We start from the raw sequence: 70,540 nt of genomic DNA, 5'->3' as shown, positions 1-70,540 counted from the left end.
AAAGAGGCGCAATGAGGGGAGAGAAGATGGGGCCCACCGGGTCCCCCAAGAGGCACCGCTGTGGGGCAGGGCGGGAGGCGGTGCAGGACCCGCCTCCACAGGCCAGGGGAGGGCCTTGCAAGGGGGAAGAGAAGGGGCGGGACGAGGACGACCTCCGGGGGGTTCTGGTGCAGGGGTGGGGAGGAGGGGCGCCGCTGGGAGAGGGGACGAGAGGAAGGGCGGGGGCCCAGGCTCTGGACTGAGGACACGTTAGCAAGCGCACCCTGAGGACCGCTGTGCGCAGCAATGGCGTGACTGTCCCTGAGCCAGGGAAGCTCCAACAGAAACTCAGCGTGTCCCGCAAGAAAGGCTTTACTTAAAGACGGTCTGCACTCGGCCCAAGGGGACGAGGCACAAATGAAGGGGCTGCTCCACGTGGCGAAAGGCTGCGTCCAGTGCGGCAACGTGAAGGTTCAGCGACGAAGGCAGGCGGAGCCTTTACGCGGGGCGGGCTGGGGGGCAGCGAGAAGCGGGGCCAGCGCGGGGGGCGGTGAAGAGGTGCGCAAGGTGCCCGCGGGGCCCAGCCCGGGAGCCCTCGATGGCTTCGCTGAGCCGTCACTGCCATCCTCACCAGGGCAGCGGGCAGCGGGGAAAGGCCAACGCTTCCCTAAACCCTGACGGGAGCTGCTAAGACGCGCCCCGGAAGCAGCTACGAAGCGGATCAGATTCGGATCCCAGGTTTTGGGACGCTGCACCCCCTCAGTTCAGATCGGGCTTCCTGGGAAAGCGTCAGCAGGAGCGGGAAGCCCAGCAGGCCCAAGGCCCCAGAGACCTGGTTCCAGCAAAGAAAGGAAGGCTTTCGGAGGTTTCAAGGATGGATGCACACGCGTGAGGCTTCCAGAACCCAATTTCTAGATCATGTACAAACAGCCAGCTCTGGAAAGACAACCCAGAGGCCACGGGTGCACCTCCTAAGCAAATGCCACAAGTCCTCGTCCTTGGGGAAGCGTCCCTACCGTCTCGCTCCACCAAGGTGAAGGGCTCGCTGTCCCAGCCGTCCTCCAGGGCTGCCGGCTGCACGTCCAGATGTCCATAAATGCACACCGTTTTCTTCTGCGGGTCGGAGCCCAGTGTGCCGAGTAAAATGGGCGGAAGTGGTATCTCCGAGCCATCAGGGAGCTGGGGGAGGAGAGGAGGCCATGGAGGACAGGCTTTGTTTAAAGAGGGTGGTGTTTACAGAAGGTGTTATCAACATGCCCTGGACAATCTTATGTGTTCTCATCAACCACTTCTATTGCAGAGTTCAAGATCATACTGTTCAGCCGAGTCATTAATTAACAAGAATATACTTTCCCGTAATCCGGAGCACAGAGACTGGACTACGGCCATCCCACCCTGAACGTGCCCCATCTCATCAGAGCACAGAGAGTGAATTATGTTTACTAGCTGCAGGTGGCTTGGTAAATTTTTAAAGGTTGATTTTTGAAAAAAACTTTTATGTAACAAAACATATTACAAAGGCTGAGTTTGGGATGCAGCTTAGTTCATTATTTTCTAAAATAATGTATAAAAACTACGGTAATCTTAAAGCAGAAGATACATTTTGAAGTTTTTTATGTAAATTACAGTCATGCACAGAAAGGGCCGTAGACCAGGGTATGATGAACTGTAATTTGCAGGAGGCCACACTGCATGAAGCCGCAGTAGCTGGGACTCCTCCTGAGCCTTCTCCCAGAGGCCGTATCAGCCTCCCAGTCCCCTACGAGCGGGGGACAGATATTAATCACAGGATTCTCTCCTCATCTAGGGTAGAAATGCAGGTGTACAAAGGCAAGCCAGTGCCAAGCCCCACATCAAACTCAGGTCCCTTCCAACATTCACATCAGCTCAGCGTCTGCACCTTCCATGGTAAACCATGGCCCACGAAGGCCCTGCAAAATATCCGGCACCCCATCCTCCTCGCCCCGTTCCTGCAGTCTAAGAGGACAACCCGAGGTCCTTACAAAGTGCCACCAACGGCAGGGAGGGTGAAAGGAGCACGTGCTGAGTTTCAACTGCAGGAGCGAGGAAGAGTCACAGAGGAGCCATCACACACCTGGGTGTCAGGCTAGTTACTAGAAAACGCTCTGAAAACATACGTAACTAAACAGAACACACAAACCAAACTGGTAATGAAGCTATGGTAACGATTTACAATTAAGAGGTAAAATGAGCAGCAGCTAAAACTGACAAGCAAATCGGGACAAGGGATGGGCCGGTAAAAGTGTCCTTCTCCAAACTCCCGGGGGCACTGAGCACCTCTACGTCTCCGCGCCCATCAGGGAACGTTCCAGGCCGCCGAGTTCTCTCAGGATACGGGATCTGTCCTTCCAGTACACCCTACTCATAAATGCCAACTTAACTGCTGCTGACCCTGCAGCTGCCCACGCGCAATCCTGGACTCCACCTCGCCACCCACCCACGCGAGCTGCCCTGGGGCTGTGTCCTCGCGAGGACGGCCTATAGCCACCAGGGCAAAGAACCGTTCTCGAAACCAAACGCCCTGACCTGGTCACACAAGACACGGGGCACTGCGGTCCCAGCTGGCCCTTTGCTTGCCTCATAGGAAAGTGATTTTTAAAAACAGATTTTCTCTAAATAAATCTCTGCTCCAGGTAGCTCCTCCGAAACACTTTAGCATTTTCTAAGAAGCCACTTGGGCCCATAGATATTCATGCCACAAACTGCAAATCTCTCTCTGGGTTTCCCCACTTACTCAGATGTCACAGGACAAGGCCTGGGCGAGAGACACAGTGATGTGTTCACAGGGAGAACACGCTGTCCTCTACCAGCATCTGTCTGGGCACAAGTCTGTGTCAAGGGGTCCTCACGTCTCCCTCCTTTCCACCCATTCTAGCGGCCACCACACGAGTCCAGCTCCCGACCCCTGACCCACTGCACCGGCGCCGGGGGCTCTCCCGTCACTGCTCTGCTCAGGAGCCATGACTGCCCCATTTGCTGAGCTCCTCTGTCTGGCGCTCGGGCCCTCAGGGACAGGGCCCGCCACCGCCCGGGGCAGCGCTGGGCTGCAGGCAGGCCGGACGTGACGGCTCCTGCACCAACCCTGGCAGGGAGGCCCCAAGAGCCCCAGATCAGCCCTCCCACCGTCACGTCGGCCCCTGAACCTTGCCCAGCAGGGACCGGGCTCCCAACATCTGTCCTCTGTGAGGCTGAAAGTACCCCAGCTTCTGCGCCTACAAGTGCTGACAGCCACCCCACGCCCGCCCCAAGGCACCACCACCTCCAGGAAAGGGCGACACCACTGCCAGATGAACTGATGGGCAGGGGGGACCACATGTGCTATGGCTGCGCCCCACGAGGACCTCGGCAGAGCTTCTCTAACAGTGATGAAAGCTGCCAACTCCTTCCCTGATAAAAGTAGGCATCATGGAACTCAAATAGTGTGGCAGTCATTTAGTCTTTCGTGGAAGGCCCTTTCTGAAGAACCGCACTGTAACATCCGTGTTAAACAGAATAGATCCATCTATTTTAACAAAACAACTCTTAAAAATTATTTGTCACCTAGATTTTTTTTTTAATATATTAGGCAAAAAGGAAGAGGAAGAAAGTCAAGTATACTCCTAACAGACACTAACTCAAAGAAACTTGGTTTAGCCTCTCATGAGTGGGCAAAGTGCCAGGAAGCTCTAATGTGCCTTAAGTAATCTTCAGTTAACTATTAAGTCTGTGGTCAGAAGAAATCTCACACAAACAACACTGGACTGGGAATCGGAAGGCCCAGATTTTAACCTCCTTTGCCATGGGCCTATTATTGGTTCCCAGGGAGACAGAGCCCACCTGGGCCTCTGGGTCCTTCCATTTATGAAAAGAGCTGAATGTCCATATCTGAAATCCCAGGATATGGTTTCAACGGACACATAAATCATCAGGCAAGAGAACCAAGATAAACCAAACCCAGTTATCCCTGCAACATAAAAGAGCGTTACAAACTTCGAAAGTGCATGCCACGAAACATGTAATTAACACGGGACTGAAATCATCTGAAAGGAAAATAGTGGAATAATGCACCAAAAAGTGAGATTGTTCATTCAAGTTAGAATCTGTCAGAATCCTGCATTAAAATGCAACTGAGCCCCAAGTCCCACACATAAAGTAGCCCTTTTCCAGGAACCAAGTCATGAAAAGTGCTGTTTCTACCAACTGGGGACACAGTGGGTGTGAGTGGGAGTCTCCATTAGTTTTGCATCTGATTGGCAAAGAGCAACTTCCTGGTCTGAAGGCTGACTGACTGCTGGGAAGGAATGCCAGCTCGCCTCAGAATGGCCATTATGTTAACTTCTGCTTAGATAACACTCAACAGTTCTCCTTCCTGGAGAACAGTGATGAGTATCACAAATCTCTGTCTAATCCAGCTCAAGAAATCACACAGTTTAGCATCCAAATCAGGCCTTCTTTGTTTGTTTGAAAGACCAGCAGGTTATCTGAAGCAAAGACATGTAAGAACTAGCCGAGGCCTATCAAGTCCTCAGTAAACCTGCTCGCTGTGGCTCTGCAGCGCGGAGAGTGCCGGCCGCATACCTTCTGGTTCCCGATGTCCACCAGCTCCACGGAGCCCCCCAGCTGCTTGATGTCGGCAGCGGCGACCTCCATCATCCTCCTGATCTCGCCTCTTTTCTCGGGCCACGCAGACACGCTCTGGATGGCCACCCATTCCGCAAGTTTCTGTTTGTGGATAATAAGCAGAAGGGATTCTGAAAAGGTGCTCCTTGAGGAAGGAAGGTACTCACAAGGGTGCCACTGTCCGGCCCACAGAGGTCACTTGCTACCCGCGGCCACTCCATTTGGAACATGCTGCCCAGACGCAGAAGAAGAGCTCCGTGGCATCTGCTTGTTGCTTAAGATATAAAGGGACTGCCTGTACTGACCCTACACCAAGAACTATACAGCATGACAGGAAAATCGTTAACCGTAAAGCATGACGTGAGTGTAACATGTACAAAGCTCCATAAACACGTTTACATCTGCATCTGACAAAATTACAACTGAAAGATACAGAAAATACCCAATATTTTCAGAGTCCAAGTTGGCTTATTTACCATCCTGACGATGGCCAAGTTCTCGAAAATAGAAGTTTTAGAATGAGCACTCTAAAGATTTCACCTGAAACGTGTCTACCAAGGGCGATCTTAACGTATGATTCTTTAAGTTAACATCAAGAAACAGATTAATACATAACATTACCATATCATTTAAAACATGCTAAATGTAAAATAGTTCTTTATATCTACCACAAGAATAAACAAAAATCTTCAATTAGCTTTGCCATTTCTAGAAACAGGTATTAAGAGTTTCTGTCAAAAGCCAACTTATATACTGTAATGAGAAAGCAGAGGAAAAGACCTCTAGACAATACACATTTTCAGTTACTTTTTTTTTGTGGTGACAACACTTAAGATCTACTCAAGTACACGATACAGTTTTGCTGACTATAATCACCCCGCAGTGCACTGGATCCCCAGAACTTACCCACCTTGTAACTGAGGTTTGTACCCTCTGGCCAACACCTCCCCAGTTCCCCAACCCCCGACCACCACCGTTCGACTCTCAACTTCTCTGAGCGCAACTTTTTCAGATTCCACATGTGAGATCACACTAGCGCTGGTCTTTCTCCATCTAGACAGTATCTGTAACACTTGATTAGAACATCATAATTCATATTAGCTTCTTGAAAGTTTCTCTGGGTACCATGCAATTAAACTGAACCTGAATGTTTACTAGAATAAACATTCCCTTACCTTAATGTAGCGATCCTGATTCTCATCAACGTACTTAAACAGGGCAGTGAGGGCCGACATCTTTCAACCAGACCGCAGACCTTGGAGATTCCTGGAAGGAAGAAGAATCTGTCAGTGCTGCCTCGAGACAGGGTCCAACTGATCAACAGGCCTGGAGGCACCTGTGCAGGATCATAAACTGTACTCCACCCCCCGACCAGCACTGGATGCAGTCGTCACGAGGACTCCAGCAAGTGACCTCGCAGATACAGTGGTTCTGGAAAGCAGTCAGAGGCTCAGGCTGATCTCCATTCTTTTTTCAGAAGGAAAAGGTACACAGAATTGTATGTCAAAATGGAAGGTAATCGAAGGAAGGGCCTGAGTTGAAGACAATCTGATATAAATTAAAAGCAGGTACTCCCCAGGAGCACTGACATACCGGCATTTTAAAACGTTTTTTAAAATTTAATTTTGCTCTCTTAAAGCACACACCTTCCCCCTTACTATTACCGCAGAGGAAATAATCACTCCAAGGCTTCCATCAAAAATGTCACATCTTGTCTCTATGCCACAAACCAACAACACAGCAAACAAAGCCCGAGGAAAGGATCGTAATTCAGTTTAAGGAAACTGACAACCTGGGCCCAGAAACAGCCAAGACAACGTATGAAACTCCACTAGGGCCCGATTAAGATTAAAGAAACTTCCAGCCTCCCAGGTGCATTTTCTAACATCCAGTTTCTGCTCTGTGAGACCCAACACGCCCTGCTCCACCTTACAAATACAGGGGAAAAGAAATCATGTGACTCATCATCTTTTTTCTTTGTTTGGCCGTGTCTCAAGGCATGCAGGATCCTACTGATAGTTCCTCAACTAGGGATTGAACCTGTGCCCACTGCAGTGGAAGCTCGGAGTGCCAACCACTGGACCACCAGGGAAGTCCCGGCTCATCTTCTTTAAAAACTGGAATCAATATGAAGCACAGAAAATCCTGGAATTGGCACTTTCAAAATGGGTTCTCCCCCCTTCCTCCAACTGACAACTCAGATTCCATCACGTGGCAAGACTCAAACCTCAGCAGTGACAGGAAGTATTTCAGAACTGCAGCTGCAGCGTCACAAGACCCTACCACATCTCTGTAGTTACAGAGCAGGACGCCAGAAAAGCGCCTGCGTATGGACACACTGTAGTTAGAGAGCATCTTTTTCTTGGTATAGGATTCTGAAGTGACTTCTAAAGACAGGAGAGATTTTATCCACTGAGACATGAAGCCTGGCAACAGATCGAGGAAGTGCAGTGTGAGTTCAGTAAGGTCAATCCTCTTCCCACACCCAGAAAAGAGCATACAAACCTTCCAGCCAACTCAGAGGGTTTCAGCTGAGGCTCTGACCTCAAAGACAGGGATCCCTGAATGCAGAGGCACAGCACACAAGTCAAAGTTTTCAATCACAAAAGAAACCCTATTTAGCAGGACAATATGCTACATCAGGTACTTTTGAGCTTCTGGTCATTAAATGCCACAAATCCCACACTCACTGTAATATATTCTCATTAATATTATGTTCTTTGAGGCCCAATTAACCAATGGCCTTCCAGCAAAGGTCAAAGATTCAACTATCTAAGCTGCACCTTTTATCAAAGGAGAGTAAACAGAGACCAAGACCGACTGTTGAGCTCTGCAGGCCACCTCACCAAGGCTGGAGAAAAAGCAACTGCTCCTCTGAACTGCTAACCCAGTCAGAGAGGTCAGGCCAGGTCCATTTCTCCCTCCCACTCACAGTTCTGGTTTTTCCCGTTTCACCACCACTTCTTTTATATGCCCTGGCGAACTCCATTTATTAGGGTGAAAGCACCGAGCTGGAGTGAGCAAAAGCAAATATTACCCTCTCGAAAGAAATGCCAGCCTTACTCTCCTCTTGGAATCTAAGGTTCTGGGGAGTAACATAACTTCAACAGTGAAACTAGTGTGAGAGGAAGAAGTGATACGGTGGCACCTGGAACCATCCAGCAATGCCTACGAATGATTCTCCCAGTTCTGAGTGCCCCCATCCTGTCCCGCACTGATTCAAGGCACATGGTACCCTAAACAAACGCCTGAATCAGGGCTTCAAGTCTGTGTAAAACCACTGAAACAGCTGTGGAGACCTCTGGTTTGCCCAACTAGACCTTCAATCCAAACGTACAGTTCTACAGAATTACTTCTCGCCACCCCTCCCTGCAAACACCAGGGACGACAAAGGCATGAGTAAAACCTGCACCAAATCACTGAGCCAGCACTAGGATCCCGTGTCGGCGGCGCGGGCGGCTCGGAGGCCCTGCCCGCGAGGCCCAGGGTCTCAAGGACTCGGTGCAGGCCGAACCGGGACCAGGCATCACTCCGCTTGACAGGTGAGAAAACGGAGGCTGCCTGAGGGCGGCCAGCTGCAAACTCCCAGCCTTAAATGTGGGCGGGGGCTAGAGACCCCTGACCCCGGGCCTCTGACCCCCGGGCGCAGGCCGTCCCGCGACACCAAACTCAGGCTTCCGCCAAGGGCTCTGCTACGAGACACAGGCTTTAGTTTTCTGCGGGCCTCGCCGAGGGAGGGTCGAGAGACCGGCGCGCGCGCGTCCTCCCCGCCGCCCCAGAGCCCGGACCCCCGAGCGGGCCTTTTGACCCGACACCCTCTTCTCCCGTTAGGCCGGCCACGCGCGGAGCGGGCCTGCGTCCTCGGCCCCCCAGCCGCGCCCGGCCTCCCCTGCTCCCCCGGAGGCGGCCCGGGGCCCCACGCTCCCGGCCTCCGCCCCGCTGCCACCGCCCTCAGGGCCTCCCCGCCTAGCTGTCCGTGACAGCAGCTCACCAGCCCGCCGCTGCCGCCTCGCCCCTTCCGTACCACGTGCCCCAGTCACGCCCCCGGCGCGGGCCCGCCCCACTGCCGTCCGCCCACCAATCCCCGCCCTTGTCCGGAGAGCTGGCGTCGCCCCGCCCCCGCCGCCGTGCCGTCCACCAATCGCGGGCCTTGCTGGAGACGGCGTCGCCCCGCCCCTGCCGTCGCCCCGCCCCGCCACTGCGCGGTACGGGGCGGGGCGGGGCGGGGCGGGGCTGAGACCCGGGGAGGCGGGGCTCCGAAGCACCTGCCTGGGCGGCGACCTCCCTCCGTCCATCGCCTAGTGCTTTCACGGTGAGGCCCGAGAAGTGGTCTTTAGTGCAAGGTGGTCCGAAGTGGGGGCGCCCACACACACCCCGAACCCTCCCGCCGAAAGCTCCCGTCCCCGCAGGCTCCTGAGGGGCGCGCGTTGCAATTTCACGTACCTTTGGCACTTCGCTCGCCAAGCCTTCACCAGCACCATTGCTGAGAGGGGGAAATATTTTAATATTTAGTCTTCCAATAATCCTAGGGGTTAATGAAGAAAGTAGACCCACCATTTACTTATTCAGCATCTACTACTTCTCTTTTTAACCCTTACAAGGATCCTTGGGGGTACGATTATCTCCGTTAGAGTATTCCCCCAAAATTTGGAAAAACTTTTACCCCTCCCACATTCTTTGTTGTTTTAATAACAAGTTTAATAGTTGCAAGGGATGTAGTTTCCCACATCCTGTAAATATTTTGAAATAAAATTACCTAACTTTTTACATGGTTTGTTTTTCCTTCGAAATTCTATTTCCATCCATATCCCTCACAGAATTTTGTCAAATTATAACACGTTTATACTTGAGAGTCTTTTATTGATGATACTATCATACTCCTCTGCAACAGAATATGTATAAAAATTTAAATTAGTATTTACTTTACTATAGCTACAAAGTTCTAAGTGTTAAATCGTTCCTCTGGGCTAAATTCTCATTACAATTATTAGTACATAATTGATTTAAAAAAACACCTACATATATGCTTTGGTAAAGAATTTTTAGCTATTTAAAGTAATTTATTGGAAATATATCCTTTACTCATATCTATTAGGCTTTTAAAAAATTAGTTATCTATAAATGAGATTATTGCTCGAATGAGACAGGATTCGGTGAAAAACGCAGCAAAAAAAGGTGATTTAGAATAAAATCCATAATACATTACCCATATATTAAAATTTTATGGGCATGTGGTAGAAATAAATAAGAGCAAAGAGGAAGTTTCGGTCCAAGTAAAAAGTGAATGTGCATTTACAGTACCTAATAATCATTTGACAAAAGTTAATGAAAATGTTTCTCCTGCAAATCTGAATAAAAGTTAAGAAAATGCACAATTTAATCTTGATACAGAACTCTTTTACTTGGAAATATAATGTTAATTGTCAGAAGGTGGAACTTTCTACCTCCTACCCCCTGAAATAAAGCAAAACATGCAACAGACAGGTGGTCTTGAGTGAGGGGACGTTCTCCAATAACATACTTTCAAACTGTATTTCAAATTGTCCCTTTGTTTGGAGCATTTTGGCTTTTAAAGAGGTAATAAATGTACAGCACTTAGAACGATGCCCAGGGTTGAGTGTCTGGGTCTGCTCTGGCTGCTATAACAGAATATCAAAGACTGGATAGCTTATAAACAACAGAAATATATTTCGAACAGTTCTGGAGGCTGGAAGTCTAAGATCAAAGTGCTACCAGGTTCAGTGTCCGCTGAGAGCCCGCTTCCTGGTTCATAGATGCTGTCTTTTCGATGCAGCCTCACATGGCAGAAAGCTCTCTGGAGTCTCTTTTATAAGGATGCTAATCCCATTAATGAAGGTTCTGCCCTCGTGACCTTATCACCTCCCGAAAGGCCTAAATACCAAATACCTCCAAATATCATCCCCTTGGGGATTAGGTCTCAACATATGAACTTTGGGAGGACACAAACCTGCAGTCTGTGTAGCTCTGAGTGTCTTGTAAAGGAATGCAGGAAGGCAGTAACGACAGCAGGTGGCTCCACTGCCAGCAGGTTCTCAGGTTTATCTGCTGTAGGAGAGAGAAAACATGGAATTGGGGCAGCTGGAAACTGGTGCCCTTAAAACTTTCTGAACCCTTCTTTAAAAGTCTTCTTGTGCCCATGGGTATTTCAGTCTGAAGACCACTGCCTTACCCAGCGATTAAGGAAATGAGCTAATATTTAAACCTAAGGGTGCACCGATGGAAATCTCCAGCAGGTGGCGATGCAATCCAGTCCTTCTTGGGTAAAGGATGCTTTGCAGATTGCTCAGTATTGACAAATCTGATCTTAGTTTAAGGAGCTAAGTAAACAGGTTTCTCTTCTTTGCTGGATTTTTTGGGGAACAGGGACACTATGAGAGAAGACAAAGAAAGAGTTACGTGGTCGGGTGACCAGAGGTTGGGTGCTTCAGAAAGAGAAATGACATGACTTATTCTGAGAACGTAGGGAATATCAGCATCACGAAAGTTACTATTGATTACAGATCCATTGATACAACATTAGATCGCGCTTCCAATCACCACAATTTTCAGTTCCCAGCACGGTCACAGAGCTTAGTCTCCAGACTCCCAGGCAGTTCTGTTTAACCAAGCTTAACTAAGCACACAGACCATGGGAGCACCCATTACCCTGGAAGTTTGAGAATTTTCCTGAGCACAGGGGTCACTTTGGAGAGCCTAATTGTTCTCAGAAACCCAGATGCAGAGAAGTGGTAGGTCACCACGTTAGAGGATGCCTGCCAAGTTGGATGGCACAAAGAGAGAACAGAGGGCGAGGAGGCTAGGAGGGGGCAGCAGACACCAGCCTTGCTCCACGCGCCTCAGCCCCAAAGGGGCTGCTGAACTCCAGTCCCCCCACAGTGGTCTCTGCGGGTCTCCCTCAGTGTGTCTGTCACACCGCCCCCCATTCTTTTTTTTTTATATATAAGTAAATTTATTTTATTTATTTGTTTTTGGCTGCACTGGGTCTGCGTTGCTGCGTGCGGGCTTTCTCTAGTTGCGGCGAGCAGGGGCTACTCTGCGTTGCGGTGCGCAGGCTTCTCATCATCGTGGCTTCTTGTTGCGGAGCACGGGCTCTAGGCGCATGGGCTTCGGTAGTTGTGGCTCCTGAGCTCTAGAGTGTAGGCTCATTAGTTGTGGCGCACGGGCTTAGTTGCTCCGCGGCATGTGGAATCTTCCTGGCCCAGGGCTCGAACTCATGTCCCCTGCATTGGCAGGCGGATTCTTAACCACTGCGCCACCAGGGAAGCCCAGCGCCCCCCCATTCTTTATGACAGGGACCAAGCAGCCCTTGGAGATTCAAAGGCTGAGAGTGAACGGTCTATGGTCTCACCATCCCCATCCCAGGGAGACGGAAGGTCTGATCCAGAGCGGAAGCAGCAGCATAGATGTAGCGGCCGCGGGCTCCGCGTAACCAGGATTCACGTTTCACACTTCACCCGCCGTACCCACCCCCCCATGTCCCCGAGTAGAGCATCCAGGAGCCACGGTTGGTGTCCTCTATCCTCCCTATGAGCCGGGGATTAGGTCTCCGTCCAGAACCCCTCTCTCCAGAGCAAAGGCTCTCACAGGCAGGGCATGCAGCAGTCTTTGTGGGCAATAGTTTTTTACTTAACAAATATCTTCATGTTTTCCTATTCCTGACCAGGAGGATATTTCAAAAATAAGATAGAAAATGAGGAAAGGTAGGGCAGCTCCTACTGAGGACACTCTTCCTTTGTTCTGATTCCTCACAGGTTACACATCACTCCAGGGTAAGGCCCACGCCCAGTGTGTCTTCTGAGCCCCGGGTTTAGGCCCTTAGTTCCCAGGGGAGAGAGAACACGGGTGCTAAGATGGAAGCGGCTTCCCAGAGAGAGCTGCCCACAGACCACTGGGTGCCACGCATGGCCACAGCCACTGGATGGCCAACGTCCACCCTGATGACCCAGCAGTTACCCGAGGAGTCCACGGCACTCACGCCTTTGGTTCCTGCTCCCCGTGAGTCTGCTTCCACTTTCTACTCGGACACTGAGAATTCATTTCCTTTGCTTCAAGTTGAAATTTCTCAAAAGAGAGCATATGACTGGTTTAGCAAGTCACCATTAGGAGTCAATTCCCCTGCCAGGCAGAAGGTCTGGCCAGGGTCTCTCCAGGCCAGCGGCCTGCATGATGACGGCTGCCTCTGGGTCGGGCTCCCCAGCTGGTGCAACCCCAATCTGGCCGAGGGGGCGACGTCCCAGCTCAGCGCGGCGCTCTGTGCTGCAGGAGCCCAAGACAGACGCGGTCTGCAGTTGACCGCGGACGGGGTGGCATGACTGCGGCCCCTGTCTGGCCTGGCCCATTCCCCAGCGTACAGGACACGGAACCGGAGAGTCTTCTAGCAGGTGGGACTCTGGGGGCAGTTGGCCCTGGCTCTCTGGGGATTCAGGCAGAAGTGACAGAAGCTTCCATTCCAATTTGGGGTCAGGTCAGGACGCTGTCCCAGCATTTGAAGAAACAGGACTGCTTTTAACCTCAAGACAAAAGCTACTGCCGACTCAGTACCGACTTCTTGACTTAATGGTTTCCAGGACAGCACTTTCATCCAAGAACCTGGAGGTGCCACCCTGGGCAGAGAAATGTGAGTAGGCAGGTAAGAGGTGGAAACGAGAGCTTTTAAGTCACTACTTTGAAGAAAACTCCAATTATTCTGACGACTCCCCCCTCCCCACCCCCCCAAACTAAAAAACAACTAGAACAGCAGCAGCTGCAGCGGAGCCTGGTCTTCACCTTTGAAATCAGCGTCTCCTGCTCTCTGGCCTGGAACAGTTATGTGACACCTTAACTCTGAGTATATTTAAGAATGTCAGTTGGGTGAATTCATAAAACCCCCTGTAATTTTCTCTAATTCAATGATGTCTATGTTGACTATGCCAAAGATTTTCAAGTTCAAAGAGCTTGAAAGAGCTTCAAGATATAAGACTTTGCAGTTTCCTCTAATATTTATGAGCTTTTTACAAAGGTCAATAAAAGCACCGTGGAACTGGAATAAATATCCACGTGCCACGGTTAACATTTAGACTCTGTAGTTCTGGCTCTCTGCCTTGTGCTGTCATGTCCAGGCACCCAGGACAGTCTGTTCTCTCTTTTACGGCAGGTGTTCTTAGCCATGTATTTTTTACTAGAGATAGAGTTCGGCTGTTGTGTGTCTGAAAAGGGGCTTTGTTGTCAGTTTAGCGCTGAATTTTCTTTTTTCATGTTTGCCTTTTCAGAGATATGTTTTTGTTGATGATCTCAATTGCCACACAGATCTTCACAATGTAACACTTTTGGAAAGAGTGTTCTGAAAATCACGGTTGTGTCATATCAACAAAAAGCTGTAGGAACTGAGAACGTTGAATGTGGGTCGCAAGTCCTGAATTAGTCTAGTGCCTGACACACAGTAGGTGCTCACTAAACGTGGAGAGTGAGTGGACAAATGAATGGACGGATAAAGCTATTCTTTCTATCATTCTTTCCTCCCCTGCCTCGGATGGTCCTCTTCAACAGGTATATCTTATAGGTGTAGCGACCGGGAAGGAAAGTTACAATGCTCTCCCTTCCCCCAGTCTTCCTGTGTTGGATGTCTTCTGTCTACAGGTGTGACAGCATCACCTTGATTCTTACAAAAACCCTAAAATTCATGGATTCATGGAATCCATGAATTTGCCTTTAAAAAAAAAAAAAGTTATGACTCTCAATATACAAAAAAGTTAACTTTGGCAGAATTTCCAGAAAGTTTCTTTTTTACTGTAGTAAGAACAATAACATGAAATCTAACCTCTGGACAGATTTGTAAGTGCACAAATAGGTACCATGTTGATCTCTTGGGCTTATTCACCTTGCATAACTGAAACCTTATACCCATTGAATTACATCTCCCCATTTCTCCCTCCCCAGCCCCTGGCAAGCACCAATCTACTCTCTGTGAGTGTGACTATTTTATCGATAGATGCCTCATAAGTGGATGCAGTATTTGTCCTTCTGTGTCTGGCTTCTTTCCCTTAGTACAATGTCCTCAAGGTTCATTCTTTTGTTGTATATGATAGACTTGCCTTCTTTTTTATGGCTGAATAATATTCTGCTATACGTACATACCACATTTTCTTTATCCATTCATCTGTCAATGAACATTTAGCTTACTTCAAAAAATTAAAAGTAGAACTACCATATGATCCAGCAATCCCACTTCTGGGTATTTATCCAAAAGAACTGAAATCAGGATCTTGAAGAGATATTTGCACTCACATGTTCACTGCAGCCTTATTCCAATAGCCAAGATGTGGAAACAATTCAAAAAGTATTTTAATTACCATTTGGCATTTTTAAGTACAGACTTCACAAAGTCTTTCATTTTTTTTAGACTTCAGAGAAAAACATTAGCTTCTTGTCCAATAAAGAGAAACGGTGGCACAGCATCTGTAAGTAGATATCTGACCAAGGAAAAAGAGAACCGAAGTCATGGTGGCCCATGATCTGAAAGGAAAGCAGGGCCAGCCCACCCCACGTGCCAGCACAGGGAGTTAGTTTTGAGACCCCATGTCTCCCGGTCACAGCATACCAGGGTGGAAAGGTCTGGAAGCAGGGATGAGGAGGACTGCTTATCAAGTTTACCTGTTAGGGTTCTGTTTACACATCTACCTTTATTATGACACTAACTTCAATAAAAATGATTTTTCATTTTAGTCTTTTGCATCTATTCCACTCTAATAATGTGTGCCAATTTCCACACTATCATGAGAATTTCAAACTGATCTTGGAGCTTTGCCACTAATAATATTAATTGAGATTTGTCATCTTTTATAAGGTGACAAATTTTCAGGACTCACCTGTGAGCTGGTGATAACTCTTCTGGGCTTATATCATCTCTCTTGGCTGCAAGAATACTATTATTCATTTCTCAATTATATTTTTAAAATATCCAAATATTTAAGGGTTATATTTACTAATTAATCAAGAAGAAACTTTTTAATGTTTAAGCCTATTCCCGCACTCCCCATCTTGCACTGATTATTTAGAAAGGGTCCAAATGCTGAGTCTAATTAAAAGCATACACCACTTGTTGCAACTTACTTCAGATTTAAAATAAAAATTATGAAACATAATGGAACATGTTTGCTCACCAGAAATTATACCCATTTAGCAATAACTCACAGTAGATTTCTGCCAAAACAGTTCTCTAAATATATGTTCTATTTTGTGGTCCATGATTTGTTACATCTTCACCTATTTTTAAGCCAGTGCAATTAGGTGATAAGGGTTTCCATTTTCCTTTTTTGTTTTTGATTGACCGACTCTCCAGTTATCTTTCAATTTCTTATCTGAGAAGCAAAGCACGTACTTGGGGATTTTTAAAAATTCATGATTTGTTTACATTTCATTGGCAGTTGGAGGCTATTTCCCAGCTTGTTTTTTATAGCTACTTTTATTTTTATTTATTTATTTATTTTTGGCTGTGCTGGGTCTTCGGTTCGTGCGAGGGCCTTCTCTAGCTGCGGCAAGCGGGGGCCACTCTTCATCGCGGTGCGCGGGCCTCTCACTATCGCGGCCTCTCTTGTTGCGGAGCACAGGCTCCAGACGCGCAGGCTCAGTAGTTGTGGCTCACGGGCCCAGCCGCTCCGCGGCATGTGGGATCCTCCCAGACCAGGGCTCGAACCCGTGTCCCCCGCATCAGCAGGCAGACCCCCAACCACTGCGCCACCAGGGAAGCCCCCAGCTTGTTTTTTAAGTGAGAGGAAGAAAAAAACCCAATAAAACCCATCCTGTTTCAGAATATAAACAGTTTAAAGGCCCCCAGATAAGCAAAGGGAAATTGAGATGGTCTAATGTTCCAGCAAATATCAAGAATTCTGTGTGTTTTGAGTGATAACAATTTGTCCAAAGCTGGAGGAATAGACGGATGGGGGGTAGGTGAAGCCCGCTAAACAATTCTCTTTATTTACTGCACAAAAATCTGGGAACCCAGACTGAAATTTTCATTTTCTTCTTTGGGAAAAGCAAAATAACCAAATGTACAGAGAAATGTCCAGTTATGCGACAGAAACGTCTGTTCACATTCAGGTATTTGCCACCTTTGGTGTCCACAGGAAGGTTTCAGAAGGCTGCTTGGCCCAGAGCGTCGTTTTCAGCCTCAGTTACGTCGGTACATTGCCTCTCCTGGACCCATTTGCACTTAGGTCTTACCTCTGACTGTGAAACAAAGGCCGAGTCAAAACACTTCAGCCATCAACACAGGTAGGGCTTTCCTCTCCTACTACTGCATATGACCTCAGCTACCCTGAGACTGCTTCTCAAAGTGACTTATTCCGTGCATGTTAGGTTCCTGGGGCTCCTGCAGCAAACTGGGCAGCTGACAAACAGCAGAAGTGTACTGTCTCCGGGTTCTGGAGGCTAGAAATCGGAAATCAAGGCACAAGGCCCTGGGGAGGCTCCTTCCCTGCCCCTGCCAGCTTCTGGTGGCCCCTGGTGTTCCCAGGCTTGCAGCTGCAGCCCTCCATTCTCTGCCTCTGTCTTGCCATGGCCTCTTCCCTGAGTGTACCTGTGCGGCCTCTCCTCTTCTCAAAAGGACACCAGTCGTTGGATTTAGGGTGCCCCCCCCAATTCAGTCAGACCTCATCTTAATTAATTACACCTGCAAAAGACAGATTTCCAAATAAGGCCCTGCTCTGAGGTTCCGGGAGGACAGGAACTTGGGGGGACACTACTCAAGCCAGTGAACATGTATTTCACAATCACGTGCGCACGGTACACACCTCGCTCTGCGGGTCCCCCGTCCTCGAGGAAGCCGCAGCTGCCCTCGTGCCACTCTGCTGGGTCTCCATCCACTGAGTGTGCCCAACAGACACCCCGATAATCAGTGTCCAGAGCAGTTTCTGACTCCTACTCGTACTCCAGAAGGAAGAAGAGAAACAGAAAGAGGACGAAAAATAGGGGGAAAATGGGAAAAAGGAACACCTAGTGGAGAGGAGGCCCTGAGGCAAGGAGAGGACAGGGCAAGCCTGGCGGTCAGGCTCACAGCGGCCACACGTGTTCCGGTGGTGAGACCTGCCCACCCCCGGGTCCTGAGTGCACCTTTGGAGCCTAATAGCGCAGGTGGGATGATGGCAGAGGTGGAGTCTTTACTCAACTGGGGTATTTGTTAGTAGGGCCCATGGCACGTCATCACCCCACCCCACCCCCATGTGTGTCAGGCGCTCCTGGAAGATAAGGTTCTCGCCGCCCGCTGTCTAGAACCCAGTGAACGTGGAACATGCCAGTCCCTCCCCAGAGGGCTGAGGACACCACGCAGGTCATCACAACGAGGAAGCAACCAAGGTTGGACACATCGGCACACGCCTGGCTGATCGGCACCAGTAGAGCCAGAACGTGATGGAATATTTGGGACTAACCGGAGAAGTTATTTACCTTGAAATCAGTGACATTCAAGATTCAGGGCTCCTCTCCCGCAGGCCCCTTCTAAATAAATAAGTATCCACTTTTGTGCCTAATTTTTATTCACAGTTCTGTATTCCTTTTCTTAAAGAGATCCCCTAAATTCTAAGACGTCAGGTCCCACGAACCTTAGTCCAGGCTGGGCTGATGAGGGAGGACACAGCCGCCCAGACCACCAGGCAAGATGTGCAAGGCCCCCCAGCCTGGATCCAGGCTGCTGCCTGGAATCCCCATTTGGATGACATGTGGGCTTCATCCCAGAGGCTTCTGCCGTCTCCTCGTGATTTAAGTTGTGCTATTTTTAAAAAACCCATTTAGCTTTTCACTGTATTTAATTTTACAGAAAATAAAATGGAAGAAACCACGTGTACCGGCATTTCTGCAGTTACTTTTAGCTTGGCCTCTTGATTATCTTCGAGAACTATCTCAGCCTATGGAACATCCCCTGGGAAGATTTAGGAAACACAGTGTCTCCCTGTGGGCTCATGGCGGTTCTCGTGCAGCCTGCGGGGCTGGGACCCAAGATTCCCAAAGCTCCCAGGCTCCCGGGTTGGGGGCTGCCCAGAGGATCCAAGTTTGTTTGCCTGGCGTGGTTGTGTCATCAGGAGAGGCCGTTAGGGGAGAAGTGGGGGGATTTCTGTCCACCTGGGGAGGGTGACCGGGGTGGAGATAAGCGTGGATGGTTTCTTCCCTCGGCTACACTTCCTTCAGGACCCGTTGCTGAGATTCCTAGGGAAGGCGTTCCTCCCTCGGGAGCTGTAGGTCCAGCGAGGGTTCTGAGCATGTGGGGGGCGCAGGGGAGGGAGGACGCCGCGTGTGGATGGGTTCTGAGCACCTGTGGGGAGGGGGCCCCGGACCAGACCAGGTGGACCCGCTTTTCCGTGGGCAGGGGCTGCTGCAGGGCTGGGGAAGGAGCCATTCTCCGGCCTGCACCCCAGGCCAGCAGCCGCCTGGCTCCTGAGCCCCCCCGACATCAGCTCCCACAGGGGATCTTGTTGTCCTGGTGATGGGTGAGGCTTGGCTGAGGGATTCTGCAGGCAGGGCCACCCATGCGGCAACAGGTGTTGGAGATGAGGAAGAGCCAGGGGGCGCGGGGACTGCCTGCAGCCTGAGGACAGTGTGGGACCCTAGGTCACCCCACTGGGGACACTGAGAAGTAACGGGGGCACCACGAGGTGGGTGTTTATAGCAGCAAGCAGTCTGGGGAATTGTGCAGCTGTAACATGTATATATAGAGAGAGAGGAAGTGCATCCTTGGTTTGTCATCATGGTCTGCTAAGACCCGGGACATACGGCCAACAGTAACAGGAACTTCTTTTTCAGTTTGGTGGGTTAAAGAATTTTGTCGATGCAATCCAAGACGACAAGTTTCCAACTGAAGCTTTTATTTGAATAGATGGGGTTCCATTGTTGAATGCTGCCGGGAACCCTGAACAAAGTTTTACTTCTTTTTAAAGCATTTGTTTCCGTTGGGCAAACATGGGCAAGGTAAATGAAGTGCTGGGTTCAAAGGCGTCATCTGCTCATGGATGATTTTGCAAGTTTTCAAACTGTAAACAGTTGCTGTCACTCACAATTCAAGTGCCACTATTCATTGTGGTTCAAAAAAATAAAGGAATTGGAACTTGGTTTTATGGATGTGAGGAACTCATCCTTAAATTAAACCAAGATGGAATTTCTGCTAAATGTTGAAGTGCTCCAGTTTTCCCTCTAAGTCTGTTGGCAGTTTATAGGAGACAGTTCTCCAAGTAAAAGACGTGTGCATTAGTTTCCCATGGCTATTGTAACCAACACAGACCTAGTGACTTAAAACAGCAGCAATTCATTCTCTCACAGGTCTTTACATCAGAAGTCTAAAATCAAGGCGTCAACAGGGCTGGCTCCTCTGGGGGCTTCAGGGGAGAATCCACATCCTTGCCTTTTCCGGCTTCTAGAGGCCACCCTTGACCTGTGGCCCCTTCCTCCTTGTTCAAGTGCATCACGCCAGCACCTGGTCCATCAAGTGCATCACGCCAGCACCTGGTCCATCAAGTGCATCACACCAGCACCTGGTCCATCAAGTGCATCATGCCAGCACCTGGTCCATCACATCTCCTTTTCTGACTCCGACCGTCTTACCTTCTTTCACAAGGATTCTTGCAAGTGCATTGGGCCCCAGGGTAGTTCAGGATAAACTCCCCATCTCGAGATCCTTCCCTTAGTCACACCTGCAAAGTCCCCTTTTCCATGGAGAGAGTCACGTCAGAGATAAGAATGTGGACATCTTCATGTGTGTGTGGTGGGGGTTATTATTCAGCCTCCCGCCACGTGTGAGGTATTAGTGGAAAAGTCTCCTGGGAGATGAACAAGCTCAGATCAAAGACACAACTCGAGGGACCCTGGCGGTCCAGTAGTTAAGACTTTGCCTTCCGACGCAGGGGGTGCAGGTTCCATCCCTGGTCGGGGAGCTAAGATCCCACATGCCTCACAGCCAAAAAAAAACAAAACAAAACATAAAACAGAAGCAATATTGTAACAAATTCAATAAAGACTTTAAAAATGGTCCACATCAAAAAAATCTTAAAAAAAAAAAAAAAAAAGACCCATCTTGAAAGTCCAACATGGCAGTGTCCAGACAACCACGTGGGGTCACATTCCCACCCAGGGAGTTCGGCTTAGCCACTGGCTGCTTCCTTTTTACTCTACTCACATCCGTGGAAAAACCAGAGGAAGTGTCTGGGGCAGGAGTGGTCTGTTTCCAGAGCTTCCTGTGGGCCAGATGTGGACCCTGCAGAAGGGAACCCGTCTGGATCATGTGGAGAGAGAATCTACCCAAGAGAACCACCTGGAGGAGGGGCTCCTAGAACAGGGCAGAAGATGGAGTGTAAACACCAGAGGGAGTCTTAGACCACCGAGGAAATTGTGGGTCAGAGACTCCCAGCCCCAGGAGGGTTATCTCTGAAGATAAAGCATCTCTTGAGGAAAGAAATCAGCATTTGAAATATGCCATCTCTCGAGGGCCCCAGTGTCAAATGACAACCATCCTCATCCACTATGGCCTCTTCCTCCCGAGGCTGCCATATACGTGTGAAAGTTGCCCTGTGGACTTATGTAGTGCACAGTCTGAGGCACAATTTCTCACCTCTCTTCCACAAGGGAATGAAATAAGAAACCAATAAATGAAGACAATTTGGGAAAGTCACAAATATGTGGAAATGAAACAACACACTTCTTACTGGTCAAAGGAGAAATCATAAGCTGAGAGTTATAAAACACTCTGAGATGAATTAAAACAAAACTACAACATGCCAAAACTTACGGGCTGCAACTAAAGCAGTGAAATAAAGCAGCTAAAGGAGAGAAATGTATAGCTGTAAATGCCTATATTAAAAAAGAAAAAAGATCTCCAATCAATAACCTAATCTTCTATCTTAAGAAGTAAGAAAAAGTAAACAAAATCCACATCAAGCAGAAGAAAGGAAACAATTAGAGATTAGAGCATAATAAATAAAATAAAGAATAGAATAACAACACAGAAAATCAACAAAACCAAAAGCTGGCTCTTTGGAAAGACCAGTAAAATCAACAATCTTTAGCTAGACTGACCAAGATAAAAAGAGAGATGATGTAAGCTATTAAAATCATGAATAGGGCTTCCCTGGTGGCGCAGTGGTTGAGAATCTGCCTGCCAATGCAGGAGACACGGGTTCGAGCCCTGGTCTGGGAAGATCCCACATGCCGCGGAGCGACTAAGCCCGTGAGCCACAATTGCTGAGCCTGCGCATCTGGAGCCTGTGCTCCGCAACGGGAGAGGCCACGATAGTGAGAGGCCTGCGCACCGCGATGAAGAGTGGCCCCCCACTTGCCGCAACTAGAGAAAGCCCTCGCACAGAAACGAAGACCCAACACAGCCATAAATAAATAAATAAATAAAATTAAAAAAAAAAAAAATCATGAATAAAAGAGGGGACACCATTACCAACTCTACAGAAATAAAAAGGACGGTAAGGGAATCCTATGAACAACTGAATACCAACAAATTAGAAAACCTCAATTAAATGGATAAATTCCAAGGTAGGCAGAAACCAGTAAAAATGACTCTAGAATAAACAGAAGATCTGGGACTTCCCTGGTGGTCCAGTGGTAAAGAATCCGCCTTACAATGCAGGGGACTCGGGTTCGATCCCTAGTCAGGAAACTAAGATCCCACATGCCACAGGGCAACTAAGCCCACGTGCCACAACTACTGAGCTCACGTGCCTCAACTAGAGCCTGCGTGCTGCAAACTACAGAGCACTCGCGTCCTGGAGGCTGCGTGCCACAACTAGAGAAGAGAAAACCCGTACACCACAACTAGAGAGAAGCCCACGTGCCGCAACGAAAGATCCCACATGCCTCAATGAAGAGCCCGCGTGTCGCAACTAAGACCCGACGCAGCCAAAAATAAATTTAAAAATAATAATAAATAATAAAAATAAATCTTAAAAAAAAAGAAATAGATCTGAATATGCCTATAACAAGTAAAGAGATTAAATTAGTAATTTTTAAACCTCCCACAAAGAAAAGCCCAAGTTGGCTTCACTGGTGATTGCAACCATATGTTAAAAGAAAAATGAAAACCAATCCTTCATAGCTCTTCCAAAAAAATAGAAGAGGGGGAAATACTTCCAATATCATTTTATGAAGCCAGTATTACCCTGACACCAAAACCAGACAAAGATCACAAGAAACGAAAACTATATGCCATATACTTTATGGCATATTAACACAAGAACCCTGAAAATACTGGCCAGCCAAATCTAGCAATATGTAAAAAGAATTATATAACATGACCAAGTGGGATTTATCCCAGCAAGGTTGTCAGTAGAGTGAACAAGATGTTTCAGAGCCTGTATGTGTATGCTGTATGTTTATATAAATATTTATATATTAATAGCCTTAAATACTTGTATCTTTTAAAGAGAAGAAAGTAAAAAATCAGTGAGCCAAGTTTCAAACTTAAGAACTTAGGAAAAACAAACTATAGTTCAATTTTTTTTAAAAAAGACATTAGGAAAAGAACAAAAGAACTCCAAAAAAATCTAAGAAGGGATATAATAAACAAAAGACCGTATATTGCCAGACAGAAAACAACACTATAAGAAGGCTGATCAAGCCAAATGTGGTCCTTTAAAACTTCTGATAGATTCATTAAAGAAAAAGAAGAGCAGTTATAAATAAATAATGTTATAAATGAAAAAGAGGACAGGACTAGACAGAGGAGCTATTAGAAGGTATAATAATTTACTACATGTGGCAAGAAAAAATAGAAAGCCCCAATAATCCTGTAACTATTAAGAAAAATAGGAGTTATTAAAAATCTTCCCACAAGAGAATACCATATCCAAAAAATTCTGCCAACTTTTCAAGAACCAGCTCATTCCAATCTTATACAAACTCTCCCAGAAGGAATGCTCTCCAAATCATTCTATGAGGCCAGTATAATTCTGATACCAACACCAGATAAAAACAGTACGTAAAAGGGAAATTAGAGCCTTATTTTACTCATGAATATAGACGAAGATTCTAATAAAATATCAACTGAATCTAATGGCACATTAAAAAAGATAACATGCTATGATCAAGTTGGATTCATAGGCATTCAGAGGTTCTTTAATATTTTCATGTCTATACATTTGATTTACTACATTAAGAGATCAGATGATCATATATGGTTATATATAACCATATATGATCATATCAATAGATGCAGAAAAATGCATATGATAAAATTCAACATCCATTCATGAAGGTACCTTAACTTGATAAAGAATATCTGTAAAAAAACTTACAACATAAATCATCATAAATGGGAAACAGAATTATTTCTCTTAAAGCTAGAAACAACAATCTGGAAACAACAGGATCTGTGTGCTGAAAATACAGAATCTGTATGCTGCAAACTAAAAATGTGATGAAAGAAATCAAAGAATGCCAAATAAATGGTGAAATATATTGTGTGCATGGATTGGAAGACTCATAATAGTAAAGGTGTCAAATCTTCTCAGAACAGTCTGCAGATTTAATGCAATTCGGAGCAAGATCCCAGCAGGATTATTTTGCAGATAAAGACAACCTAATTTTAAAATTCATATGGAAAGGCAAACGAATTAGAATAGTCAAGCCAACTTTGGAAAAGAAGCAGAAAGTTGGAGGAATCACACTTCTCCCTACTTTATGACTTACTATAGAGACAACAGTAACCACAACAGTGTATATTGGCAAAGGGATAAGCACATAGATCAATGGAAGAGAACACAGTCTAGACTTAGACCCACATAAATATGGCCAAGTGAATTTTTGACAATGGCAAAAAGGTAGTTCAGTGGAACCAGGATAGTCTTTTTCAAAACTGGTGTTAGAACAATGGGACGCCCATACGCAGAAAAGGGACCCCGACATCCTTCGGCTTTATACAAAAATTAACTCAAAGACTGCAATCAGCTGTTAGGAGAATGAAAAGACAAGCTCCTCACTGGGTGAATATACTTACACACCATGTAGCCATTAAAGGACATTTATCCAGAATACATAAAGAACCCTCAACTTCAACAGTCAGAAAACTCAGTTAAAAATTGGGGGGGCTTCCCTGGTGGTGCAGTGGTTGAGAATCTGCCTGCTAATGCAGCGGACACGGGTTCGAGCCCTGGTCTGGGAAGATCCCACGTGCCGTGGAGCAAGTAGGCCCGTGAGCCCCAACTACTGAGCCTGCGCATCTGGAGCCTGTGCTCCGCAACAAGAGAGGCCGCGATAGTGAGAGGCCCGCGCACTGCGATGAAGAGAGGCCCCCGCTTGCCTCAACTAGAGAAAGCTCTCGCACAGAAACGAAGACCCAACACAGCCAAAAAATTTTTTAAAATAAATAAATAAAGGCATCTCTTAAAAAAAAAAATTGAGAAAAGGCTTGAGTAGACACTTTACTAAAGAGGATCTACAGACAGCAAATAAGCACATAAAAAGATGTTCAACACCATTAGATGTTAGGGACATGCAAACTAAGGCCACAGTGTGTTGTCTGCAAGCCTCACAGGCCCCTTCACAACAATGTCGTCTCAGACTGTAAATTCCAAGAGGGCAGGGGACTTGTTCCCTGTTACAATGGCTGGAATAAAAGAATACTTACAATAGCAAGTCCTAGTGAGGATGCAGAGCCCCTGGAACTCTCAGCATGGCTGGTAGAGATGTAAAGTGGCATAGCCACTTTGGAAGACAATTTGGCAGTTTCTTGTAAAGTTAAGCAATCCCATTCCTAGGTATGAGATTCCTAGAGAAATAAAAATGTATGTTCACACAAAAACCTGGACATGACTATTCATAGCAGGTCTATTCATATTCAGCCCAAACTGGAAACAACTCAAGTGTTCTTCAACAGGTGGATGGGTAAACTGTGATAACATTCGTACAATGGAATACGACTCAGTAATGAAAAGGAATAAATTACTGAGACATGCAACTACTTGCATGAATCTCAAAAGCATGATGCTGCGTGAAAGAAGCTAGTCTCAAAAATGTATGGCTCTGGGGCAGGAGACAGATGGGCCCCCAGGGCAAACAGTCTGAGTTCGTTCCTTGTGGACCAATACTCCCAGACGGGAATAACAGGACAATTGAGAGAGGAGGCTGGGCCCTGCCCAGGTAGAAGATAAGAGATCACATATTCCTCATTCTTGAAGTCAGAAGACCTCCCCGACTGCACATGCGCAGAAAGGCTCCTTGGAGGTCAAAAGCGGAGTGATGCCAGCTGATGCTCACTTACCCATAGGCCTCTTCCGTGGAATCCATCTTGGCTAAGAGATGCGCGCACACACATGGGAAAATCCTGAGATACACCAAATATGGAGTCTGAACCAGGCAAAGCAAAATGATTGGACAAAGGAAACACGGAAGAAATGCCCCATATAAGTGATTTAAACTGCTGCGAGGGCACGACTCTCTGAGTCCGCCCGTGTGTCTATCCACACGTACTCTTTTTTTCTCCTAATACATACTTTACTTGTTTCACTACTTTCCATCTTTGTGGGAATTCTTTTTCTGCAGAGCCGGAGAGCCAGGCCCGTGTCACTGACCACTGGTCTAGTGGCCAGGATTCGGTGCTCTCACTGCCGCGACCCGACCTCAATCTCTGGCCAGGAACCGAAACTCTGCTTCAAGCCGCTGCAGGCCGAGGCCACCCGAGATCAGTTCCATTTCCGTGACGATCTCAAAAGGACAAAACTCAGTGATTACCAGGGGATGTGGTGGAGGGGGAGGGCAGGGGGGTTTTTTGGATGGTGGAACTATTCTGTATATACGGTTACTTGACTCTATATACACACGTGTGAAAATTCATAGAATGGTACACACGTTCACACAGAAGTCAGTTCCACTGTATGTTGGTTTAGAAATCAAACTGTAGAAGCTAAGATCAGTTAGAACTTGCACAGATTATTCCCATGTACTTTCAATGATCAGCATCAGAAAGGCCCTCATTATAGCAAAATTCCTTAAAGCGCCCAATACCAGTTGCCCATTTTCTTCAGTTATACAAATAAAATATTTGACTTAGTCACAGGGAAAAATAATGTAGTAGTAAGACACGGATGCTTATTACTACTACTTCTAAACAAGACTGACAGGAGGTTCAAAAAAATTAAAGACAGAAGGATTGGAAGGGACGAAATCACACCATCATTACTTGCAAGTAGGGAAGAAGGGAGGCTAAGAAATACAAAGAAAAGAGATCGCACCCCCTCCTCAGCACAGATGTTCTGGTCCGAGGCTGACCTGAGCCAAGAAAGGAGGGGATTTGTAAGTGAATTCTGGAGCACTCCTGTTCAACAGGATGAGATTCTTTACTACTTATAAAATAGGCTATTGTTTAGCACCGAAAGTGACTAAGCTGTGAGAATTGCCAAAAATGTCAGGAGCCAGGAGCACTGAAAACACTACATGTTATGGAAAAGAAACACCCAGAAATCTGGTTCCTGATTGCTCTGAACCAGACCAGCTCATTCATTATGCTGGTGAGATGTCCACTCTCTGATGTGAGGAGGGGACGGAGCCCTGGGGCCAGGACCTGCTCTGAGACTTCCCCACCCTGGTTCCCTTCAGTGCATCCACCATCCAGGGCTGCTGGAGAGGCAGGGAACGCAGGCCACTTCCCAGCTCAAAGTAATTAAGACCAGTACCTTGGCTGCCTTCTTGGCATTCACAGTCTAAGACGACTGGGATGTGAGGGGCAGGCAAGGCTCAGGGACCAGTAAGCAGAAATTCCCCATGAAAACAGCAATCTGTGAAAGCAAAAGGGTAAGTGCACTTGGCAGAAGGAGCAAGTGGGTAAGGGAAAAAATTACATGATAAAATGAGAAGACCTTGGCAATGAGACTGGAAAGGGGGCCGGGACGCTGGCGGAAGTTGCTAGTGAGGGAATTAGGTGAGGTAATTGGTCTGCACGACGAAAAGGCAACTTTTCCCCCCCTTTGGCTAGATTTACTTGATTATTTGCATTGACTGGCATTTGTTGTACGAGAGATTTTCTTCCTGAGTAATCCTGTATCTTGGCAAGCATGTAAAATATAGTTTTTGTAACTTAAAAAAAAAAACCATTGCTGGTATATGTTAGTTGCAATCAGAACAGCCATAATCTGTGCTTTATAGAGAATCCGTTTTCTGATTTCACAGAAGCAACCGTGCTTTATCAGAAGGCTCACTTTCGTTATCGCTTGATATTTTCCTTTATTAACAATCATGCATTCTGGCAGGGACTCATGCAGATGTATGAACGCCCATGTTCATGGCAGCATTATTCCCAACAGCCAAAAGGTGGAATCAATCCAGGTGTCTATGGACAGATGAATAGATAAGCAAAATGTGGTCTATCCATACAACAGAGTATGATTCAGCCATGAAAAGGTAGGAAATTCTGACACAGGCTACAACATGGATGAACCTTGAGGACATTATGCTCAGTGAAATAAGCCAGACACAAAAGGACAAATGCTGTAGGATTCCATTTATGGGGTACCTGGAGCAGTCAAACTCATAGAGACAGAAGGTAGAATAGTGGTTGCCAGGGGCTGGGGAGAGGGAGGAATGGGAGCTATTGTTTAATGGGACAGAGTTTCAGTTTAGGGAGATAAAAAGTTCTGGAGATGGTGGTATTCCTTGCACAACAAAATGAATGTACTTAACGCCACTGAACTATACACTTAAAAATGGCTAAAATGGTAAATTTTATGTTATATATATTTTACCACAATAAAAAAATATTTCCCAATGGGGAATTGTATACCTTTCAGTTTATTTGTCCATTCATATACTGAAGGACATCTTGGTTGCTTCTAAGTGTCGGCAATCATGAATAAAGCTGCTATAAACATCTAGGTGCAGATTTTTGTGTGGACACAAACCCTTTGGGTAAATACCAAGGAGTGTAATTGCTGGATCATATGGTCAGAATATGTTTACTTTTGTAAGAAACTGCCAAGCTGTCTTGCCGAGTGGATGGAACCATTTTGCATCCCCACCAGCAAAAAACAAAGAGTTCCTATTACTCCACATCCTCACCAGCAGGATGGTTTTGTCGGTGCTTTGGATTTTGGCCATTCTAATAGATGTGTAGTGATAGCTGATAGCTTATTGTTGTTTTAATTTCCAATCCCCTGAGCACATACGATGTTGAGTGCATTTTTCATTGGGGATCGTGAGCACAGGCTTAGGACATATGGATGGCACGAAAACTCAAAATATGTGTTGAAAGTATTTAATTTTATTTTGGATATTTCATGAGAAGCAATGGAATAATCATCACGGGGAAAGCTAAATTTGTTAGACTTCCATGCAGCTAATTTATGGCTGAGGGTTATTTTCATGCTGACTTAGTTGGGGGGCGGGGTGCCACCACCCTTTCAGCGCTTTGGGGGCCACTAAAGGTCTCAGCTGGTCCTCTGAGGCCTCACATCCAGGTTTCCGTCCAGGATGAAGGCCCCTCCTCTCCCCAGAGGCGGCCTCCAGTCCCACCTCAATAGGGCTATGAGTTATCTTCTCGGACAAGGAAGCCGACTGCCACGCCCCAGACCAAGGGTCCCGATGGCTCTGTGATGCACGGGCCCCGCCCCAGGCCCTCCGTCTGCACCTCCGTGTCTTCACTGTGGAGGCCCGGGTCCTCCTTCATTACTGGTGGCCCCCGCTCCACCCTCAAGAGTCCCCTCCAGGACCACCTCCTCAGGGTCTCACCTGACTCCCCTCCCCTCGCTCCACTCGCCACTGTCTGAACACCTGGGTGTGTGTGTTTGTGTTTTACAAACCTGGTTCTCCCACCAACTGGGAAAAGCAGTGTCTCTTCATCTTGAGTCCCTCGGCGTCCAGCCCGCTACCCTGAGGAGGTGAAAGCCAGGAGACGCTTTCTGGGGAGTGGGGCTCAGGCGGCACAACCTCTTGGATGTAATAATGTGATCTTTTTCACTCACGAGACCACCGCTGTCTCTCAACAGCACTTGGAGAGCCAAGGTTAATGGGGGGAGGGGAAATGGGGGTGACCTGACACTGTGTCTTCTCATAGGCTGACATCCAATAACCCGGTGAGAAGAATCTCATCCCAGAACTATCAGTATTTTCAGGACGCATATCTGGCAAAGGCAGTAGGCTCTCCCGACTTCAGCAACCTGGACCCACCAGAGCTGAGGGCCTTCTGCTTTCATCTGCTGGTGAAGGAGACCCCCTTAACGGGACCCAGCTCTGAGCTAGGTGAGCAGTTCCAGCTGCAGACTAATTCAGGCACGCTTTAGGGTGGAGCACGCTCCCTGCAGAGCGGCATGTCATTAGCCAAAAGGGAAGTAAATTCTGGAATGTCACCCTTTCCTAAGAGCCCTTGTGTAGGAGTCTCAAGGCCAAATCGCAGGATGCATTTTTTCCCAGCGAGGTGCTTTCACATGAATGCAATGGGCGTGATACCGACCTTTCACGTGCGCTTGCTCGAAGACAGCACCGCACACGATGTGGGCTGGAGCAGGGGCTCCGGGTGAGAGGGAGGAGTGTGACCACTCCCATCGCTCCTTGTACTGGAGGGAAATCCCAACCAGCAGCTGTGTCTTGAGTTGAAATGAAAATGCAAGAAAGGAGGCCAAAAAAGGGTCAGAGATTTCCTAAAGTTTGTCCCAAACAATGTAGTGCAACTGTGTGGGGATTAGGAAACTCCAAGGCTTATACGACCAAGGCGAACCCTGCAAGGAACACAGTGATTTGTTCTGTGCAAAGATTTCGGGCCAACCTTAACACACAGCAAAGGCACCAGCAAAACAGCACAGCAAAGACTGCAGTGGGTGGTTCCAGAGTCTCACGTTCAAGACAGCTCAGGAAATCATGCTGAGTGCCTGCCGGCCTTTAGCTCACATCCCTTTAACCAGCATCACCGGTGCTCCAGACTGAAGGACAAGGAGATGCACTAAAGGTCCTGAAATGCAGTTCTATCACAAAAGGACCGAATTGCAGGACAAGGAAACAGTGATCACAGAAATCGTGGGGCCAATTCTGGCCACGGAAGATAAGACGATGACTCTTCATGAGGAAAATGCACTTTAAGACCACAGTGAAATGCCACTTTACAGCCACTAGAACCAATATAATGAATGTTGACAAGGACGTGGAGAAACTAGAATCCTTGTAATTTCTGATGGGAATGTAAAATGGTACAACCACTTTGGAACAGTTTGACAGTTCCTTAAGCTAGAGGTAAATTTACGTAAGACCCAGCAATTTCATCCCTACGAATTCAAGAAAAATAAAAACATATGTTCGCATAAAGACACGTACATAAAAGTTCACAACAGCATTATTCGCAACAGCCAAAAAGTGGGAACAACCCAAATGTCCATCAACTGATGAATGGATAAACAACATGACTTATCCATACGATAGAATACCAGCCAGTAATACAAAAGGAATGAAGGATTGATACTCTTACCACACGGATGAACCTCAAAAACATTAAATTGAGTGAAAGAAGCCAGAAGCAAAAGACACCTATTGTACGATTCTATTTAGATGACATGTCCAAAGAGAAGCAATCTAACAGAGACAGATCAGTGGTTGCCTGGGGCTGGGGGTGGGAACAGGGAGCAAATGCAAATGGATGCCCGAGACAGATCTTTCTGGGGTGACAGAAATGTTCCCAAACTGGATGGTGTGAGTGGTTGCACAGCCCCTGTAAATTTACTGAAAATCACTGAACTGTACACCTAAAATGGAGGAAATTTCATGTATGTAAAACATGCCTCAATAAATCTGTTAAAAAACAATGACGACGACCATAGCCAGCAATCTGAAAACCTAAGGTGTGCAGGGTCTCTGATCTAGGAGTCTCCCTGCCCTTAGGAAGGAGGAAATTGTGTCCCTTCATCTTCCAGGCAGGAGCTGGGAAGGGCAGGAGCCGTTCCTGAGTTTCGGGCAGATGGTGAGAGGCTTTCTCTGGCTCCTGGAAGTTGACAAGGATGAAAGAGAAAAGAACCTCTATCATACCATGGCCTGGCCCACAGCCCCTCCCCCACTGGGGCTCCCACTCCAGTCCTGGCGGGATCCCCATGTGCACGTGCAGCGCAAGGCCTAGCAGGTGGTCCTGGGTCCAGCAGAGGTTTGGCAACAGCAGCCCCAGACCTGGCCTTTGTCAGGGTCCCTCAGAGGGCCCGGGGGGTCAGGAAGGAACAGAGAGGAGCAGAGATGCAGCAGATCCTGTTGCAGAGAATTCCATGCTGTAGAGTATGTGCTCCCAGCAAAGGAGGACTGAGACCCTGTGTCATTCATCTCGACGTCTTTAACACTAGAGTAGCGGCGCTTACAGAGTGAATGAATGAATGAATGAACTCCCACCACGGTAAGCATTATTACAGAAAAAGGAACAAGGCTGAGAGGTCACAGAAGACGAACTAGCCCTTACAAAGTGGTTCAGGATGGCCAAGGCCTGCACCTCTCAGACGTCCAGCATCACAGCAGCTCTTGAGACTAGAAGCTACTGATCCCAGAGCCCTGATGTCTGCTTCTCTTCCTGTAATTCATCTCCTTAAATAAAAATGTTTTCATGACACAAATAAGGCATGCTTGTCTTACATAAAATTAGAAAATTAACAGAAGAAAAGAAAAATCACTTGTCATTCCTCCAGCTAGAGATAACATACATTGTGATGTCTCTTTCCAAGAATTTTTGTGTCTATAAATAAGTATATGGTATGCTTTTAAAAACTAAGACGGAACATAATGTTTTGAAACCTGCCTTTTCACTCCATGACGTATCATGAATGTCTACTGACCAAGACTCTGTCCATTGTAAATGTCAGAAACCCAAGCCAAATTGGCTTCAGCCACAAAGGGAATCTATCCACTGGGTAATTAAAAAGTCAGGCGCTCACATGAAGTCCTGAGGAATCCTGCTCCCCATCCCCTCCTTCCTCGAGGTTGGTCTCATCCTCCAGCAGATCCTCATGCGATGGCCCTCTGGCCCCCGCACCCTCAGAGCCCAGCATTGGCATCCTCAGGGGGAAGAAGCCTCCTCTTTCCCAACGGTTCCAACAAAGCTGAGAAGTGAGTCCCTTCCGTCCCGCTGGTCTGCTGGGAGCCCCGGACCAACCCTGCGGTTGGGAGCTTGTCTCTCTGTTCTCTTCAGTGGGCTTTCTCACAAGCCCTCACCACCCCTGCATTTCGGGACAAACCGCAGGACGGAGCGTGAGAGGTGTGATTCCCTAAGAAGACGTGGGGTGTGCACTGAGAAGGGACGGTGCAGGGCCAGGAAAAAGGACCATTTCTCCAATAACACCTTTCCTATCAACACAGGCTTCATGTCCAGCCTCTGGTGACAGTACGCATGGTTCCACCGGTGGATGACTACCGTTGATCAACCCAACCCCTGGGACACACACTGAGGCAACTTCCAGCTGTTGCTGTTGGCAACTGTGCTGGAAAGGAAGTCCCAACACTACACCTTTGCCCGTATCCTTCACCTATTCTTAATTCTCCCGAATCAGGGTAAAACAGTTATTGGTCTTTATGAACTAGATGGTTTTGGGAGTCTAGGCAAAACTGCGAGAGAAGCCCCACTTTTCTGCTAACCATTCTAAGCTCTTGTCTCCTCAGCTCTTGGAACCCAGGCTTCCGGTTACAAAGGGCTCCCAGTGAGACCTACACCCAGATCTCCCATCCCCACCCCGAGGCTGGTCCCACACAACGAAGTAACTTCTTCCTTTCCAAACAAAACTCTCATTTTAAAACAGGCTGGTCTCGCTTCAGAGGAAAGCAAGGTAAGTATCTGGATAAAGTAAAGCATGGAGTAGCTGAGCTTGCTGAAGTGTGGGATGAGTTTGAGGGGAGATGGTTTTGAGTGGGGAGGGAAGTCTGGCTGGCTCTCATTTTCAGGCTTATCCTCCCTCACCCCACAACCCCGCAGGTGATCGGAAACTCGCCCCCTTCCGAAAGGTGGCCTCCCCTTTCCTGCACTTTGACCCTTGTGCAAATGTGGTCGCCACTGCTGGGAGAGGGCCAGAGAGACCGTGGCAAAGCTGGGCATGAGCTAAAATCCTATTCCAACTGTAATTTTGCAAATGACTGGTAAAGCTGATAAATGTTTGAAACTTTCTTGGCCTGAGGCAGGATACGTCAATAAATGATTGTGAGATGCACAGAACACTTCACCCGCTCACTTCTAAGGTGGGCAACTCCGACATGGAAACAGGCGTTAGAATATCACACCTAGAAGCAGGTGAGTCAGCCTCTAACCCTGTCACTCCCACTAACAGATGATAAAAAAAAAAAAAAAAAAAAAAGGCCATTACCCTTTTCTATGAAATATTAGATAACAACATTCACTCAATCCACCCTACCAGGTTGCTAGGCGAATTGTATGAGCTAATGTCTGGGAATATACCAAGTACTATACAAACACAGGGATATTTGTTGTTGTCAAAGTCCTTTCAGAAGAAAGGAAGAAAAATACTTTTATGAGCTCATAGAAATGTAGTAGAATTGAGCACTAATAAACCTATTTGTCTAATATAATCAGAGTCGAAACTATAGAATTTTACCTTTTCTTCCAAGAAAGGCCTATAAGCAAAATATTCATATTCTGTTCTCAGCGACAAGTTCAACTGCCAATAGATGAGTTCAGAATCCAAAGGATATGTTCAAACGTATTCCTAACCCTGTGACGTGTCTGGATTGCTCCATTGAGCCTCAGGAAATCAGAGAGAAATATTTATGTGTTAAAAGCACTTTCTCAAGAAACATTCCAGGGTGCTCGAAGTTTTCTGATCTTTCAGAGGAAAAGCTAGGATACATATTCCACTCATTTCTTTAGCAGGTCTTTAAGGACCTCCTTTGATTCAGGTACCAGATTAGGTGCTGGGAGATGCAGTCCTTACCCTCAAGTAGCCTCTGGTCTGACGGAAGAAGTAAGTGAACAAATACAGTTTAGTCTAAGTGCTTAGTTAAAGCAGACACACCCTGGTTAGTACACTCGCTCTGCTTGGCTGTGGTGGTGCCTGAGTGTGGGCACAGGGCCCTGGAACCCCGGGCCCCTTTCACCGGCTCAGAGGACTTTTTGCCTCGTGTGGTTATAAAGAGACACGTCTCCATCTCCTTCAAGACAAAGGAAAACCACCTTGTGAATATCTGTGTGACCAGAGTATGCTTGGTAGGATCACTGCACTCAAGCCATTTCTAGTGTTATGACTTCAGTGTTCACAGTCTGGGTAAGGGAGCGGGGAAAAGTGGTTCTTGGATTTCATACAATGTTTTGAAGGAGTCAAAGACTCTTCAGATCAACTCCATGTGAAGCCTGCACTGAGCCAAGCCACCCCCCCAGCTCTTCCTGTCCCCTAATCCTGACCCACAGGCTCCCTGCCAGGCCCTGCCAAGGCTGCCAGTCACCAGGAATTACGCGCTGGTGCTACCAGCACGCGGGGCTCCTGGGAGATGAGACCAGACTCATTTTACCTTGCTTGTTAAGCCAAAGCTTCACGTTTTATTGCTAATGTAATTATCTGTTTAGTTGTTTGCTGCTCTAGGGGAATATCTAGTACCAAGGGTACAGCTGGCCTGTAAGGCACTGTCATGCGAATCCCCAAAAAAGCCCCCTTTGCACAGGTCATTTAAAAAGGCATCCCCTCTGGTCGGATGGGGCCCCCAGGAAAAGGGCCTGGTGGCCTGGGCTCTGGTGGACTTCAGCCCCATCCACCCCTCCGTGGCTTTGTGCAGCGTACAAACCGCACTAGAGGGTGGCAACCAGCGTAAATTCTGCATTCTAAGCGTTTTGTTTTGGCTCTAGAGAGTACAATATCTTCTGTTTTAAAATGATGCTCATGTATGTCAACTATATTTCAATTTAAAATATGCTGAATGCTTAAAGGATCTCTTTACTGTGGCATTATCATTTTCTTTGGTATACTTTTCTTTATAAAAATGTCAAAAGAAGTATTATTAATAACATATTTTTAAAACTTATGAAAGTAGAACTTACCTTGCAAATCCTAATATTAATTTTGCTTTCATGCTCTGCTTTTCCCCTGTGGTTTTCACGCCTAGGTTTTAAAGGAGAAGTGTTACCACTTTTGTATCTTATTCCTCTTCCTATTCCAGCCCCCTCCCAATAAAATTCTTGGGACAGGGAATCAGCTTTACACCATCAAGCCAAGATTTTAGAGCAGCGTCCTAGGATGCCTCCTTTACTCCACAAATGCAATATTTTAAAAGAAGAGACCAAGTTTTCATACAGCCAGCCTAGGGAAATATTCCCACTTGGTTCTTCTGGTGGGGTGTGCCCGGGGCGGGGGGGGGGGGGAGGGTGGAGGTGGGAGAAACGGTCACACAGAAGGAACTTGAATAGGCACTACTGTTACCAGCCAAGTGATCCCCAAAGCCCAAGTGTCTGTTGCATTAGGGAATAGCTGCGGTGTACCCGAAGTGTTCCTGAGGGCTGAGCATTTGTTAATTGGATGCTTCATAATTTCTGGAGAACTTCACCAGTGGGCCACGAAACTGAAAGCTAAACCAGCAAGTTGCAGAATAGACAAGGTTAAGAAGCCAGTTCCTCAGGGATGATTACAGGACGTTCCATCAGGGCGAGAGTAATTCCTGTTATCCCCTCACTGGGGGTGGAGGGTGGGAATATGTGAAATTTAGGTGCAGGGCGGTCAGGTAGGGCCTGACCTACTGGGATGGGCTGGCTGTACAACAGGCCTTGAATAGGCTTTTGTTGAGTGAATGCAGGAGCCTCTGGGGCAGGGCAGCTTTCAGAGGCCTTCAGCTGTGACAGTTCCCCCGCCCTGGCTCTCCCTTTAGGGGAGGAATGCTTTTAGGGAGCGGAGGGCAGCTGGGGTGGGGTCGGGGAGGGCTGGAAAGAACCAGGGGCAGCTCTGAAGGCCGGGGCTCCTGCCGACCTCATACGATGACTGCGACGGAACATGGAAGCCTGCTCCCCAGAGAACGTTGCAAATACACAGAAACACAGAGTTAGATACATTCAGTGAACCATTTCTCCTCGCCAGGGGGAAGGGAAACGTTCAGAGAGTGCGGCGCTTTTCTACCCCTGGCAAGGACGCCCTGGAGTTTTTGGCAGCCTGGGAGACGGCGGTGGGATTCAGGAGCTGCCTGGGAAGGGCGGGCGGGGGCCGCCACGACATTCCCAGACGGTCCCGGACCCCCGACTCAGGATCTCACCCCGGGAAGCGCTCGGAGGAGACCCAAGTGGGGGGATGGGGGGCAGGGCTGCAGCCGAGGGCGCCCAGGGGTCCGAGGGGCGGGGGTCTGTAAAAGAGAGTGCAGGGCGCCGAGCAGCCGCCCGGAGAAGGGGCGAGAGCTTGTCTTCAGGGGAGCCAGGAGTCTAAACCGGGGCGAGCCTGAATCTACGCAGAGTCGGTACCAGGAAGGAGCTGGTCTTCTTGGGGAAAAGGTGCAAGAAACAGTGCAAACGGTGGCGGGGTGCGGCGGGCGGAGCAGGGCGTCCCGCGCGCGGACACCCACTGAGCCCCGGCTGCTCGGGCGGGCGCGGGTTGTTGCCGCGGGACACCCCCACCTCTTCCCCGCCCCCCAGCACGGGCCGGGCGCCCGCGCTGCCTCTCCCCCGCGCCCCCTCCCCTCCGCCCGCGCTGCCTCTCCCCCGCGCCCCTCCCCCGCCGGGCCGCCGAGCCCAGAAGCGAGCGCGGGGCGCTGGGCGCCGGGCGGGCGGGCCATGGCGCGGGCGCGGGCGGCGGGCTCGCGGGGCCGGCCCGGGCGGTGCGGGCGGGGCGCGCTGCTGGTCTGCGTCGCGTGGACCGCGGGTTGGGTGCTGGCGGCCGCGCTGCTGCTCCGCGCGCACCCGGGCGTCCTCTCCGAGCGCTGCACCGACGAGAAGAGCCGGCGCATCCTGACCGCGCTGGTAGGTGCCGCCGCCGCCGCCGCCGCACTGCCCCGCGCCGCGCGCCCCGGGGGCAGGGCTGGGACACCCTCCGCGGGCCCCGGGAGCCGGGGACTCGGGCACGGCCGTGGGCCGAGGGGAGGGGGCCCGGACACGGTGCGTGGGATGCGGTCTCCAGTGTGGGACTCTGTCCGGGAGTCCTCCGTGCGCGGGCGGGGATGTCTCCCCCCGTTTCGCCCAAATTGGTCCTTTGTCCCAAGAGAGTCTTCCTGCCCGACTGCTCTCCCGCCGCCCCCAGCCCGCGCTCCTAAAGCAAGTGTTCGGGTCTGCTCCCAGTCTCCCGACTCGGACAGCGGGGCTCGGGGCGCGGGCCGCTGAGGGCTCGGGTCGGGGACACCACGCCCCTGCCGCTGGACTCGCCGTTCGGTCGCTCGGCCGCTGTTCGGCGAGTCCAGCCTGGGCTGCACCTCGCCGAGCCCCGTGCAGACGGCTCGTAGGACCCCCGCCCCGCTGCGCCCCAGAGCCGCGGCTCTCCCCGGCGCGGTCTGCGGGACCCAAGACAGAGCGCGTTCAGGCGAGCGGAGCGCGAGGGAGGCGGTCGGACCCTGGGGTCCGAGCGGGGTCTCCGGACAGGGGAGGGCCGGGGGTCTCCATAGCTGAGCCCGGCAATTAGGGAGAGAAAGAAACGCCTGGGCTTACAGGCTGCTGCTGCGCGTTCTGGGCCCCAGAGGCTCATTAGTTGATTCCGAACGCTGGCTGCTCTTTGGTCTGTTTGGTTCGGAAGATGATGCGCATTAGGAGACTTGGATAAAGGTAGGAATCCCTAAAAGGAAGGCCAAGAAAGGTGAAGGTAACGGCAACTATTGTTACATTGATTGAGTGTTCACTTCCTAAAATACTGACATGTAAGCATTTGGTGTGAAAAATGATCTATTTTCTAAGAGACCTTCAAGAAACGCATGGGAAGTTTTCAGTCCAATTGCTTGCATCTGGGTGAGCCTTTTGAGATTGTAGGTTTTCAAAACGTGGTAGCATAAAGGCTTTCAACTAAATGATTTTTTTTAAAAGTGAGATTGGAAAAACTAAAGGAATGAGGTGAAACGGACAAGCTAAACCAAATCATTTTTCCTAATTGAGTCTGACGTGTCCTCATGAATTGATCATAGCGTTGATGAGATACTCATCGATTCCCTCCATCCTATCTATCAATAATCTATCCATTTATCTGTTCATTGTTACACTGACGTTCTATCAAGTTTTCTTTAAGTTACAAGAGCTCATTGATTTTCCTCAATAACTCCTCTAAAAATTCCTTTCACTGATAAAGATTTTTTTCCCTCTGTTTTGGGGAGACTGATTGACTAATTATAGTGAAAAATGAATACCTGGGCCAGGATGAATATCCATGTACCAAAAATAATAGTCTTTTAGATTAAAATAAAAAACAAACACTATTTTTCATTTCTTTACCTTTGGTGAGAGAAGGCCTAATGGAAATTAAGTAATCTAGTATAACTTAAGTCACTGCTAATCATAACTTTCCCAGCATTCCAGCTCATAAATTAAAGCCAATTCTGTTTGGAGGCTGAACCAACATATCTCCTGTGGCAGCCAATCTTCCCTGTTGCCAAAAGAACAATCTGAAATACCATGTCTGTCTGTCTGTCTGAAGTTCACCTGACTGGTTCTCAATGACCTGATTTTGGGGGGAGCATCATTTGGAGGCCCCCGTTGAGGCCGCCGTTTCTCACGCTCTGCTCAGGACCTGACTTTCCCTCTCTACCCTCTCCATTCTGGATTTGCTGGCGGGAACCCCACACAGCACCGTGGCTCCCTTTCACCCAGGACACTGTGAACTAGACTGAGGTTTGAATAGGACCCCAGTCTCCACATCCCAGACTCTGCCGGGCCCTGGCGGCCACGCAGAGGCTGGCATTGTGGCACTGTGGCCTCCCAGGACTGAATCGAGCCTCTGTCTCTCAGCTCTGCCGGTCCTTTCAATTCATTCTGCCTGGCTTTTATCCTTAATAATAAAACTGGCTGTTATTTTTCTGACTGGCCTCCAGACTCTCATTAGCTTTCACTCTGAATCCCAGAGCGCAGAAGGAATGGCTGCAGCTGAGCCAGAGGGAACCCCTTTCCCTTGGGCGGAGCCAAGGGAGTTGTGAACCTCTGAGCACGTTCCCGGGCCCTCATGCCAGGCAGGTGAACACTGCTGGCCCGTGGAGGAGTCTGAGGGTGAAGCTGAGGGGCTGGTTAGGAGCGGGGAGTCATGGGTGCTGGTGCCCCCCCGAGCCTCACCGCACCTCTGGAGGGGGCCCACCACACTCCAGTCTCAAGAGACAGTGTTGGAAGAGCCAGCTGGATTGGTTCCAGAGTCGAGCCCAGGTCTTCCAGCTTCAGAATTTTCTGGGCAGACGGCAGCCCTCCTTTTTCCTGCGGCTTTACAGCTCACCCCGTAATCAAGACATCTCTGTGCGGTTTCCAGAGCCCCACCTTCCCAGGGAACCGTGTCAGCAGGCTGTGCCAGGCTGACTAGCGTGGGGTCGGACTGTTCACAGGCCCGGCTTCCAGTCCTGCAGGCAGAGCGCCTCCCAGGGCGGCGGGCCGTGTGCTGCGGGTGCCCGTTGAGGCTCACTCGGGGCGGGCTCTGTACTAAGTAGTTTTACACGTATTAATTCACCTGATCGCAGCCTCGGGGGGGGGTACGTACTTCTATTCCTCCCATTTCACAGATGGCGAAACCAAGCCCCAGAGAGGTGGAGTAACTTGTCCCGATTCGCACGGTTACTGTGTCGTGGAGCCAGGATGTGACTCTGGTAGTAGAGACCCCGTGACAGGACTGGCTCCTCCAATACTGAAAACCATAAGTAACAACTGGGCATACTGAACCCTTCCACAGCGCATCACTTTCAAAGCATCTCAAAAAGATTCCCACAGACTCTCTGTTATTCAGAAGGTTTACGTCCCTCCAGGCTAGTTAGATCTTGATGTGACTCAATTTAGTTGCCTACATCTGGAATTTCTTTTTAACAGGGCAGGCTTATCTTTCTTTGCTCTGATAGAAACCCAAGGTCCCAGCGGGACTACAGCATCCAGGGCACATACCCAGAGAGATATTATAGCAGGGAATGACTCTACTTTCCTGAGTGCTTTGGCCACGTTTGTAATGTCTATCTTCTAAGCTGTCCAGGGGTCGAGAGGGGTTGCAGAGTGGCCTGGCTAATTGCTCTGAGATTCTGCAATGCACAGTAACTGCTCCGTGAAGGAATTCCATTGTGAGATATGAGGGCTGCTAACCGCATAGGAACTTAATTCTCCTTAAAAACAAAAACAAACACACAAAAGAAAACCCAGCCCTTGGGCATGACCTCTGAGACCCTGTCACCGGTTTCCCAGACTAGAGAGGACAGGTTTTGTTTTTGCCTGAGAACCGAGATACAAGCCAGAGAGGGAGGTTCTAAGGAACCACCACTGAGAACGCTTTCTACAAGAACTGGGGCTGCTGGGAGTGTGCGTTTGCACATTTGCACACAACCTATAAGAAATATGAATTCGCTGTTTCATCAATTTTTAAAAAAGCCAGTTAACTACAATGAGACTTTATTAACTTGGTTTTTTTCCCAGCTTACCTTAAAATCTGATACCTGTGGATTTTGTATGCAAACACATTTGGGTACAGAAATGTACCTGTTCAAGATGGCAGTTAGGGCCTCCTCATATCCAGAGGAAAGTGATTTTTTTAAAATGGAGTTAAAAGTACATTATTTCTATTGAGTTTAAAAAGATGAGCTACCTCAATAGGACATGCTGCTAATAAGGTAATTTCACTCTTGTCTCTACCATGATGACGCTGTTTAATTAGCTTGTAAACTTGTAATCTGTAAATTTACTGGTTTTTAAAAGCCGAGCTAAGTCTTTCTCTGAGTTTAGCAAGCACAGGCATGCAAAAAGCTCCCACAGAACTCACTGGAGCTCTGGTAACCGGAAGAGCCACCGTGGATGAATTTTACATTCTGTATCAGAAGAGTAGGGACTGACATGACAAAAAGGCCTCATCACAAAGGGTGACGACGAAGAACAGCTCTGCACTAACTGCCCTTGCGTACACTTTGCTTTCGTGTAAGCCATCTCCCATGACAAACGAGGTAGCCGGGGCATGGAAAGTTAGGTCATAAACCTAGGACAACACCTCCAGTAGCCGGTGGCCCGGCAGGGCTCTGGGCGCCCAGCCCCACCGCCCGCCCTTCCTGATCCGTAGCTTCCCCACAAGCTGCCAGCCGTCTGGAGGCATGCCTATACCTCAACGTGCTGACCTTCAGAAAAATGGCCAAAGGTAACGTTCCCCGCCAAAATCAGCAGACTACATGCCAAATTTCCTTGCAACCCCTGTTTGGAACTGCCTTCTAAATTTGCAGGGGCAAATCTCGTATGGGTTCGATTTGAATTCGATTTCATCGACGCGGTACAGTTTCGTAGAAAACACCATGCTGTGGGGAGCCAGCGGGGGCAGGGGATGGTGCGGTGGCTCACGGGGGTTATTTAATGGAACCTGGGGCAGAGGAGACAAGAATTCCCACTGGCAGGTGGGGCGGCCTCCCAGGGAAGGTGCGTCCGACCCTTGCAGGGGGGAGCGTTCTGTCAGGTGGAGACACAGCAAGTGGCGTTTTGGGCAGGATGCCCAGTCCCTGACGCACTGGCACGTGCTCTAACCCTGCCCTCTGCTCCCCTGAACTGTCTGGTTCTCTGAACACTCGAGCGACTTTGCATCTGTGGGTTCCTCGGCAGGTCATTCCCTGCCCTCTCCCTCCTGGTCCGCTAGGCAGACTCGCAATTCATCTTTCAAAACTGAGCTCGGGTGCATCTCTCCAGGAGGAAGCCTCCCTGGCCCCCTGCCTTCTAATGACCAGGGCTGGAGGGAACTAGAATTCAGAGGCCACCAGGTCCTCTGCACCCATGACCTTGGTTGACCTTTACAGGTCTCCCACGACACAGTGTCATCATCCCCTGTTACAGACTTGGAAACAAGCCACAGGCCAGCAAGAGGCTGAGCCCAGAGGCAAACCCAGTTGGCCCCAAAGCCAGGCCTGGCCATGTGCCTTTCTTGCTTACACTCCACTGTCATCTGAGGAGTCTGAAAGGCAGGCACCTCGCTCTGTGACGCCTGAGCCGGGCACCTGTAGCTGCATCGTGGCTCAGCTCACACACGGCACTGTTAGCTGGAAGGTGGCTGGGTGGGCCCGAGGCAGCTTGCCCACGGCCACTCCCCGCCCCCGGGGGTGTGGAGTGGGCTTCTGGGCCCACAGGTGTCTCTCATGGCCAGTGACAATTTCGGCCGCAGTTCCAGATGAGGAGAGTGAAGGCCCTGGGCAGTCACAGCTGACACCCTCAGCACTCCCCGCTCTCGTGCTGTGGCCCAGCCAGGGCCCACGCTCCTATCTTGCCCTCCCCACGTCTCTCCTCGGCCTCCCCTCTCCCTTCTGCCCAGCACAGCAGGATTCTGAAGCTCACAGCTCAGGACCCACCTCCTCCTACCAAACTCGATTGTATCACCTGCTTTTCTTTCTTTTCCAGTTCTGTTCTGTCCTTCATACAAAAACACCTTTGATTAAACTACAAATCTGACGACACTCTAAAAAGGATTATGGAATTGAATTAAACCATTTTGGATATTGCCTTAGGGGCTTTATAAGGCAATCAAGAAATAAATGTTGGGCTTCCCTGGTGGCGCAGTGGTTAAGAATCCACCTGCCAGTGCAGGGGACACGGGTTCTTCGACCCCTGGTCCGGGAAGAGCCCACATGTCACGGAGCAACTAAGCCCGTGCGCCACAACTACTGAGCCTGCGCTCTAGAGCCCACGAGCCACAACTACTGAAGCCCGCGCGCCTAGAGCCCGTGCTCCACAACAAGAGAAGCCACCGCAATGCGAAGCCTGCGCGCCGCAACGAAGAGTAGCCCCCGCTCACCGCAACTAGAGAAAGCCCGCGCGCAGCAACAAAGACCCAACGCAGCCAAAAATAAATAAATTTATTTTTAAAAAAAAAGAAAGAAAGAAATGTTGCCTTTTCTTATCAGGCTTATTACAGAGATGTGAAACTCTGTAAATACCAGATAAAATAGGACAAAGCTGCAGCAAATAAAATGAACACCCCACATTACTTCCGTCATTCACATCTTTTTTTACTCTTGGGAGTCTCAATCATTTAAACCTTTCATTACCACCTTACCTCTAAGATTATCCTGAAAGGTCTCAGAGGAACCAGAATCAGCTGATGCTTTCTTCCGAGGCACCGTGATATGGAAGCAACTCCAAGCAAAGAGAGTCACTCAGAGGGTCCTTATCCCTTTGATGCTCCTCATGACCCCATGCCTTGGAAAGAGGTACCAGGATGAAAAGTAAAAGGATGGCATTTGACCAAAATGGTGTTAAGTTAAATTGCAAGATGTACACAGTATCAAGTGTATTTAAAACAGTTTCATGGGTGTTTATTAATACAGCTGCATTATGGTTGCCTGTTTTCCAAAGACAAAAAGCCAGCCCCAGGCAAACAGGGGGCACTCCCAGACTCCCAAGATCGGGACTCCATCGCGTGCATCTTTGGGTTTGGCAAGTGTGACATCCCCACCACCCAATACGGTGCGGTGCCGAGATCTAACGCGGCAAAGGAGAAGCAGCTTGTGGGAGCCCCTCAGCAGGAAGCTGGGCTTGTCTTCGTCCTTTTGGGCTGTTGTCCAGTTACTGCCTGAAACGGTCCCTGAAATCCAGATACTTGTTTCAAGAACAGGGAGTATATCTTTTTAATAAGTGTTTTGGTCATATGCTTTGAACAAGTCACTGAGAGTATTTATAAAGATCCACAATTCCTTATCCAATGCTCTGTGGCCAGGCCTGTTTTGGAATTCACACTGTTTTGGGTGTTAGATAATATGCAGCATATATATACTTTCTATTTTGCATATGAGGCAGCACCAGTAATCAAACAAATCCAGCTGATTAATAACTCTGCAGCAAAGTATATGCAAAGTCACAGGTCAAATACATTCAGACCATAAATAGGCTCTCATCTTTTCAGTCGAATTTGACACTCCATGAGGGCGAATGAGTCATGGAAAAACTTGTAGTTTTCAGAGCTTTTTGGATTTGGGGATTATTCACATATCCAAGCATTGGAGGTATATTTTCTGACTTGAAGGAGCTGTATATAATCTACTTGGGGTTAATAAAGCTGAGCAGCACGGAACAACCAGAGAGTCTGGCCAGCGTATAATTACATACCTGACCTGCCTTTGCCCACGTGGGAGGAAGACGCATCTGGGGGGAAACAGGTGGAGTCAGGAAATAGGCTCAACCCTAATAAACGTGGGTCCAGAGGTTTAGGTTTCCTGAAAGAGATAAAAAAGAAAGAGAACAGAATAATAATCCTCCCTTTCAATCGGTTTCACACTGGCATCTCCTGCTCCCCCTCTAGCAGGTCTGAAGGACAGGGCCTGGCTGGACCGTATTCTTAGGACGGATGCTTGTAGTGTCGTGGTGGGGTCACCAGGTCCCCCACTGGGCCCAAGAGCCTGACGTTTAGGAGAAGTTCCCCATTTCAGGGTCCCTGAGTGCCTTCCTCACCACCCCCAGGAACCGAACACGCCCCGCTTCTGGAATTTACCCTGCAGGGCTCCTCCTCTGCAGGCGCCCGGTGCCTGCCCTGCGAGCCACGAGGCCTCTTCTACCTCCTGTTTCCTGCAGCGGGCTCTCCAGACCCCGCAGTGCCCCCGAGCCTGCTGGCCTTACAGCCACACCGCTTCCCGGCGACCACAATGGGCGCAAGGAGCGGTTCTAGAGGAAGGGCCATTCCTGGGGTCGCCGGGGACCCACCTCCCGAGGTCTGGCTGACCTGTACTTGACCGGGGGTTGAAAGCTCTCTGGGTGACCCTGATGTGAAGCCAAGAGTTGGGAACCACGGGCCTGGCCCAGCCCTTTCACTGATAGTCAAGGAAACTGAACGCAGATGCAGAAGGCCTTTGCCAGCATCCCCCACCTCAGCTGGAAGTGGGGGAGAGTAGAGACCTGCTTCCTAAGACCTGGGCCTGGGCCTGATGGAGAAACTAGCAAACTTGAGGTGCTCTTTCAAGTCTTTTTTCTTTTTTTAACTTAAATGTATTTATTTATTTTGGCTGCGTTGGGTCTTCGTTGCTGCGTGCGGGCTTTTTCTGGTTGTGGCAAGTGGGCTCAGAAGTTGTGGCACACGGGCTTCAGTAGTTGTGGCACACGGGCTCAGTAGTTGTGGCACGCGGGCTTCAGCAGTTGTGGCTCGTGGGTTCTAGAGCGCAGGCTCGGTAGCTGTGTCACACGGGCTTAGTTGCTCCGCGGCACGTGGGATCTTCCCGGACCAGGGCTCGAACCCGTGTCCCCTGCATCGGCAGGCGGACGCTTAACCACTGCGCCAGCAGGGAAGCCCTCAAGCCTTTCGCTTCATCATTCCTCTCTGACCCGAGCAGCCGCGTGGTTCACTCTGGTGAAGGTTCTCTGCACAGCTGCTAGGAGCGTGCTGGGCGCCGGGACCAGCCTCGTGTCTATGCGCTGCCCCTCCGCCGTGTGACCCACTGCCCCCTTCCTTCCAGTGCCAGGACTACCGGGGCGGCACACTCGGAGGAGACCTGTGCGAGGACCTGTGCGTGGCGGGGCAGCTACGGTACCGGCGCTGCCTGTACTACGAGCGGGGCAAGAAGGTGCTGCAGGCTGACTGGCGCGGCCGGCCCGTGGTCCTCAAGTCCAAGGAGGAAGCCTTCTCCAGCTTCCCGCCGCTCGGCCTCCTGGACGGCCAGCCCGAGGCCGGCGGCCCCGGCTTCCCGGAGGCAGAGCTCCTCCTGCTGGCGGCCGGGGAGGTCAAGAGCGCGCTGGGCCTAGAGCTGGCCGAGGGCGGCCTGGGGCGGCTGGGCCTGGGGCGGCGGGGGCCCCGGCTGCGCGGTCAGCTGGCCAGCCTGTGGGCGCTGCTGCAGCAGGAGGAGTTCGTCCTGCTCAGCCTGCTGCGGGGCCGCAGCCCGCACGCGCCGCCCGTGCTGGGCTCCTGCGGCCACTTCTACGCCGTGGAGCACCTGGCCGCGGGCAGCCCCCGCCTCCGGGCCCTCTTCCCCCTGGACGGCGCGGCCCGCGGAGGCCGGGCCCAGGCGCGCGCGCTCAGCGGCGTGGCGCTCAGCTTCCTGGACATGGTCCGCCACTTCGAGCATGACTTCTCGCACCGCCTGCACCTGTGCGACGTCAAGCCCGAGAACTTTGCCATCAGGAGCGACTTCACGGTGAGTGGCTGCGGCGTGTGTTTCGCCCGTGGAGGGCAGGCTTGGGTCCGGGTGGTCCTAAACGAGGGGGGTTCTGAAATCGGGGGAGACCCTGCAGCGTTATGCAACCTTCTAGCCAGGACAACCTCGACCTGCCAAACCTTCCGAGTGGGAATGAGAGAATTTAAAGAACAGAGGCGCCTGCCCGGTGCCGAACTGGGAGGACAGCCGCTAGCAGCGGGAGGCGCCGTCTGTCCTCCTCGAGGGCTGCTCTGTTGCCTCCAAAGCGACTTAGCGCCTTCTTAGGGCTGTTTTGAAAGCAAGCAAATTGTGCAGCAAACAGTCTTCAGGAGACGAGGCGCCTCGGAGGATGAGGAGAGAGGCCGGCCTTTGGGGGCTTTTGTACAAAGGCTCAGTAGGGGGACAGTTTTCAAGCTGTCCATGCTCTAGGATGATGGGCAACTTTTCTTTTTTTTTTTTTTTTTTTTTTATTATTGTAAGTTTTAATTTTCTATTTTTTTTTTTTTTAATGCTATTCTTGTCTGCTTACATTCTTTTTATGTATGTATGTATGTATGTATGGCTGTGTTGGGTCTTCGTTTCTGTGCGAGGGCTTTCTCTAGTTGTGGCAAGTGGGGGCCTCTTCATCGCGGTGCGCGGGCCTCTCACTATCGCGGCCTCTCGTTGCCGAGCACAGGCTCCAGACGCGCAGGCTCAGTTACTGTGGCTCACGGGCCGAGTTGCTCCGCGGCATGTGGGATCTTCCCAGACCAGGGCTCGAACCCGCGTCCCCTGCATTGGCAGGCAGATTCTCAACCACTGCGCCACCAGGGAAGCCCCTTTTTTTTTTAATAATGTTTTTTTTTAATTTATTATCTATTAATTTATTTATGGCTGTGTTGGGTCTTCGTTTCTGTGCGAGGGCTTTCTCTAGTTGCGGCAAGCGGGGGCCACTCTTAATCGCGGTGCGCGGGCCTCTCACTATCGCGGCCTCTCTTGTTGCGGAGCACAGGCTCCAGACGCGCAGGCTCAGTAATTGTGGCTCACGGGCCTAGTTGCTCCGCAGCACGTGGGATCTTCCCAGACCAGGGCTCGAACCCGTGTCCCCTGCATTGGCAGGCAGATTCTCAACCACTGCGCCACCAGGGAAGCCCCGCAACTTTTCTAATACTTTCTTCTGGAGAGGTTCTAGTTTCCCTTCTGTGGGTAAGACTTCTAGAGGGACAACTGGCGTTTTGGTGCCTTACACAAGGGAAAGTCCTGCCCCGGAGGACACGTCAGCCTCTGCACGCTCTGCAGGAGGCAGGTGAGTTTTATGTCCCACTCCAGGCAGTGCCGGCCTACAAAGAATGAACCGCGGTGGAGAAGCAGCAGGAGGACTGGCGCTCCGGGTGGGCTGTGGCCCTCTGTGTGGTAAAAGCAGGCCCTCCAGGGCTTCCCTGGCGGTGCAGTGGTTAGGAATCTGCCTGCCGATGCAGGGGACACGGGTTCGAGCCCTGGTCTGGGAAGATCCCACACGCCGCGGAGCGACTAAGCCCGTGAGCCACAACTACTGAGCCTGCGCGTCTGGAGCCTGTGCTCCACAACGGGAGAGGCCGCGACGGTGAGAGGCCCGCGCACCGCGATGAAGAGTGGCCCCCGCTCGCTGCAACTGGAGAAAGCCCTCGCGCAGAAACGAAGACCCAACACAGTCAAAAATAATAATATAAATAAATAAATTTAAAAGCAAGCCCTCCAGGTGATTCTGATGCGCGCTCAGTGTGAGAACTAGCGAAATGACGGACCAGCAGGTGGGTTCCCCCTTTGGTCCGCGTTGCAGCGGGGAAGGAGCGCTGTCCTTCAGGTAACGTGTAAGAATTGATGACTCGCAGTCATTCACTTTCTCGGGTCCCCCCTTGCAGGTCTTGAGAATCTGTCCAGCGGTTGCAAAAGAATTAGGAAAACATCTTTACTTCTTGCTCCCAAACTGTTGCCAGAAAGTGCTCTTTTCAAACAGATGACGTTTCCTGCTCTAGAGGCACACTTTTCAGTGGAGAATGAAATAATCCTCATCAATCCGTTCTAGTCTGATGCTAGGACCATGTCTGAAGATGATGCAAGTTAGGTAATCTTGTGCAGGAAAAATTTTATGATTCTCCCGATGTTATCTAAGAAACCTCAGGCAGGTTTTTCTGTTCATTTTGTTACTGTTCTTATTTTAGGTGCATAGAGTTATGCTTCCAGTAGCTGTAATCCATTCTACAGCATACACTAAACTTAAGAAATAAATCTGGCTCTTCCTGGGAGATGAGAAGGGAACAATCAGAGCTGGAAGAGAGAAGTAACAGGGAGCTGAAATTCCACCAGGGGCCCAGGGGAAGCTGGGGAGATGGCCAGGAACTATCAAAAGAAGAGAAGGGTCTTGTAGCCCCCCAAATAAATTATGAAAGACAATAGACTCATCAGCACAGCCTCATATATTTTTAGTGTATTAACCAGTATAAATAATGAAATGAGCTCTTTCTTTTGTCTGAATAATAAGATAGGAAAAATTGATTAAAATGATAATTTCTGTTTGCAGAGCCTGAATTAGTAATTAGACAAGGCTCTTAAATAGGGAAAAGTTCCCTGTTCTTTATTTTCGTTATTCTCCACATATTTTGAAATAAAGTACTTTCCCTCCTCTGTTTTACTGAATAATCCCCAAGAAGCTTTACTGCATTCTGGCATCAATCTTGAAGGAAAAAACAGAAACAACAACCTGGGAATGTGCCTCCTGACTTTGCAGAGAATTGAGATGTAAATAAACACTTTTTTGAGACACTACCAAAGGGAGAAGGCTGATATTTTGAGGTTGACCTGTGAAGGCTTGTGAAATGCCACAGCCTCCATTAACCTCATCGAGTCTTCTCTTTAATACCTTGAAGCTATACACTGCTTGATTTGGGCAGAGTCCAGGTTTTCTCAGGTTTGAGCTCATTTTTTTTTTAAATTCAGGTGGTGGAGGAACATCTGCATAATTTAGACATTATTCTTTTTCTGGTTTTGAAGCCTATTTGGGTTGAAGCCAGGAAGATAAATCTGAAATTCCAGGGGCTCATCACATTTTCACGCTGATAGTGGGACTTAGTTTTTGATGCTGCTGGATCAGGGTCCATACGTATCGACCCTAATTTGGGAACTTTGGCTTTGCCACTCCCTGCACTCCCCCTGCTCCCCGCAGCTGGAAACCAGTCAACTCAGGTAACAGACAGCATAAACAGACGGTACTGCCCACCCCACTCTCACCATCACACCCTCCACCTGTCCCTTGAATGTAATCTTCTTTTGTTGCTTATATTCATAGGGATAGATAATCTGTGTCTCACAGCTTTTGTATTCCTGAGCCTTGAATGTCAGAAACCAAAGTGATAAAGCAACAGAAGGGGAAATCAATTCATTTTAAAGATACTTCAGAGATTCAACTTTTAAATCTGAGAAAACTTTTAAAGATGAAAAGTGATGCTAGTTCCACATTCTAGGCTTTCACTAGTGACCACAAAGGTTCTTTTTGCAGTTAAAGCCTTGCCATACCGTCTGTGCCAGGGGCTTGTATGTCCCCAGCACAACCTGGCTCCTCTTCCCTGCTGGCAGATTTCTGTGACCCCTGAAGTCTGTGACACTTGCACCTGCAAAGGGGCACAGGGGTGGGGTGGTACTGCAGGGCTCCCTCGGTGCCGCGGCCTTGGGGGTCCTCTTGAGAGGCGTGTGCTGTTTCAATTACAGGTGGTGGCTATTGACGTGGACATGGCCTTTTTTGAGCCTAAAATGAGGGAGATTCTTGAGCAGAACTGCACGGGAGATGAAGACTGCAACTTCTTTGACTGTTTTTCAAAGTGTGATTTGCGAGTGCACAGGTGTGGAGCCCAGAGAACCAACAGCAACCTGCAGGTGAGCAATGCTGCTGTCCTCTCTGGGGGGGGACCCTGTCCTCTTTGGGGGGGACCCTGTCCTCTCTGGGGGGGATCCTGTCCTCTCTGGGGGGGACCCTGTCCTCTTTGGGGGGGGACCCTGTCCTCTCTGGGGGGGACCCTGTCCTCTCTGGAGGGGGGGACCCTGTCCTCTCTGTGGGGGGATCCTGTTCTCTCTGGGGGGGGACCCTGTCCTCTCTGTGGGGGGATCCTGTCCTCTCTGGGGGGGGACCCTGTCCTCTCTGGGGGGGATCCTGTTCTCTCTGGGGGGGACCCTGTCCTCTCTGGGTGCCTCTGCCTGCCACACTGTGACATCCCGGTGATGTAGCTGAAGGTCATCATCACCCTTGCCATATCACCTGGGCTCGGTGTGTCCAGTAAGGGCAGGGATGGTGGGAGATGGGGATCATTTGTTCTTAGTCGTCTACCCTGGAGGTTGTCGGCCAAGTGACCCCATGGGGCTAATGGATGGTGCTCCCAGCACAGCCTTTACTGGGTCCCCCAGAGCCATGGGGACTTGGGTAGCCCTTCTCTCTGGGTCTAATTTCTGCATCTACACACACACACTCCCCCAGAATGAGCACCCAGAGACAGATTCACCAAGGATAAATCTAGAAAAAGGGCAAAGCAGTCCTGAAAACTGGCCAAACCAGAGAGGGTGGGCGACACCACAGATCCGACAGGCAAGGGGTTAGGCCAGCAGGTGGTTAATAGAGGGAGAAAGTGCATGGGTCCCACATCCAGGAGACCAGTGATAAGTAGGAACCCATCTTCCAGCTCTCAGATCTGGTCTAGAGTGAGGGAGACCCAGATGTGGGGCTGGAGACCCCTGCACTGGGAAGACATCTCCCCTCTTGCGGCAGAAGCTGTCTGCTCCCGGCCCTCACTCCAGGCCCTCAGGTGGGTGTGGATGAGCCGGGCTCACAGGTTTTGATCACAACCAGGAAGAGGTCATGGCAGGGAAGCTGGGCGCACCTCCACCACCGCTGATCTGTGCTCTAGCGTCAGCCTTCCTACTCTGTCATTCTCCCATCCGGTCCACTCTGCAGTCTCACCTCCACCACAGTCTGTTCCTCCCTACAGCCCTCCAGCCCATAAGGCCAATATAACCCCGGTGCACACCTGGTGATGGGGCCAGAGCCTGGGGCTGAGTCACGCCGGCACAGAGGACTGACCTGGGGAGACCTGGACGGTTGTGTAGTTAACCTGGCGGTCCTGGACCAGGCCGAACAAGGCCCTGGCTTGGCAGCCTCTCCAACTTAACATGGGCTCACACCCTCGGCGGGTCTGCAGCGCAACCATTCTTCTCCAGATGTGGGAACAAGATGCTTTCACTAGAGCATCAACCACCCTGTGGCCTCAAACCACAAAGTGAAAACACTAACACCTGCCCTCTGCAGCATAACTGGAGACTAGGGTTGTATCCTTAACATATAAACGGCTCTTACAGAGCCGTTAAGCGGTGAGAGGTACACACACACACAACTGGCAAGAGAAGAACATATGACAGATACACGGGAGCTGAAATGCAGACGGCCAGAGAACCTGGAAAATATTTAATCTTACTAGTCAAAGACATGCAAATTAAAACCCAGCGATAATAATTTTTTACTTTTAACTATTGGGAATAGTTGTTAAAATGCTATTAATTAACAGGTGAGGCTTCAGAGAAATATAAGTAAGAGTCTATATTGTTAACGTGATTGTAAAATTCTACATCCCTCTGGAGGGTGCATGACTGTTGGAAATACTCACTCTCTTTAGCTGAGCAATTTCATTTGTGCACCTTTTCCGATTATTGCCTTTGAATAAAGACCTAGAAACGAAATTACGCTTCCTTTAAGGATATGAGAAAATATGAAGCATTCATTAAGCGAAAAAATGCAGGTTACAAATCAGTATTTACCCATGATCTCATTTTCGTTAAGTAGTATGTGATTGGGAAAGAAGATATCAAAACGTCAAAAGCAATTACTTACGGATGATAGGATTACAGATAATTTTTATTTTCTTCCTTTTGCCCTATATTTTATAAATTTTCTACGGTGGTATGTATTACTTTTCTAACTTACACTTTTACTCAAAAAAAAAAAAAAAATCCCTGCCCTGCATCAGCTGATTGACAGATCAAAGGAATAGGAATAGAATTTTTTAAAATTGCAGAAGTAGACCTAATGACATATGGTCATTTAGTATGTTATAAAGGCAGCCTCTCAGGCCAGTGGGAGGGAAGCTGGGTTATACAGTGAGTGGTGCTGGTAAAGTGGGTATTCGGCAACAACAAACGATCACATTAACTCCTGGTTCACTCCTTATATCAAACTAAACTCCAGATGACTCAAACACTTGCACCTAAAAAATGGAATCCTGAATGTTCCAGAAAAAAACTGGGAGAATTTAAAGTATTATCCTAGAGTTCGGAGGCCTTTCTAAGTACAGAACAAAGCTCAGAGGCTATAAGAGGAACAACTGACACATTTAACCATTTAAAAAAAAAATCCACGTGGCAAAAACCAAACAAAGTTACAAAAAATATGAGCAAATTTAAAGGTTAAATGAGAAAACTGGCAAAATATTTGCAACTGCTCTTACAGACGAGGAGCATAGAGGACAGAGACAGCCCTTATCTGTCTGAGACTCAGAGCTGCTGAGACTCAGAGCATCCCCCAGCATCGTCCTTGGCTCACGGTAACCCCACATCCCAGGGGCAGCGTCTAGTGATTGGTCAGTGGGGAGGGGGGAAATGCAAAGCCCAGCCCCCTGGCCTCTATAAGGAACAACTCTGTAGGCCATTCCAGTACCAGAAGTTTTCCTTCTCCCTTAGTTCCATGGAAAGATGGTTCCTGAGAACGCCCCTCAATAAATCCCTGCATGCAAACCTCCACCTTACAGTCTGCTCCCCAGGAAACCAATCTAAGCAGGGGACTAATGTCCTTAATATATAAAGAGCATTTACATATCAATATGAAAAAAGTTAACAATCTGATGGAAATGTGGGCAAAGAACATCACCTTGACCACTCACTGGAAAGGAAGCACAGATACTTTCAACCTGACTGATAAGAAGAGCAATACAAATTAACCCATTTTCATTCAACAGCTGACAAAAAAGAAAGACAACACGTGTTGTTGAGGGCATTCTTGTCATACGCTGCTATGAGAGTGTAACTCGGTACAACTTTTATGGGGTCAATCTGGCAATATCAAAACAAAAAATGTGCATACCCCTTAGCCCAGAAATTTCATTTCCAGAAATTTAGTCATATGCAAAATAAAAAAGAAATATCTGCAAGATATGTATTGCAGCATTTTTCATAATAGCAAAAGTTAGTGAACAACCTAAATTTCCATCAATAGGGAACCAGATAAATAATTTATGATATGCATTTGAGGTACAGCCATTAAAACAAATGGAATATCCTTATAAGGACTGATTTGGAAGGCTCTCCCTGATATTTCGTTAAATGGGAACGGAAGCTATAGAACAGTGTGTGTAATGTACTCCCATCCATGTAAAGTAAAAGAAAAAAGAAATGCATGTATATTTATAGACTCTCCAGAAGGACATTCAAGGGAGTGGTTGCCTCTCAGAGCCAGGAGCCGAGTGTCTGGTTGTCAGGAGTGGGATGGAGACTTAAGATTACAGCCTATCTTTTGGGACATTTTCAATGTTTGCCCGTGAAAATGTATTATCAACTCAAAAGAGAAATAAGATAATTTGTTTTTAAACAGAATCCTCAGTCTTGCAGAGGTTGGGAAACACAAGTCAAAATTATAGAAACAGTAGCTCTATAAAATTGAGGCATTTGTTAGTTGAGTCTAATATAAAGTGTGACATAGAAAAATGGAGCAGAATATTAATTATGCAGCGCTCCGTCCAACAGGGAGGAAACCATGAAGGCTGTAAAACGGACAGCGTGTTTAAATGCAGAATTTAAAGAGATCTTCAGCCTCAGTGAATTTCATACCCAAGGAGAATTAAAGGCTGTGAGACAGTGGCTTAATTTTTACTTCTAAAATAAAACATCTCAAAGTCTCGTCAAAAAGAGTCTGCAGCCTTTCCCTTCCCATATACTTTTTTTTCAGTGAGCCTCAAGTACTATCACGTTTGCATACCCCTTGTCACCAGCGTGTCCTGGGGCCCTCAGGACAACCCTGCCAGGCGGCGATGACTGTCACCGTGACCAACCTATGGATAAGAAAGTGCGCCCTCAGGGGTGCGGTGACGGAGGGGCTGGCGGCCTTGGGCCTGCCCAGGGCCCAGTCCTTACGCAGCAGCCCCCGCCTGTGACTTTCTGCTGCGGTGCCCTCAGTCCTTTCTGAGTGTCACCCGGAGCTTCCCCCTCGGCATTTCCACCGCACCCGGGGTGGCCTTCTCCCCGCTGGGCGGGTTAGGGTCCAAGAGGGGCCCTTCCAGGAGGCCCCCAGGCCTGACCTGACAGACCCCTCCCGCCCTCCCCCAGGTCGTCTGCGACAAGATCCTCCGCCACTGGTTCTCCTCGCCGCGCCGCAGCCCTGCCGTGTCGGCCCCGCTGCGGCGGCAGCTGCGGGCGGCGGTGCTCGAGTGCGCGGCCCCGGGGGCCCAGGACGCGGCGCCCCGCGTGCTCGCGAAGCTGCGGCGCCTCCTCCAGGCCGCGCTGCGGGAGCTGCAGGAGGACAAGTAGCCGCGGCCCCCGCGCGGTGAAGGGAGCGCGTCCGCGGCTCGGTCAAGGGCCTCGGGGACACTTACTGTGTGCGGAGGGGGCCGCCCGGCGCTGTTCGTCCCTCGGCCGCCTCCTCCCTCTGCTCTGCTCTGAGGACCCCCTCCGGGCCTCGCCCGTCACCCCTTCGAAGTGACACGAGGGAGAGGGTCCCCGCGCCGCGTTCTCGGAAGGAGGCTCCGCTGTGCTGGAGCAAGAGCCCTGCCGCGTCCCTGCAGACGTCATCACGTCACAGAGCGCACCTGCGTGTGCGCGCGCGCATGCGCGAGGGTGAGTGCGCACGTGGCCGTGAGAGTTGCGCAGGTGTGTGGACGTGTGTGCACGCGTGTGTGAGCAGGTGGGTGTGAGCGGGTGAGGGTGTGGGCCTGTGCGCCTCCGGGCGAGGAAGGTGCCTTCTGTGGCGTATCCACTGGCACCGCGGGCCTCGCTAGCAGAGAAGAGTCACCTTGCTTTTGGAATTGAAAACAATAAAAAACCCAAGTCTCATCTCTGGGAACTGTAGTTTGTACTGGCGAGGCTGTGAAAGCACAGTTTACAGTGTTTTTCATTTTGAGGAATGCATGGATTTTACGGATTGTAACATCGGTTTTAGGGAGCACTTCATCTCTTATCACAGCACATCCTCCCTGGGAGCAGGGGTTGCCGGCTTGGTGAATTCAAGGCAGAGCCAGGGCCGGGTGGCCTGTGCTCAGTGCCTGTCTGTGACCCGGCGCCTCTCTGCCGCTCCAGTGAAGACCAGGCCGCAGGCCCCATGTCACCTGTTGGCAGAATTGGTTCCAGGGGGTTCCCGACGCTGCCGCTCTGCTGCAAGAGAGCAAACGGGAGGAAACCGCATGCTGGTCACTCCCCGGGTCGGGCATGTGGAGCCGGCCAGAGGTCTGTCCACCTTGGGGAGGGACACAGGCCGAGTCCACATCCGGGGAGGGTGAGAGCTCAGCAAACCACCACAGGCCACCCTCAAGGTAAACCCACAAAGACTCCAAGAGAGGATTAGGGATTCTGCTGATGGTTTACAAACAGGAGAAGACAAATTAATCTGAAGTTTTAAAATATCACAAATTGACAAATTCCAAGTATTTCTCTTTTCCTTGCCCAAACCCCTTCCGATGCAGACAAAGAGCAATTGCCTATGTATGCTGGTTCGGCTGCATCTGCACTCACCCTGAGGAAGGATGTGTTGGGGGGTGTAGTCTAAGGCCCCCCAGTTCTAACTCTGTGACTCCCCACACTCTGGTTGGAAGGAGCCCTCCCCTCCCCCATCACCACTGGCATTTTCCACATGACTCTGAATTTCATCAACGGCCTCCTCTAATCAAATATATGAACGATCCACTCTGCCTAGCAGGCAGTAAAAATCCACGTCTGTCACTTTTGTGGCAGAAGTAAATTAAAACTAAAGTTTGAGCACAGACGCTGGATTAGTAGATTCTAAAAGAAAAGAGAATTGGCTGCGGTGTGCCCAGCGGAGGCTTGTTGCACCTGAGCTGTGCTATTCGAGGTTGTGTCTGCAGTGGTGAGGGTCTCAATGAGCCTCGGGACCCTCAGGGCAGGTTCTCTTTCTGAGCCAAAGGTTCCCACGAAGACGGTGAGAAATAGACGGTGAGGGAGGGAGGCGCAGGGGCTTTGCGGTCTGTGCCCTCAAAACAGTCGGCTTTTGCATTGTGAGGGCACATAGGTCTCCTGTGGTTGCCCTGGGGTAACAGCCCTTCCTTGGCCTTTGAGCTAACTGCCCAGGCAGTGGAGGGAAAAGGTTCCTCTTCACTTCAACCAGAATGGAAACAAATGTTTCTGTTTGTCATGGAGGCTGTGCAATATGTAATTACCCAACACAATAGTGTTTTTATTGCTGAAAAGTGCAGTTTATTCCTTCCCCTGCGTCTGACCACCCATCTCACACACAAACACACACAGACACACACCACGCCCCTTTCCCATCCCGCCTGGAGAATTCCCTCTATGGCAGTATCTCTTAGACTGTGGTGAAGTTCAGTTTTTGTTTTTTTTTTCAATTTTCAAACCCTTGCAAAATAATACTTTTATATAATACAATAAACAAACACTGTATCTGTATTTAATATTTTTAATGTGACAAGTGAGATTGTTTCTTGCTTATCTGATTAAACAACCACCTTATTTGTAGGGGAAAATGTCTGCCTAAATATTTCTATGTTTTGTTTTAATAACATGCATAGTAGACAAAACACGCTCAGTGCTGTGCGAACGGGACTTGAAGAGATTATAAAGTGAGCTCAGCAAGCACGGTTTATTCCTTTTAAAGTTTTATCCAAATTGAAGCAAGTAAGTGCTTTATTCATTTATAATCCCTCATCAGAAGTCAATTTTCACAATTTATCTTAATAAATTATAGTTAAAATGATCTTTTGATGAAATGATTCCAGATTTTATGCCCTGTTGGATTACAGGTGACAAACCTTAACTGCATAGAAATTGTAGGCAGCTCAGGCCACATGCTATGACCGCATGATGCCTGAACTGGTCCACGGGGGGGTGGAGGATGTCAAGTGGCCACAAATGTTTCTAACCCTCCTCTCAGTTCCTATCTCCTCACAGGAAGTGAGTAGCAAGCAGTTCACAGATGTGCCACCTCCAAGAAGTCCTCTAGGCTTGTCTCCCATGGATCTGCCCCCATGTTCGGCACCAGCCATCTGGGAACACCCAGAACAAATGCCTAGCATTTTAACTTAAATTATTGGAAGAGCAGCTATTTTAAAAACTTGATTTGTAAGCTGTTTTTTGAGCAGCTGGGGTGGGAGAGTTAGGCTGGAAATTTCTGAAACCAACGAACATAAAAAGAAACTGTAACATTTACTGTGCTAGTAACTGCAGTGTAGGGGGAAAATGCCACTCTGGCTCTGTAACATACGTGATTTCTCCCACCTTCTGGGTCCTGAAACCTGTGTTGAAGACGTTGATTCTTGACTTTGGCCTTAATCTTGCTCCTTGTGCTTTTCCAGTGGACTGTATTTCATTCCTCTTAAAGATCGCTGAAGTGAAGCTTCATGAGAAATCCCGTGGGAAAATGTTAAGAGCAGATGCATTTGCTGGGCCCACTTTGAGTCCCTTGGTGGGGCACCTGATTGGTGAGGAGTTCCGGTTTTTCTTCCTGTCTTTGGGATAAGTCTCCATGCCCCCCCTTCTCTCTGCTTCTTCCTCGTGGTGCTCTGGGTTCAGCCTTTCTCTCTTTCCTCTTCTAAAACTGCCAGCATCCCCTGTATTTCCCACGAGTCTATGGTATTTTGTTATAGCAGCCTGGGCTGACTAAGAGGACTGTCCTGCCCTGGACGCTGTCCTTGACCCTCCCTGAGAGCGGTGGGCTCAGCAGTGCAGGGGTGCGTGGCAGAGAGCCTGCTAGGGTGTGAGCGGAGCAATGCCGGGGCTGCCAGAGTCTCCAACTGCCACTTACCTGGGAGTGCCCAAGGTGCCTCCTGGGCAGAGCTGCTGGAAATGGCATTGGCCATGAAGAAGGGAGCCAGCTGCCCCCCAGTAAGTCTGACCCGGTGGGAGGGTTGCCTGCGGGAACGGTCTCTCCCTCACCTCCTAGGCCCCGCTTCCCAATGTAGACAGCGCGGACTCCCAGCTAACATCTGTGCCTCTGCGTGTTGGGAGGCTCTGACCCTGCAAGGGCCTCCGTGCCTTGACGCTCCTTGCCAAGCTGCTTTCCTGCAGTGTCCGTTTGCTCTCAATGCCCTGAGCTTGTTAATGCTTCAGAAAGACACTGGAGCCAGGGCTGTGTGCAGGGATCAGGGAGATGCTTGTGGCACTTTGTGGTTAAGAAACTAAACTGGGGTATTTGGGCTCACTTGATTGCTTTGTCCTTTATTTTCCCCAATAGAAACCTGAGAGGAGGAATGGAATGCACTGTAGTTATGATGCAAGAGTCAGGACAAATGGTCAGTTCTGATGTTCAAAATGTGTTCACTTGAAAAGTACACAATCAAAGCATTTACCGAGTCGTTTTATGGAAAGGGATATGCTTAATGGAAATTACAACTGCCTTGGCAACTGCAAGGTGATTGGTCAGCACATTTCTGGAGAACAAGGAAACAAAGCACATTTAGAGAACTTTCTGGAGAAAAGCACTGTGAGAAACACCCCACTCTTCATTTTTATGTTGTTCCAAAGCAGCTTGTCATCTGGATAGGTTTTCACAAGAGGAGTGAATTTTCTCTTAGCCACTTTAAATTATTTTCTCTCTTTAGGCCCAGCTTTATTTTATTGCTGTGTGTCAGGATATACAAATTGACCTGGCATTTGAATGAAAGTAAGTATGTGCTTATTGGAAGGCTCCCGAACTTGGAGCCAGAAGCCTGGGGTTAAGGTTCTGGTTCTCATGCTAACTAGTTGTGTAACTTTAGATGAGGCAATTACCTTCTGCCTCAATTTTCTCACCTGCAAAATGTGACATAAATGTTCTTCAGGGAATTGAATGAGATAAAGTAGGTGAAAGAGTCTGTGAACTTGGCAGGGGATTAATGCACAGATGCAAATGTTTCCCTCTAAAAATACCTGCATTTTCATCCACTTTAAACCATGTAAATCAATCCCTTCTGGCCCATGCTGCTGAAGGGGGCTCCCCAAAGAGCAAGGACAGAGCAGAAAGGGGTGGAGGCCGGTGGGGTCTGCTGGATGTGGCCCTTTGTGGGACTGGCTGGAGCAGAGCTGGGAAAAGGCATTCATTCCTTGATAGGCATAGAAAGCATCTCTACTTACCGCTATTTTTTAAACTTCCCAAAGTCAGTTTTTCTCTCATCTTTTCAGTTTACAACTGAAAGAACTCTTTCTCTTGTGTCAAGAGTAAGGCCTGGCTCATAGAAGTCACGCTGAAAGTGTAGCTGGTTACGAGTATGATTCAATCACTATCACAACTTCTACAAAAGCCACTCGTACTGTAACTGCTAAGGAGAACTGGCCCCAGACAATCCTGGAGGGAAGAATTCTACTTTGGACCCAGTCTGGCGCAAAGCAGGGTCTCAGTCACAAAATTCTGCTGACAGAGACATTGGAACCTCTGCCATCATGGCGGCTCCATCTGAACGAGATGGGTTGACAGAAAACTGTGGAGTAGTGATTCTCTGTGAGTCGTCCCAGAATCATCTGGAGGCTTCTTCAAAGTGAAAATTCCTGGGTCTGGAATCAGGGTCTCTGGGGCTGAGACTGCCCCCAACCCCCATGATTTCCGATGCACCCCAAAACCTTGAGGATAGCTTCTAAGTCTATCGTCGCGGAGGCCGTTACCAGTTGGCTCCCAGGGGCCTTGGCTGGAGTGTGACGCCTACAGAAGATCTTTCCTCAAGCAAGCTCCTCTGAGCTGCAGGACATTGAGTCAGTTTTTCTACAAAGGATCATCTTTACATAAAATAACGGCCTGCGGACCAATCACTTTTGCATAATAGACATGGCGGTACGACCTCTGTCCTTCCAACTTCTATTCCTTAACGTCAACTGTCACCAGCCCGTTTAGCAAACTCCCGACTGGTGGTCCAGAAGCATCGCTGCCCTGACCCTTCAGCTGCCTGTCCTGGCCGAGGAAGTGCCACTTTGTCCCCATTTCGTTGGGAAGCACCCCCTCTGACCGCTCCTTGCTTCCTCCCTCTCACCGTCCTAAGAGAATGCCCCTTGCTCAGGGCAAGGACAGAAAATATGTAGTCACCCACTCATTGTGTGATTGTTGACTGAGAAAGGTTCCCCCCAACTCCACTGAGATCATTCTAACTCATTTACTCTCTCTCACTCCACCTTTGTTGCCAAAGCTTGACGTGCCCTGAAAGAAATCTCTGGCCTGGGACAAGCAGAGTCTAGGACACTTACCAGCTGTCACATTTAAAAACACATCTCAAGAAACTGCATGACTGTTTTCAATGGCTATGGAAGGGTCTTCCCTGGATGCTTTTGCTCCCCTTCTTCTTAGCAGGACCACGTTTCCTCCCTCACATTTCTGAAGACTGTGGGTGTTTTGATTTGGTTTTCCAGTGGTGATGATGAGAAACTCGGGGCCATTCATCCCTTCTCACCTGTTCCTTTCCTGAGCAGGGTACCTGTGGGTGTTCTAGAAATATCTGCCTATCTGGAGAGGACCTGGCTGGCCTGGATCCTCGCCTTCCTTCAAACCACGTCTTGCAGGCACCACACGGTTTCAGAGAGCTGGCAAGAGTGGGCTAGGCTCTGCTCATTAGCAGTGCTTCATATTATGTCATAACACTGCTTCCCCGCACGGAAGGCAGCATATCATCCCCAAACCTCCTTTCTTCAGACTCTTCGGCACTTCAAAACTTCCTTTTTTGCTACTATTTTCCTTCTCTCCAATCACTTTTCCTCTTATCCTCTCCAGCCTCCTGACAGGCCTTTGAAGGCAGGGAGATGAAACTGGAGACGTCTAACAAGGAGGCATGTCATTCTGAGAAAGCTACAAAAGTCTCCAAATTAGTGCTTTTTTAATCAATACTTCGACTCACTATAAAAAATTCCTGCTTACCTTCTGCTCCTGCCACATCTTTAATCTTGCTGTTTCCTCTGAAAATACTCGGCTGAACCCGCTGCAAGCCGGCCTTCCCCAGACCCCCCCCCGGGCCCCCGGGCCCTGTGGGTGCTCTGCTGGGCAGAGACCAGGGGACTCGGGGGCTGCCCTGTGAGTAGCAGCCTCTCTGTGGGCGGTGGGGCTGGGTCCCCGGGAGGGGAGGGGAGACCGCATCCCACGAGCACAGCTTCTCGGGGTCAGGGCGCTTGCAGCAGCAGAGGGGCCGAGGGGCCTCCTGGTCCCTCTTCCTTGCAGAGCGTCCTGTTCCACGGGTGTTAACGCTGTAGGCTTTCAGTTCTAGGAAGGCAAACTACAAAGCTTTTACAGGCAATTCTGATTCATTGCGTTTCTTTCCCACACGTTCTGTGGAGTTCTGTGCACCTGGGACCTCGCCTCATACCCACACGTTTTCCTAAAGGAGGCCAAGGTCTACAGCAACGCTTGAGAAAGAAAGAGGCAAAGAGCAGGCAGGGACGTGTAGCTCGCCCTTGACAAGTAAAATCGATGCACTCCGTGGGTCTTGTTCTTGTGGTAAATATACATAACATAAAATTTACCATTTTCAGGTGTACAGGTCAGTAGCATTATGCACACTGACAATGCTGTATGACCGTTTCCGTCTGCGAGTTGAGACTCGTGCCTGCTCTGGGGCTGCTGGGCTGAGGCAGTGTGGACCCTGGCTTGGTGGGGACTCTGCACCCAGCAGCGGCTCCTGTGACCCTCCCCATCACCCACCGTAGAGCAGGGTCCCGCGCCGTGTGGGTGCTCTGCGAACATGGGCTTATTTAATTCCCATCTCAACACTGAGGCTGGAACGAGCTCGTCTTAGAGATGAGAAAACAACATGTGAGGTCAAATCCGAATTCTGTCCAAGGCAGAAAACCCTCAGTCTTTTGACCTTGGCCTCCACTGGACAGAGATCAAACGCTTCATCAAACTCCACCTACGCGTCATGCGTGGGGCCAGTGGTGGCCACGATTCCAGTACTTCAGAGAACTCCAGGGGCCTCTGAGCTGACTGCGAGTAAACGCTTCTCTCGGGGTCCGCTCTTGCAGGGGTACCAGCAGAATCTCTCTGCATCTCCAGGACGTTTAGGGTGCACAGGGCTCTTGGAGCACCGTTGCTGAACCCAAACTCCTGGGAGGTCTAGGATGCAGGCTTGGACCGACCACCAGGCTTGGAAGGACGGGGCGGGCAAAGAGTGAAGACCCCAGAGTGGCCCTGCACGGAGGAGGTCTGTGTCTGCAGGACGCAGGCTCCCTCAGGCCGGCATGCTTCGCAGGACCAGGCGGCACCTTGCAAAATCATGCCCCTTTTATCCCGTTTGCATCCACCGAGTTCTCTGCACTCAGTCACAGCACCGTAGGTTCTTAGATGGGAAGAAAATGTCATAGTAGCAACAGTGCCTGACATTGTTTCAGCACTAACTATGGGTCAGGCATTAAGTGAACACCCCACATGTGTTATGTCATTTAATCATCTCGATTCTAACGGGGATGGATGACTAACGTGCACATAACCCAGAGTTGCAGCCTAGGGTGTAGAAAGGCCAATAACTTGCCTGAATTCACGCAGCTTGTACACGATGGGGTTGATGCCTGGGCCCTGGGCGCTCCGGCTCCAAGGCTTTCAGACTGAGCAGCAATCATTGCCAGATGCTGCTCCTGAGATGATGGGGTTCAACCTTCTCATCAGAAAACAAAGGAATGACAGGCCCATGATCAAGGACTGAGAGCTCTACCGTGTGCGATGCTTGCCTTCCCAGGCTCAGTTGGCAGGAAGAAAACCAGGTGGTATGGGTAACTGTAGCGATTGTACCATGTGATTTTGGTTCTGAGTCCTCTCCCATGGAAGCTGGGCTTCTAGGGGCCGACCTGTTCTCTCTGAAGGCTGGGACGTTCTCTTGCTGCTTCTGCCCATCACGGCCCCTCTCACCACTGCGTCTTCAGTTGCCTCCGGCCCTGCCCCTCCGTCCGGGATGGAGAGCACCGAGGACAGGACACAATTAGGCGTCGTGATCCAGGTACCAGGTCATTAAGATGGGACTGTGGTCATGGGAGCTCAGAGTGTAGGACGAAGCACATAGCCCAGAGCTGTAGCATAAGGTTCCAGGGTTAGGATGGGATCTCCCCAAGTGGTGTATTGAGGCGGGTGTGCCAGTTTGTCCTGCTGGGGCGGAGAAGCACCATCACTCCAAGTGGGTTTTGGAAGATATTGACAGATGGACAGTGGGAGTAGGACCATGGCCAGGGGCAGCTGTGCTGTGGGGAACACAGGGTACACAATGAGGCCCCTCTCCCAACATGACGGGCCCCCCACTCCTGGGCTCTGTTTGGAAGAGTCTGAGAGAAATGGGGGAGGGGATGCCCAGTGCAGGTGGAGTTCTGTCTAATTCTAGAGGAGATGCCTTCTTTGAAAGAACAATCGATTCCCTCCTACTTATTAGTGAGGGCATCCCAATCATTTAGAACAGGAGGCTTTAGCTACCACAGACAGTGGTGAAAGGGCAAAGAGGCAAAGCTATTTGTAAAGACCTGAAGCGTGGCTGGCCTGAGTGATGAGAGCTGCGAACACTCCAGAAGACAGGGGCGTGAAGCTAATGCAGCAACTCCACCAAGAAAGGCTGTAGCCTGGAAAACAAATTACAGTGCTCTGCTTTCCATAATAAAGTAATTTATGCAGCCTCTTGGAGGGAAAATGGCCAAATTCTCTTCTTTAATAGCATAACATGCGTAACTTTAAAAGTAGAGTCATCTGGGTCATTGGGGGTATTCACAACCCAGTTTGCTGAGGGCAGGGGTGTGCCCCTTGTTTGCTTGGTTCCGCTGGCATCTGGGAGCAGGTGGTGGGGACAGCAGGACCCAGGCTGGACTGGGGCATGAGCACTTCCAGCAGCCTCTGTAAAGCGCGTCCTCAGGCCAGCGTCTGCAGCACATGCCTCTGGTGACCCCACTGCTCTGTTCCCTCTGGGGTACAGCCTGGGGGGCTCACCGCCCCCGCCCTGCCTGCCCTCCACCACCCAGGAGAGATGGCCTTGATAGATCCTGACATGACAACAGCCAGCTGCAGAACAGTTGGTATATTACAATCCAATTTTTTTTTTCATTTTTTAAAGTTGAAATATAGTTGGCATATAACATTGTGTAAGTTTAAGGTATACAACATGTTGATAATATAATATATATGATTCAACATGTAATATATATTATATTATGATTACCACCATCGTGTTAGCTAACAATTCTATTATGTTACATAATTACCATTTCTTTTTTGTGGCAGGAACAATTAAGATCTAATCTCTTAGCATACATTTCAATTTTTCTTAAAGAATAAAAAGCATCTCTGTGTGCATGTGTGTATGTACGAATATTTGAGAATATATGTATATACAAATATATGTATTTAGAACTCTAAAAGTATACACACAAAACTACTGATTGTGATTATCTCTGAGAGAGGGTGGGAAGGATAGATATCCACTTCTTAAATTATATCCTTCTGCATTATTTCTGATTTTTTGGTAATAATCATTTTTGGTAATTAAAAATTAATAACAAATACATATTTTAAAAGTCAAGGTTTTCAAAGTTTTCCAAGAGTCAGTTTTCAAAGTTTCCCAGGGAAACTTATTTTAAACTGTTAAATTTAATAATATTATGGGCCAAGGCCTTAGAAAAAAATACAAGTCTATAAAAATCAAGGTTATTTTTGCTCGGATCCTTAGTACAGAACTGTTCTGTGAGTTGGGAAGCAAAGCAACTCTGCTCTTACACTCAAAATATGTGCTACCTATTGAATAACATAAGGGGTACATGGATATTTCTTTTCATGGAAGGGGCTTGGTTTCATATTTTCTGAAACTTAGAATTTATATTTATGAATACGATCCTACATAAACACAGCGTCTATGATAGGCTATGCTCGTAGTTTGAGAGAAAACTGCATTATTTGAATGTACTGTTCATTCTTGAAATGCTTTCAAATTCAAGGCACTATTTACTGAACTATGTTGACTGGATGGAATTTGACTTTACTCCTGATATTGCCTTTTTTTTGTTTTGCAGTTTTCTGAAGTAATTAACCTATTTTATTTGGGGGGGACAAGTAGACTATATACCTAAATATAAGTAGAGATAAAAGACGCGTCTTTCAAACCCCTCTCTCTCCACAAAGATGCGGCAAGTTTCTGATTGCTGCTACAACATAATTGATCAAGGACATTGGCGTTGTGAAGCCTTTTCTTAAAATTTTCAAGATACAGGGAGAAAAAAACAGACATGGCAGACGAAGAAAGCAGGTTTGTAAAACTTTGAAGGTAATTCACCAGAAGTATATTTGGGGACTTTGATACCTTATTTTGCTTTGGTTTGGTTTTTGATTTTTCTGCTTAAGGATTCTTGAGAAAATATATTCCCTTTCAAACCCGAAGGCTGTACCACAGTGATCCCTGAAACACTTTTCGGACAGAGGAGAGGGGTGACTAAGCGCATCTGTCTGGGTCCAGCATTAGCTGGGGTGCAGGCGCCTGCTGGAAATGAGCACCAGCACATCTGCGTCTTGGCCACACCTTTGTTCTTGGATCCATCTTTGCGGCTCTGTTCTCCAAAGCTTCCAGGGACTGGAACCTCCCCACAGGGGGACCGTTATGGGAGGGGCTCATGGGAGGACAGGAAGCGCCGTATGGTGACTCGGAAAGTTCGCGGCAGGGCGGGTGGCGAGGCCAGCGGTGCAACTGATATTCAGGCCCATCGGCAAGGGCCTCCGAAGACAACTGCTCGCGCCGCTGATTCCCCGGGCCCACGTGGGCTCATAATAAGTTCTAACGTGGGTTTTCCTGGGAACACGTAGGCCTGAGATCCCTGATGAAGTTGTCAATGCAGCCATCTCCTCTCCAGCTTCGCTAAAGCTCCTCTTCAGCTGAGCCTGAAGATTAAAACGGGAGGCCCACTTTCAACTAATGAACAGCCAGAAGGTTTAGGCGCCTGTTCTAAGGAAATGGCTGGAATGTGTTAGATTAGGAGACAGAAGTTATTATCTTAGCTATCCGTCGATGCATGGATCCATCCATCATGTATCTATATCTATCTATCTATCTATGTACTATATTTAAGATAGATATATTTAAGTCTTTCCTTAAAAAATAGCTTGTACAGAAGAAAAGAAAATATGAAATGAATGGTACTATTTTTGGGAAATAAAATCCACAGAGACACTGAAAGTAGAAATGACAGATCAGCACGGGAATTGGAAACCTTCCACAGCTGGGTGCCAAGTCCTCATGAACGCACTGGTGGAGTCTTTCAGCCAGCGTGCTTGCAGAGCACTCAGTGTTCCTGAGAGGAGAGGTGAGAAGAGCCAGGGGAACAGGAGCGAGGCCCTCCCTGACCCCTCTCCCCATCTTGGAAGTTTCCTTTTAAAATGCAAACCCTCCGTGTATAAGTGAAAGAACAAATCACACTCCCTTTCAATTTCCCACTTCCCTCCCCTCTTCCCCAGCTGGAGAGGATGGCCCAGCCCCCTATGCCTTTGTAAGAAATGGGCTCATTTCTCCAGCCCAAGGAAGCATAACCTGAAAACGTGCTGGGGGTGGGGTGGGGGGGTGAGCAAACACACTAAGACAAGATGCAGCAACGCACCCACCCCTCTGATGGCATCACGACCTTGAAAGCTGTGGGGTTCTTAGGAAAATGTTTGCATTCCTCTGTTTGGATTTGACTCCGTTACTCCTCACTGAGGTTGAATTTGGGAGCGGGTGTGCACGTGTTTTAGTGCGTGCGCATGGGTGTACATGTGTGTGTGTCCGTATGTTGTACCAGTTGGTACCAGCTTGATGTTTGGAAGGAAAGGATGAAGAGACCTGAGGGGGCCACTGAGGGAGCCCACGCCAGCGTAGCCTGTTCTTCCATCGATAACACTCTCAGGGCATACTCTGAAGGCAAACTCTAGGAAGCGGACAGGCACCCCTGGGTCGAGGACGGGTTCTGTGCCCAGGGCAGCTTTGTGGCCTAGAGAAGGGGTGAGCCTGTGAAGGACTTAGCCTGTTTTGGGTGCTCTTCCTCTTGGACCTATGGAGGTGATGCCATCTTGTACTGTTAAAAATCTCCTTCTTTGGGGCTTCCCTGGTGGCACAGTGGTTAAGAATCTGTCTGCCAATGCAGGGGACACGGGTTCGAGCCCTGGTCCGGGAAGATCCCACATGCCGCGGAGCAACTAAGCCCGTGCGCCACAACTACTGAGCCTGCACTCTAGCATCCGCGAGCCACAACTACTGAGCCTGCGAGACACAACTACTGAAGCCCGCGCACTTACAGTCCATGCTCCGCAACAAGAGAAGCCACCGCAATGAGAAGCCTGTGCACCGCAACCAAGAGTAGCCCCCGCTCGCCGCAACTAGAGAAAGTGTAGCAACAAAGACCCAAAGCAGCAAAAAAAAAAAAAAAACCAAAAAACCTCCTTCTTCCACCGTGCAATTCCCTTTAGTTGTTGTTCTAAACCCTTCAGGAGACTCAGGAGGTGGTATGCAGAGTGGGGGCTGGGCAGAGGCAGGGGGGCAGGCCAGCATCTCCCTCTGCTTTGCCTGGGAGAGGAGCATGTGGTGTCCCCAAGTCCAGGAAGGGAGTTCTGGGGAGAAAGCTGAGGGGGGAGGGGTGCTCACGGAGAAGCAGCTGCAGAAGGACCCGGGGGCGCCCCTGGAGGAATGACTGAACTTCACACCTAGAGTGGAAACAATCGAAACCTTTTTGGTCCCATAAGAAAGGACCCCAACAAGTCAATTAGTGACTGTAAATAACTTATAATTGCTGACATGGCGGGCAAAGTCATCCATTTGACATCACAGGGAGGAGAAGAGATGTCCACACACAGCTGGCAGAACAAGTCTTGAAGGGACTCTTGCCAAATGGACCTAATTTCTGGAGGTGATAACAAGCTTAATGGATAATGGGAGTGCAGTGAACTAGAGTATCTTTCTGCTTCTTTTGAGCATTTGTGGCCTCTCCATAAAACCTATCTCAGGGAAAACCAGCTAGTTTTATATCCATTGATTGCAGTTTTATTGGCTCCTATTTTTTTCCCAGTGAAATCATACAACCAAGTAATCATTAATAGCTCAATGTCAAGTCAGGAGGAAGTATTGATCTGAAGAAAGCACTTTTCTCAATTGCTCCCAGGTTTGGAAATTGAAATTGACATTAAGCTTTCTGATTCCTTGGAAGAAATAAATGGGAATCAATAAAATAAGACTCAGCGAGACCTAAACAAAGAAATTGGTTGGGAAAAGAAAAACTAAAAAAGTAAATGAAAAATGGTGGAGACAGACGTTTGAGCAGGAAAAGAGGAGCATGCCGTAGAGAAAGACCAACAGTCGTATGAGACCCTTTCTGGATGCCTAATGTAACATGATTGGAGTTTATCCCTCATTCCGAAGGGGGTGGCCAAGTATCTACCAGTCATGCATGGGTGCTTTGCCATGCATGCCAGCTCTACCCTGAAGGCTTCCTGAACTTGGGTTCACTAACTCATGGGTGGAACTCATCTCTGTTAATGACCCAGCACTGGTAAGGTGCTTCCTCCTCTCTCAAAAGAAGGATGCTTAGAATCCATTATGGCAAAATTCAGGGATAAGAGAAAGTAGATTGGAGTTTTCCTTGGGCCCGTGAAGGAATTCTGCTGGTCCGCATGTTTCTAAGGTAAACGGTTTGGGAGCATTGAGGCAGGAGGAGGCCTGCCACACAGTCCTGATGGGTCCCCGGGTTCCTTGCTAGCTCAACTAATCCCCATTCAACCATCTTCCTAAAACCCACTAATCGCATCATTTTTCGGCTTTAAAATCTGCATTGCCTCTAGAAAAAGTCCAAGTGCCAGCTGGGATAACATGGGTTAGTATGAGCTGCTGGAGCTAGTGTGCGTTGAATTGAGTCACGCTAGCTCTACACCAAGCCATGCCATCCAGAAAAAGAAAAGACTTTATTTCTTGGAGCAGTTTTAGGTTCACAGTAAAACTGAGCAGAAAGTACAGAGAGTTCCCATATACCCCCTGTCCCACAAAAGCACAGACCCTGCCACTATCAACACCCCCCCAACCAGAGTGGTGCTTTTGTTGTAATTGATGAATCAGCATCCACTCATCATTACAACCAAAGTCCACGGTTTATATTAGGGTTCACTTTATGGGTGTTGACAAATGTACAAGGACACGTATCCACTATCACAGTATCATACAGAGTAGTTTCACTGCCCTAAAAATCCTCTGTGCTCCACCTATTCACGAAGGAAGAAGGGGAACCTGGAGGGGGATGCAGGAAAGAGCCATAAGGTTGATGGGTGGATTGCAGTCAGGGCTGGACCGGAAGATGGTCAAAGAATAAAAGGATGGATTGGGTTTCCTCATCCTTGAAAGGAGAAATCAGACACAGTGGTCAACCCCTTTAGGGGGCCTTTCAGATTGGTGGGTGAGAGGATGGGATGCCCCAATGTGGATTAAAGGGCGGGGATTTGTATGTGTTAATTCACTTTTATATTCCGAGTTCCTGGCACGTAACAGGTGCTCAATAAACACCTTGGATGAATGAGCCAGACAAACTAGAGAATAGGGAACTTAGCTGAGGGTTCCCTGAAGGGTTTCCATGCCGCGCCCATTACCAGCCTCTGGAACTGATGGTGAAATCCTGC

At 49.0% G+C, this 70,540-nt stretch overlaps 2 protein-coding genes and 1 long non-coding RNA gene across 6 annotated transcripts in view; 1 reads left to right on the top strand and 2 right to left on the bottom strand.

The window, feature by feature from the left end:
* Positions 1–8,650, bottom strand: part of CNDP2 (carnosine dipeptidase 2) — a 17,259-nt gene extending 8,609 nt beyond the window's left edge. The window contains exons 1-4 of one of the 4 annotated variants that reach the window (XM_036823089.1): positions 8,588–8,650; positions 5,775–5,867; positions 4,558–4,701; positions 996–1,158 (exon numbers count right to left, since the gene is read on the bottom strand). In XM_036823089.1, the coding sequence (XP_036678984.1) occupies positions 996–1,158; positions 4,558–4,701; positions 5,775–5,834 (367 nt within the window). In that variant the 5' untranslated portion in view covers positions 5,835–5,867; positions 8,588–8,650. Of the gene's footprint in view, positions 1–995; positions 1,159–4,557; positions 4,702–5,774; positions 5,934–8,009; positions 8,202–8,587 lie in introns of those variants that run through there. The other 3 variants (XM_036823087.1, XM_036823088.1, XM_036823086.1) reach the window with 3 other exon arrangements.
* Positions 8,651–35,562: 26,912 nt separating this feature from the next.
* On the bottom strand, positions 35,563–37,150 carry LOC118880113. The gene is made up of 3 exons (XR_005016218.1): positions 36,760–37,150; positions 36,480–36,511; positions 35,563–35,621 (listed from the first exon to the last, which is right to left on the bottom strand). It is a non-coding gene; the product is annotated as an uncharacterized LOC118880113 (long non-coding RNA).
* Positions 37,151–37,270: 120 nt separating this feature from the next.
* On the top strand, positions 37,271–55,912 carry DIPK1C (divergent protein kinase domain 1C). The gene is made up of 4 exons (XM_036874308.1): positions 37,271–37,456; positions 46,051–46,725; positions 50,449–50,613; positions 55,096–55,912. Exons 1-4 carry the CDS (start codon positions 37,271–37,273, stop codon positions 55,294–55,296), a joined length of 1,227 nt encoding a protein of 408 aa, XP_036730203.1. The 3' UTR covers positions 55,297–55,912.
* The last annotated feature ends 14,628 nt before the right edge of the window (positions 55,913–70,540 follow it).

Source organism: Balaenoptera musculus, chromosome 14 (assembly GCF_009873245.2).
Source record: "Balaenoptera musculus isolate JJ_BM4_2016_0621 chromosome 14, mBalMus1.pri.v3, whole genome shotgun sequence".
In the NCBI taxonomy this organism is placed as follows: Eukaryota; Metazoa; Chordata; class Mammalia; order Artiodactyla; family Balaenopteridae; genus Balaenoptera; species Balaenoptera musculus.
The sequence above is the reverse complement of the archived record's forward strand: the minus strand, read 5'-3'. Positions and strand labels throughout refer to the sequence as shown.

What these genes read in the sequence shown, in the direction of transcription:
- DIPK1C (XM_036874308.1), top strand. Translation starts at nt 37,271, where the DNA reads ATGGCGCGGGCGCGGGCGGCGGGCTCGCGGGGCCGGCCCGGGCGGTGC. An exon ending in GGCGCATCCTGACCGCGCTG is followed by an intron (nt 37,457 to 46,050) that starts GTAGGTGCCGCC and finishes CCTTCCTTCCAG; the next exon opens with TGCCAGGACTACCGGGGCGG. An exon ending in GAACCAACAGCAACCTGCAG is followed by an intron (nt 50,614 to 55,095) that starts GTGAGCAATGCT and finishes GCCCTCCCCCAG; the next exon opens with GTCGTCTGCGACAAGATCCT.